The sequence below is a fragment of the Mytilus californianus genome, unplaced genomic scaffold, assembly GCF_021869535.1.
Source record: "Mytilus californianus isolate M0D057914Y unplaced genomic scaffold, xbMytCali1.0.p SCAF_13, whole genome shotgun sequence".
Taxonomy (NCBI): domain Eukaryota; kingdom Metazoa; phylum Mollusca; class Bivalvia; order Mytilida; family Mytilidae; genus Mytilus; species Mytilus californianus.
This window is the reverse complement of record NW_026262615.1, coordinates 37,590,056-37,651,003: the sequence shown is the minus strand read 5'-3', so window position 1 is coordinate 37,651,003 and position 60,948 is coordinate 37,590,056. Positions and strand designations below refer to the sequence as shown.

The window sequence follows — 60,948 nt, the reverse complement described above, 5'->3', positions numbered from 1 at the left end:
CATAATAAGTAGCTTTCCAAAAAAAAATTTGAAAAATGAGAAAATAGGGGGGCCAAAACGGGGGCTTATCGTACCTTGTCCTTTGTCAAATGAACGCATAAAGACAAACAATTTCGCTAAAAGCTAGTATAATATCATACTTTTGAAGTTGTCCACATTATCAAAACGATCAGCAGACAATAATGGTAGTTTGTTTATAAAAATTCGCATATTTAAGATCATAAACATATGTTTTGAGGTGGTATGGGAGTATACACAAACAATTAGTAGAATTTTTATATAATTTGCCAAAATTTAGTATATACTGTGATATCTTCAAAAATAGATTTACAATGATAGGTCACCGAGCGTGTTTTCAAGCTACAGGTTGTGACAAAATTATATATTTTGTATGGATTAGACAGAGAATTGTCATCATAAGGTGAATAAAGGGGAAAACTACATAATAGAATTTTGCAATTAAATATGACATGAAAGCTCTTAATGCTTTCAAAATATGAAAAGGCGAAAGGTTGTCACCGTATGGTTTTTCCTATTAATTGAAAATTGTAGAAAGTTATATTTCTGAATCGAAATTCGGAGAACAACTTAAAATTCTAGGCCTTTTGTGTTCTGCTATTTTACTATCCAAGCTTGCAAAAGACACCCATACTACCATAACATATGGTATGACAATATTTTATCTTTAGGGCTAATTTAAAGCCTTCGTAGCTATCTCCTTTACATAGAATTAAAACAATTCAAAGTTTCAACTCCCTCTGTCAAAGTTGACCTGAGATGAATTTTGATATTTTCGTTAATCGAACACCTGCTGCTTCCAAATGTTAAGCTTTAATTGATCCTTGTCGTCCTGCATTGTCATGATCAGGGTAAATTCAGAAAACTGCTTCGGACGCCCGGTATTTCTATAGGTTATTTTCATCTATATACATTTCCCTATTTCACTTCTGATACAAAGGTTTGGCAATTCAGTACAACGTTAAATGTATGCACCTATCTAATAAAATTATTTAAATTAAACAACAAAATCCGAGAAAAAATACTTCATCAAATGAACATTTAGAGACATAAAAGGTCACATTAAGTATCGCGGAAGTTGTAAACTTGTATATATAATTACTCAATTTACATTTAAACAAGTGTCAAACACTTGTATGCCTTATCATGACTAACTTTCAATATGAATCAATAGAAATGGAAGAATCGTGGATTTCCTGCAGGCAGATTTGTTTTTGTCAATTTGAATTACAGCTTGAATTGATAGAAGTGTTATGTGAACAGATGTACGGACTGTAAATATTTTTACTTTGAAGGAAAGGTAGGTTGATTTCATTGCAATACAATCCTCTATCCTCTATCACCTTTGACATTTTTTTCTTCACACATAATAGGAACCAATGTGGATTACTTTTATGTAAATTGTTGTTTTAAGTCATGGCCTTAATCATCACTGAAGATATATTAATTGTTGAAATGTGCGTCTGGTCATGAGCGGAAGAATGATAACTACTACGGAAGTGTTTACTGACCTTGACTGGCTTAAACGTCCTCGTACGGTCGAAATGAGGACAATTACTATGGAAGTGTTAAACGACCTAGACTGGCTATAGAGCCCTTATACGGTCGGAGGAAGGATAACTACTACGGAAGTGTTTAACGTAGGTGTCTAAACTCACTGTCGACATGTCTTCGCGGTCATAGATCTTTTGATAGCAGTATAATTGTTAAATCTGTATTTTTTCTGATTGTGTCTTATTCCCGAATGTTACTTTTGAATTTGCAAAGTCTTTAAACACATCTGTATTAGTTATCCTCATTCCGACCGTGCTAGGGCTCAGGCTGGATGCTTGCATAGCGACGTTGACACCGTCGACAAACCCGGTCTTGCTTATTTTGGAATTCATGCAGTTTCCAAACGTTTTGTTTGTTTGATTTGTCTCTTCCTGATCGATTTACGAGATTTGATCATCGGTTAACATCTGTCATCCTTTTTTGATGTATGGATGTAAGGTAGATCTAATCTTTGCAAATTGCTCTATGTACAGTTTCTCATTCGTAATCATACCGCATTACTGCTTAATACATTTTTAGCCCCACCTAGGGGCATTATGTTTTTCGTTCTGTGCGTCCGTTCGTTCGTCTGTCCGTTCGTCCGTCTGTCCTGCTTCAGTTAAAGTTTTTGGTCAAGGTAGTTTTTGATGAACAGATGAAGTGGAAGTCCAATCAATTTGAAACTTAGTACACACGTTCCCTCTGATATGATCTTTCTCATTTTAATGACACATTAGAGTTTTGACTCCAATTTCACGGTCCACTGAACATAAACATGATAGTGCGAGTGGGGCATCCGTGTACTATGGACACATTCATGTTAAGAAATGTCTTGCGTAAAAATTTTGTGCAGATACATAGGTATAAAACAAATAGTCAATAGATTTATTTGACAAGTCAACATTTTACCACTTGAGAAAGTGTCTTTTAAAAATAGAAATATAGTTATATTTCGAACTATGACTAACTTACATTGTGTGTTTATTTCCGTAAAACATGTATAACACATTTATCAAATGTTTGCATTTACAATCAGTAACTTTTGATCTTTTTGTTTTAATACAAACACAATGATGTATTCCAACAACAAGTACTTAAGAATCCTTGTAAATGTTCTATGAGGAAGGTTTTCTTCTTTGCGTCAGTTTCGTTTTACTACAAATTAAACATAAAGACAAGTTTAGGTAACTAGTTACTATTGCGAGCGGCATCGACGCATCATCTGTCAGTCGAAAACAAAATAACATTTTAAACAAATGCAGCCAGTTTTGCGTTGTATAGATTAACCATTTGATATGGCTTTTTAGGGTCGTATTCATACTGCCCGTGTGAAACATACTACCCGTATGAAACATACTACCCGTGTGAAAGATGTTAAGAGTGCACAAGTATTGTTGGCTACATATTGAAAATGATAGCTAATGAACAGTGTGACATGCATTTAATTATATATTTAGAAGTCAATTAACAGCATCAATAGTTTGCAAAAGTATGCTTCATAATTTATACTCAAAAAACTTGTATCAAATTTGTGTTGTGAACGGTTTGATCACGTCCTTACATTCAGTGAATAGTATGTACAGTTAAAATTAGGCCAATAATTCTACCGTTGTGAATTAATATTAGATAATGTGACAATTGAACAGCAAACACATATCTGAAGCTTTTTTCCAGAGTTCAGTCATAATGAGAATAGAAAAAAAAATGGCGATTGTCTGAAAAAATATACGTCTTTGACTTTTTTATGAATGTATGACAAAGAATGTTATCTGTATATTCCAAACAGAGATCTTTTAGGATTAACTGCTGGTTGTATGTTTGTAAACTTGCATTGGAGAAACAAGGCTTATCAAACAAATATATTTTTCTCCATCAGATATATACAATATATGTACATTGTCGGAAAATATAAAATTTATTTGTATGAGCTTTAGAAACAGGATGAAAAGCGAGGCTCGCACAGTTTTTCTCCTGTTTCGTAGCGAGTACAAATAAATTTTATAATTTCCGACACTGTACATATATTGAATCGAAGATGGCGTCGGGACTGGACGGTATAATACTTGCTCTAACAACAACATTGATTTTTATCCGTCTTTTTGCAATCACATCGCAACCAGTGGTTTTAACTAATAGATATAAGACTGAAGATCTTGGTTTCTATTCCGAAACTATCTCAAACTTGTCCTTTTATGATTTTGGACTAGATCTTTTGCACCCTAGAGGAGTCCCTGAGAAGACCCGCCATTTTCAAAAATTGAAAACAAAAGGAACACTTTTTAACACCAGTTCCCAGTATCATTCTTCACTTGTAAGACTTTTATTGTTATCTGGAGATGTGTCTAGAAATCCAGGACCAGTGAAAAATCCATGATGAAAATGCCTCAAGCCGGTAAGAAAAAATCAACATGCAATTTTATGCGAGGACTGCTCGTATTGGTTTCATCTGAAATGCATAGATTTGCCGAAAGATGAGTACTACAGACTATCAGAATCGACAGACAGTTGGTTCTGTAAAAACTGTATTTTACCGAATTTTAATGATTCATATTTTGATGATGTAAATATAAAGTCAAACGCACCCACAAACGATTATCTCCCTTCATTGAATAATACAAGTTCCGATGTAAACAATCAACATGCAGAGTCGGTCTTTCAGAGTCTAATTGAGTCCAGGAAAAAACACCCAAGTAACTTCGTGGTAGCATATATGAATATAAACAGCATAAGGTATAAGTTCGATGAGATTAAAGAACTATTATATGATAAAATCGTAGATCTCCTTATAGTTGCAGAAACGAAAATTGACCAATCGTTTAATGATAACTTGTTCAAAGTAGATGGCTACAAACTTCATCGACGTGATAGAAACAAACAAGGTGGTGGCATCATGTTACTGATCAATTCTGACTTTCCATCTAGTCGTAGAGCTGACAAAGAATCTGATAGTTTAGAGAACATTAGTTTAGAGGTTCACTTAAATAACACCAAATGGCTGATGATGGGTATTTATAAACCCCCATCAGTACCTGACAACAACTTTTCAGATAACTTTACAAAAAATATAGACAAATGTATAATTAACTATGATAATATTTTATTACTTGGTGACCTAAATTTTGACATGTTAAATAGTAAAAAATGTCAATCTATGAATGACATATGTGATATCTTCAACTTGTCACAATTAATATTAAAACCAACTTGTTTTATGAAAGGGTCTAAACCCTCACTTGTTGATGTTATACTCACAAACAAGGAAAATATGTGTTTTAACACCCACAATTTATCTACAGGTATTAGTGATTGTCATAATCTTATATCAGTTACAATCAAGGGCAAAGTTCATGCCCCAAAACAGCAAAAAATATCATACAGAAGTTATAGAAATTTTGATACAGATAAATTTAACACAGATCTAAACCAAATAAAAATGCCACTTACAGAAAATGTCACAAATTCTGAACAGTTAAACCAGGCATATACTGAATTTGAAGATACATTCACAAATAATCTAAACAAACATGCACCGATCAAAACAAGACAACCAAGAAAACAACCATTACCGTGCATGAATAGTGAACTTAGAAAAGCTGTATATCGCAAACACATGCTGTACACACAATTTACAAAGCATAAAGATTCAAAAACATGGGAAAAATATAGAAAACAGCGAAACCTTGTTACAAAACTTAAAAAAGTATCCATGAAAAATTATTTTTTAGAACGTTGTTCAGGTGGGGCAAAAAACAGTAACTTTTGGACAACTATAAAGCCGTTTTTCTAAAAAAAATGTCACTCAGGGGAACAAAAAATTGTTTTATGTGAAAACAACAAAATCATAAACAACACCAAAGATGTTTCAGAACACTTTAACACATTTTTTTCGACAGTTGCAGACAAGATTGGTAGTGACGTGCTATACGACCCACCAACTCATGCCAGTATCTTGCAAATAAAAGATCAAAACTGCACTAACACAAAATTTGATTTTCAGAAAACAACAACAGAAAAAGTTGCAAAAATTATTAATAAAATTAACATTAAAAAAGCTACTGGAGTAGATGGCATACCAGCAAAAGTAGTGAAACATTGTAAACCGATAATTGTGCCACAGTTAACAACACTTATAAATCTACCTGTAGAAACTGGAGTTTTTCCTAATAGACTCAAGCAGGCTCAAGTAACACCACTGCACAAGAAAAACAACCAACTTGACAAAGCCAATTATAGGCCTGTCAGCGTTCTACCAATTTTTTCTAAAATTTATGAAAAGGTTTTTGAAATTCAACTTGGTGATTTTTTTGAAATTATTTTTCATCCCTATCTGTGTGCTTTTAGACGTGGCCATGGGTGTCAGACCACACTGTTACGACTGCTAGAAGATTGGCGTGCAGCATTAGATAAAAACCAGTATATAGCTGCTGTTTTAATGGACCTTTCAAAGGCTTTTGATTGCCTACCACATGAAATTCTGCTTGATAAATTATCAGCATATGGTGTCTCTGTTCATTCTATTTCACTACTTAAATCTTATTTGACAAACAGGAAACAACAAATTAAAATAAATAGTATTCTTAGCAGTTGGGCTGACATTCATAAGGGGGTTCCCCAGGGTTCTATCCTGGGCCCCCTACTATTCAATGTTTTTATCAATGATATATTCTTATTTATAAAAAATGGAACTTTGTATAATTATGCAGATGACAATACTTTATCTTACTGTAGTCCTGATTATGATGTTTTGATTTCTACTTTGGAATCTGAATCACTCAAACTTATTGAGTGGTTCAAAATAAATAAAATGCAGGCAAACCCCGACAAATTTCAGGTCCTAGCAGTTGGGAAAAGACATATAACAAAAATCCATCTATACGTATCCAAAGTGCTGATCTTTCGTGTGAGTCAACTGTCAAATTACTTGGCATTGACATAGATTATCAGCTAAATTTTGATATTCATATTGGTAAAATATGCAGGAAGGCATCTCAGCAACTAAATATCTTGAAACGTTTGGGAGCTTATCTGAACAAGCTAAGTAAGCTAACTATTTTCCATACATTTATTCTGTCAAACTTCAATTTCTGCCCTTTGGCATGGCATTTTTATACCGAGAAAAATTCAAAAAAATTAGAAAAAGTGCAAGAAAGAGCACTGAGGTTTGTGTACGAAGACCATTCAAGCTCATATCAACAGTTGCTTGAAAAGGCTAAGATGCCTTCACTGCATATTAAAAGACAAAGATCTATGGCAATTGAAACTTTTAATATAGTCAATAAATTAGCACCTGTCTGTTTACATGATTTATTAAATATAAAAGATTGTAAATATTCTTTCAGATATAGTAATATACTGGATATACCACATGTAAAAACTACACTGTTTGGTAAGAAAAGTTTTAAATTTGCAGCTGCTACTCTGTGGAACAGCCTACCTGACCATTTCAGGACTGAAAACAGTTTTCCTCAATTTAAGAGCCTTATACAGTCTTGGAATGGTTCAAAATGTTGTTGTTCTGCTTGTAGATAAGCTTTATCATATTTTAGAAGTTGCTCTAACATGTTATTATGCCTTAAATTTTTGCATGTGTGCTATATTTTATTTGTGCTTAATTTTAGTTGTGCTTAATTTTTAGTTGTGCTTCAGCTTTGGCTTTAGATATGTATTTTAAAAGTGCTTTGCATGTATTTCAATATGACTGTGCTGTTATATATCCTGTCTGCATGTTGTGTGTTTTAATGTTGTGTTTGTGTTACCTTATATTCGGTAAAAAGCTCTTAAGAGCTTATGTTTGTATTGTTATATGTGAACCGAATCAAAATAAAACTTTCGTATTCGTATTCGTATTCGTATTGTTTTTATCCTGAAATTTACACCCAACACTTGAAACTTTAGTTGTTAAAATATAAATCATTGTCTCTAATTTTTTCAAAGAAATCGACATAGTTTAAACGCGGACCGCGAAGAGGACTCCAAAATGAACTTGTACGCAAAAAGAACATATATATACAATATATGTACATTGTCGGAAAATATAAAATTTATTTAGTTTTTCTCCTGTTTCGTAGCGAGTACAAATAAATTTTATAATTTCCGACACTGTACATATATTGTTTTTATCCTGAAATTTACACCCAACACTTGAAACTTTAGTTGTTAAAATATAAATTATTGTCTCTAATTTTTCAAAGAAATCGACATAGTTTAAACGCGGACCGCGAAGAGGACTCCAAAATGAACTTGTACGCAAAAAGAAATATTCACATTACCGCCTGCTCAATATGGAAGCGGGTTAACAGGAGACTTTATTTGTACAAGTACAAATAAAGCAAAAAATTATTTGTGTACCTGTTATTTGTACAATAGTTAGCTGATTGCAGGATAAAAAAAAAACTACAGCGTTAATGTATTCAGACATATATGTAATGCATTAATGGCTTTAAAGTTATAATTACATATCATGTTTTTCTATGGAATAAATGAAAAACGAGTAGCATTAATATATACATATCTTGGTTTCTTATTTTAGATGGCCATATCAATTCCGCAATTTTTATACGAGATATGTGATATAATTGCGATATTTGCTATGTTTACTACTGTTCTTCGTGTACAAAGCTCAGGTTATTCTTTTCATCGATTATGATATTTTTACACCTATTGATTAGGTCAGATAACGGTCAAAATGATTTCAAAGAGGACTCGCATGTGACCAGGTCTCATTCATTTAAGAGTTCATGCGTTTCTGGCAGTGTGTGTTTGTTGCTTTGATTAGTCTCTAATCGATCATAGAGATTAGAACACCGGTAAACCTCCGTCCCTTGAATAATTAGTCAAGAAAATATACCTTCAGGTTATCCTAGAATACTTTTAAATAACGCCAGAAAAGCTATACCAACCTATTCATACTTGCTAAACTATAAAAAAATTGCTACGTAAATTGAAATGTCATAAAAAGCATATTGTTAGTTTTTCCTTTCTTTGCTTGCATAAACTTCTACTTTTAACTGTTGTCCAAAATCAATTATTAATTCGTGCAATTTGGTGTTGATGGTTAAATACTTTTGCAAGTCACAGTTACTCAAGGTTAATAAACTAATGTTCCTTAATCAGGAAAGGCTTGTTGAAGACCTCCAGCTGTCTGCTTTGTTTTTGTTGTTGGTTTGTCTTACTATTGACATGACTGTGCGTCCAATATATATTTTGGTAAAACAATTCTTATTTTATGATTTATACAGCGATTAATGCTAAAATTGTTCATATTGTATCAAAAGAACTGAAGTAATTACTAGTATACCACCAATAAAAAAAGAAGAGACGGACAGAACGACAAGAACGATCTATTAAATTCCGTTATCCTTTATATGAGCTTTACATTTACCGGATTTGTAATAACATAAGCAACACGACGGGTGCCACATGTGGAGCAGGATCTGCTTACCCTTCCGGAGCACCTGAGATCACCCCCAGTTTTAAGTGGGGTTCGTGTTGCCTAGTCTTTAGTTTTCTATGTTGTGTCATCTGTACTATTATTTGTCTGTTTGTCTTTTTATTTTTGGCCATGGCGTTGTCAGTTTGTTTTCGATCTATGAGTTTGACTGTCCCTCTGGTATCTTTCGTCCCTCTTTTACACATATTGATGCAGTATTTTGATCAACAAAATTAAATTTAATAGTTTGTATCCTTTTTTTAAAGGTTAGACACATCGACGTCAGAAGTTTATCAAACATATATTTATCATGTGTTTATCGACGAAATAACTAATGCGTTGAATCGTTTCTAATTCTTTTAAGTAGAGTATAAATTATCCTCATTTACAGTAGCGATTACTATACTGTAGAGGTTTTACTAATGTTCGATATTTAATGAGCAGACTTTAAAGGACTTTTGTCCGTTTGTCCTTATTTTGTGGTTGGTTCAAGAAGACGGGTTTTGTTAATATAACTGGTTCCCTCATAAGCATAGTACTTTTAAAGAGTTTTCACTGCACTAGTCGGCAACTCACTGACAAACTAAATATGCTTGCGATATGGTATGTTTAGTTTGATAATTATATCTATTATTGATATAGTAACAACTCTAGTATAAGATACAGTTGTAAGCAAATATTACGCAAAACAATAAGTTTTATATTTGAAAAAAAAGTTGTACATGTAATATTTTATGCATATGATATTTCATAAAAAAGGTGAAAGGGGTCAAATTTTAGCGTGTAAATGGATTTGGAATAAAACATTGCACTATCTATTTTGCATAAATTTAACTTTGAAAATGATAATTTATATGATTTGTGTGGGTGTTGTCCGATTTCGTTACTAGGAAAAGTATGTGACACCGTAAAGTTAAACGAAAATTGGGGACCCTTATTTTCATTTTAAATTCCTGTAACAATTTCATTGCAGTTGTTAAGATAAATTAAGGTAGCATATTCATCCTTTTAGGTTCATCATTATTATGCTGATATGCCACATGTAAAATAAACATTATAAAACTGGATTTACAATTTTTTCATTCTATCACAGGTAAGATGCTTAATTATATTACCGCCTCAGTGGTCTCGTGGTCTCATGTTCGCCTCGACTGCGAGGAGGTCATGGATTTGAACCCCGACCGGGTCAAGCCAAAGACTTAAGGATTGGTATTTGCTGCTTCCCAGCTAAGCACGCGGCATTAAGAAGTAAGAGCAAAGACTGGTTGGCTCGTAGTCAGAATAATGTGTCCGTGTAATGTGACATGTGTTCCTGTGGACTGTTACCTTGTGAAATAGCACGATAAAAATCCGGCTTCGCATGTCTGTCTAGTACAAAGTAGGGTTAATATCCAAATTACATTAACATGTTCTCGTCCTGAAGATGCATATTTATTTGCCGCTTGATGTTAAACAGCCATCCATCATCATCATTATCTTAATTTTATTATATTTTTATTTCTTAAACATTTTGGGGTATATCTTAATCTTCAATTAACTAATTAATTAATTAAACTGATTACACCGATGTCTGTTTGTTTACATTGAATGATGATTTTCAATATTACTTTTTATTATATATCTTTCAAATCATAGGATATTTACTATGTTCCATGGTCAACTATTGGTTGAAAGTATTAGTTTTGTTGATCTCGTTAAATGTATGATGATGTATGAACATCCGATTTTATAGTCATTATTTTCAACCTCATTGACCCCCAAGTTCATAACTTATTGGTATCAACCAGGAAAATTACCGTTAATGTTCTAATGCACGTTTTGAAAAACAGAAATATTTTTGGATTAAGAGAAATATATGTATTGTTTTATGAAAGGAAAGTTTAGTCAATTAAATTCATGTCATGACAAGTTATTTATATTGAAAAATTAATTTTGTGCGATGCGTATAAAGTATAGTGAGGCACATAAAAAGTTTAAACAACTGTTAGACATAATGTATTCACAAAATACAGTTATATGGTTGTTATAAGGTTATTGGCATTATCTTGGCATTTCACAAGGTCGTTTCTTTTTCTGTCTTTTAATGACGTATTTTCACTAAATCCATTGAATGTTGGATGTTTGCTGATTGATATTTAAGTCTTAGATATATGAATTGTTTATCAGTTGTTATTGGCTTTGAAAAAGTTGTCAGTAACTGAGAGTACTCTCAGATCTGTACTTAGCGTCGTTTTTGTTGTGGGGATTTATAAATACCTTGCCACGTCCGGTCTGTAATTTTGTCAGATGTTTTTCTGCTTTAATCGATCTGACGAGTAAAGCCCTTTTCAAATGTGCTTCATAGTTTGTACTTATGTTGTACTGATACACAACAATCAAAGGTTAGGGGAGGATTTTGCGCCACCAACCAAATTCAACTCCGTCACATTCTGTGTGTACCTGTCCCAAATGAGGACCCTGTCATTCAGAGGGTTGTCGTTTTTAGCTGTTAATCATATTTGTTTTTCGTCCATTGTTTTGTAAATAAATCAGGCTGTTAGTTTCCTCGTTTGAATTGTTTTACATTTGTCGTTTCTTTGCCTTTTATAGCCGACTTTGCGTTATTGGTTTTGCGCATTGTTGCTTTCTGTTTAAAACATCGCATCATTCTTTACCAGCCTGTCGAAACAATAGAACCTGTAATCTTGTAGTTGTCTTTTGTTGCTGTCTGTCATATTTGTCTTTCGTTCATTGTTTATGTTTCATATGTTATTTACATTTTGTTGCATGGAAGCCTTTAATAGATTTTTTCTACGATATAGGTTGGGCTCAATGTTGACAGCTGTACGGTGATTCCCATCTTTGTTAGTTGGTTTGCGTAGGTGCCTCATTGGTAATTAAACTGCATATACTCTACGTGCTTTGATTGCTTAATTTACATTTGCACATTTCCACTTTAATGAAAGATGTCTAAAATTAAACATTTCTTTGTGCAGATAATATTTTAGTTATAAAACAAAAACAGATAATCCCTTAATTCATTTGACATATTAACATATGGCAACCTGGATATTTATCTTATAAAAATAGAAAAAGAGACAAATTTCAAACTAACATTTCTAACATTGTGTTTCGATATCCTTTTAAGTATATTTAACAATTGTTTAACACTTATGATAAGTTACTTTCGTCGTTTTGATTTAATAGCAAACAAAATATATATTCTCAGAACAAGTACTTTACAATCCTTGAATAAGGAGGTTATTCTCTCTTTGTTTCAGTTTCCCTTTCCCACTACGTTAACTAATCCATGACAAAGTGTCAGAAATCAATAATCATGTCGACCATGATAAATGCATTATCTTTTAGTAGAAAACCAAACAAAGTGTTAAACAGATGCAACTGTAACAAAAGTGTTAAACAGATGCAACTGTAACATATATTTAGATAAATGGCTTCCTTATTTACCACGAACATAATGTACAGTTTAAATGATGTCACCTTTCTGCTGTAGCGTAGATGTGTTAGATGATAAGTAAATTGATCGACAAAAGTTTTACTGAAACATTAAAAACATAATACAGCTGTAGGTACAAATAACGTACATATGCATGGCTAATATGTCAAATATTAAAACTTTTTAAGAGTATAACTTAAAACTCCACCTTATAATCATAGCAAAAAAAATCGGAAACACGAACTCCCCTTATACTATACCAACGATATCTACGAAAAGAAAAATTATATCCAGTTTATTTCGAGTATTGCTCACTTTCGGCTTAACTAACGCTTACCGCGACATAATATGAAAAAGGAGAATATTCTGCTTATAAAACAACTTAATTTAGAACCCGTTTTATTGCCGCTATCCTGTGATTTGAAACTTAATTTTGCATAGAAAGAGTATAACTTGTCAATTAACAAACAGCTGCATTCTCTCATGGAGTATGTAGTCATTACATATAGTTTATTTATAGGTTTGTCTTTCAATTCCACAGTCTGGTTTAACATTCGTCACACTGTCATTTCTCAAATTCAAATCCTTAACTTTAAATTCTAAGTTCAGACTTGAATAGTCAGAATATAAGTTTTTTCTTCTTCTCTTTTTGTTAACTTCCTTAAATGACTGTTCTGAATAGTTTGCAAGATATATAGATATCAAGCAAATAATGTATATCCAGTTTACTCATTTACAGACAGGTTAGACCTTAATTCATGTTAGTCTGTCGTCGACTTGTGAATTTGAATATCCCTTTGGTATCTTCCGTCCCTGTTTTAAAATATAATTTTTGTACGTGTTAATCCCAGTCACTTCTTTAAGTGCCTGTCCCAATCCAGGAACAAGTTTTCCTACGAAAATTTTGTTTTTTTTTCTTTCTTTCGTATTTATATTTTTTCAGTGATGTAATACAAACAGGCCGCTGATTTTCATATTTAACTTTTACACATTTCTCATTTAGAAACTTTTAAGGTAACACTTTGCTCAATGTTGAAATTTTAAGGTAACCTATATGATAGTTCAAAACTGTCATCTTTAATCTATCTCTGGACATTGCCTGAGTAGCCTTTATGTTAACTCCCTTTATATTAACCGGCTTGGATTGTTTTTTCGACATATTAACCTTTCCACTACTGTCAAACGTCTGACATAAAAACTTTTCAAAATTAACAGTTAATATAAACATATTACCAATTGGAAGTGTATGCATTAACACTTAAAAATAAAGTCAAGTTCGGAACTTAATTACACTTGTATTGTTTTTCTATTTTCTGTTATTCATATTTATATATGTCACATGTTCATGGTCTTTAATTTCTCTTAAATGGTTATCGAGTGACATAAATATAGATTCCTACACTGCAACAAGTGTATTACGATATTTCTCCACTCGAGACAGTTAAATTTTATTATTTAAAGCGCGAGGCTTGCCGAGCTTTTAAAATAATTAAAATATGACTGTCGAGAGTAGAGAAATATCGTAATACACGAGTTATGGTGTCGGAATCTGTTTCTCTGATGATTTTTATCCTTCGTTTTTGAAAGATTTTCAGAAAATTGTGTTCTTTACAGTACGGGTAGAGACTTATTACTATAAATAACGGACTGGGACATGTCGGAAATGAATAATCCGACTTTTTTATGGTAGGTAGTATGGTCATTAATCAACAGATCCAGGTGTGAACGGTAATATAATTGTCCTTTCATCTCAATCCGTGCTACTAGATTATTACGCTTCACTGATTTCAGAATCAGGTTACCTGTGATTTAAACCTCTCAGTCTCAGTCACTTTATTGATTAGTTCTACATCGTATTTGACATAAAATATTTTTACAGGTGAAGTACTAGAGACAACTTTGTTTTAATAAACATAGCCTATTTTTTTAATTATGGCTTTTTATATTTCAAATGCTGTTTATATTCCTCAAAATATTATTTTCTATGTTCTGTTCCCTTGTTTTTTTTTTTTGTTATGTATCTTTTTCATATTTGTTGGCATACAGTTTTTAAAATATTTTCTGTTTTATTTCTGGAAGGTTATTTTTGTTTTACTGATTTATTTTCCACGTAAACCCATTGATTAGCAGAATGATGTGCAAAGTGCTGCTGCGTACGTTTTAGTTTGACAACACTACATTTGTATTTAATTTTCAGTCTGCGTTGGGTCAGTTATGAAATAAAAATAATTACAGTGAGCAATACTTATATACTAGTAGTTTGGTGATTCTTTATAATTGTGAATTTAATTTTTACTGTAAACAAATATTGTCCGAAAGTTGGTGATATATATAACTAAAGTAGTACGCAAATAATAACACTAGAAGAAGATAACGGTTCCTCTCGGGAATTAGGTTTATTTTGATATTTCTGTGTTTGTTAAATATGCATGAAATAATTGCCACTGACATGAATGGACATTAAAACTAGAAGCATTCAATCGTTTGATGACCAGTTGATTAAATATTTACTATGATTTGCAGTCTAAAGAAATGCAATTACTCCTATTTAAATAATTTTATGGTGCTGCATTGACTCTTAATTGCATAATATTTATTTACGCACAATGCATGTTAACTTGTATGTTGTATTTTTGACACCAATCTAAAAAAAAATATTTGCCGTGAAAAGACAATTCCATGATACACATATCAGTGATCAACAGCATGTGGTTGAACTTTGAACTTGACTTCACTCACAATACAATGTTGACTGCTAAAAATAGCTGGGTTAATTTTGTCAAACACCCGTGATTTTCATATGGCGGGAATTATCGTAACAGTTAACACAGGTGACCTTACTGACCGACCGTGGGAAAATCTATTCATGATTTAATTTGATACGTAATGATTGGCAGTATTGTGCGTTAGTTTTGAGGCTCTTGATCGAGATCCATTAATAATTGATATACCAGAATAGAAAATTTAATCCTTGTAGTTATAAACAAAACAAGCTTTAGTCTTCTTTAACTATTTTATTTATTATATTTATCAGTCAACACCCAGATTCCTATTTAAATAATTTATTCGGACACCTCCTTTAAAGTTCGGGAATTATACAATTTAAACTACCGACATTGATTTACAAAATCTTACTGACTGCACGAGCTTTAGAGAATGGCTAGAAATACGACGCAAAAGTAAAGACGGCTGATCATGAATAGTGTAAAACTTTGATTTTCGTGTATTGATTGACACAATTCGTAAAATATGTTTATAAAAAACACGATTTTCATTAAAATTTCAAACATGGAAATAGAAAGGCAATATCTTTGTTATAATAAAACGAGTGTCAACAAATCTGTTATTTCCATTATATGTAAATTTATTAACAAACAAAATTTAAAATAATGCTGGGTCATAGATCTGAATATATATTGATGTGCATATGAAAAGTTTTTTTTATATAAAAACTAGGAATCGAAAGATGATCACGGCGTCATAAATATTGTAAAAAAACCAATTGTTTCAAAAAGATTAATGGGAAATATATGTCAAAATAGAAAGCACGGCTAATCTGGCTGACCAAATTGTTTTACTTGCGAAAAATGATTGACAGGTATGAATAGACGTAGAGGCTCCGATGGAGAACGTGGTATCGAAAGGAAAATAACAGTTTATTCACAATGCCTATATTTAATTTGTTTATATACTTTATAAATATGATATTTTGGCCTTATACTTAAAATTGTGTTTCTATTAATAACATAAAGGAACAGGACGTTAAAAGGGGGAAATATTGTAACCATCAACGAAAACTCGTATAATTTACGGGATTGATGTCTCAACATTTTGATTAAAACTTCGATTGAAAACAGTCCTGGTTGTTATAATTTTGAATAAAATGAAATATCTACGGTTTACAAATACAAATACAAATAGTTTATGGGCACAAACACAATTATTATAATTACCAATACATTTTTACAGTGCATTGTTAAAAAATCGTCTTTCTTTCATTTTCAAGTTAAAAAAAAGTTGATCCCATATTCATATTTAATTTTAATTTTTATTGTAATTTTTTCTTTTAATACAAAACAGTATTTAACATTTATTATCTATCCTTCATAAATACTAAAATATCTGTACAGGTAAAATTTAATTCTAATCGAGCTGGTACAGATTGATTTACGACCTTCCACTCGGATATTGTACAGGTTAATATCACAGCAGGTGTTAATTACACTGAGACAACTGTCCGACCAGTCTGACATCTAGACGGATTAAGACATCCATAATAATAAGTCTCTACCCGTACTGTATATGCGACGTCATCAGGCATGGCCGCCTTTTTCATGACGTCAAAATAGGAAAATTCAGAAGAAAACAAAACATTTTGACGTAATAATCAAATTTCGACTAATCATTTGCCGAGAACAGATATTTCACTAGTGAGGAGAAATATTTTTCTCACACCGATCAAGAAATGTGAAAATAGCACAAAAATTAGAGAACAATATCTATATATTCAAGTGAAATTAAAATGCGTCGCAAGATAAATTTTCTTCTCAAAAGTTCTGTATGAATATGGCTTCTTATGAGTACAAAAACAGATTAGCAAGCACGTGTGCACAATTAGTATTCTTTGGAATACCGACTGTTTGCTGAAATATCAATCCAACAAAAGACGGATTTTTTATTTTGTAGTTGTCCTCCTTTGTGAATTTATGTGGGATTCCAAAGTTTGCGATGATTTTGAATTATTCAGTGCGCCATTCCAATTATTTTTTTTCATTGTAGGAACAACAACATATTTGTCGTGAAGAGAGGATAACGCATCAAAAGAAACCCATGTGCTCATTGTAAGTCGCAGGTTTTAAATTGGCTTCTGAATGCAAGCCTGCATGGAAAGAACAGCATTGATCCATTCATGTAAAGTGTCAAGCTTTCGTTTATTCAACTCGCACTTAACTAATTTTCTGGCATAGTCATCAACTACATCGATCAGTAACCTGAAGCTCTTTCTTCAGTAAATAGGCTAGGTAACACTATAATTCGGGCCTTCTGCTAACATCTCTGTAAGTTGATAATTGCTAACTACATCAAGATTCCAGTTATAACATGACATGCGGGACTGTCTTAGGATGAGACCATCTGGAGGTTCGAACTTTACAACCATGAGGTTAAAGGTCTATGAAACCCTCTTGTGGTTGAACATTTTGGATGAAATAGGTTTTGTATTGTATTGATGCACAGATATTCGACGGAAACATTATTTGCAAAATTCTACCTAGAAACGAAATCTTTATAAGTAGTTGTCACTGTTTGACAAGACTATGATTACCATGTCCAATTTTTTTTGCAACCAATCTGTATTAAGCAAAATATGATAAACATTTCCCAAAAAATTACAAATTTCATTCATATAGGGGCCAAATCATTTGAGAAGTTAACTTTTCCTTGTAGCAAAACAGATTTCTAGCTAAGATCAGTGTACAAGTTTGCAGTGCTTTATATAAGTTTTTTTTGCAACCCGGATTTGGTTAAAAGAATACTGTCAAACACAGTTCCTGTGACAGAATATTAAAAAAACCTTGTAATTTCCGAATTAGACTATTTACCGGATTTGTAATAACATAAGCAACACGACGGGTGCCACATGTGGAGCAGGATCTGCTTACCCTTTCGGAGCACCTGAGATCACCCCCAGTTTTTGATGGGGTTCGTGTTGCTTAGTCTTTAGTATTCTATGTTGTGTCATCTGTACTATTATTTGTCTGTTTGTCTTTTTATTTTTGGCCATGGCGTTGTCAGTTTGTTTTCGATCTGTGAGTTTGACTGTCCCTCTGGTATCTTTCGTCCCTCTTCTAACGGTTACTGGTACTGTCCCAACGATCATCTCTATGTTAGCACATCTAACGCAATATTTAATGTTACGTCATTCTGATTGGATGGCAACCGCAGTTGGTTATAGGTTGGTTATTTTATTCCCTTTGGGTCGTATATGACGTCACGTAATTTGGTACATCGAAACACTTTGTTTTGTCTACCCTCCAACAACTTTTCGGAATATTTTGCTTCCTCTTGTTTTATTTGAGCGCCACTGATAGGTTCTATGTAGACTAAACGGCTGTCTAGCCTAACTTATAGTAAGCCTGATAACTTTAATGAGCTTTTATATGTTTTTTGCCGTTAAAACTTTTGGCTTTGGACGCATATGATTTGCAAAGTTTTATTTTCAATTGTCATGATAAGGCAATTACAATCAACGTTTCCGGGACATTTCAAATGTCGTTTTCAACAATTCACTCCTTAACATAAAGACAACCGTAGATAGCGGATGTCAAATCTCACAAGTCTATTAATACATTAAGAAAAAAAACAATCAAAAATATTGAAGAAATTGCATGAACAGTAAAAGGTGAGATACCGAATGTGTTGACGGTCAAGTGCACTTGCTATGAATGCACCAACTGCAATGTGAATCCACACTTATGAGAACATAGAATTAAGGAATTGCAAATATTCGGTAAATTTCAAGAGCAGACGACATTTAATTCTATGATATAGGTTGTATTGTTGTACCTTTGCCGTATATCTAAGTTGTAAAGTAGGTCAATCGGTCGTTCTCAAAAATACAATGTTTTCGGGTCTAAGACTAACACTGCTTGTGGTAATGGAATCGGGCGTCGCCTGACAACATGTGGTAACTTGTTAAAGCATACGATCTATATCTGTTCATTCGATTGCAAAAGCCATAATTTTGAATGAAATCAGCTTTTTTATTGACTAAACACAAGTAAAGTCGACAACAACTAACAACAATAAGTATCTAACAATGGTGATAAATGTAGAATAAACAGTTTTATAACTTCTAGTTGAAATTCATTGTATTGAATTATTTCTGTATCTAGATTCATCATGGACAATGCTAACAGAAACCAAGAAAATGACGACGATGCAAATATGTATGGAATGAGAAAAATTACATATTTGGAAAAATACGGGGTTAAACACTTTCCATACCGCGGAAAGCGCAAATACGCACCATCAATTTACCAGTCAGTAGACGGTAGTATGGTTATCTCAAACGATGTTTTCGGATTGACAATCAAGCAGTTTGAACGAATGTATAAAGAATGTCTACATAGAAGGAAAACACATGAACAGTGGATACTAAACCTTAGATATCCTGACAAATCCTCAAGTGAATATCTGGAATACTTGCAGAATTGTACAGAATGCAATAAAGGTAACACTTTGTTATGTCAGACTCTTACGTAGCACAACTTGAAATAAATATTAGAATGAAATTTTTATGTAACAATTGTTTTCATTGGATAAAAGTTACCATCAAATCCACAGTTTACATGTCGTAACTAAGTAAGGAGCCGCAATTGTGAATTGTTTGGATCAACTCATGTTCGATTACTACAAAATTATCGAAAATAAAACAACGTCTACCTCAAAATCACCGTTTTGAAGCGATTTAATCCAGAGTTGATTCGTAGAAATAACGTATTGACCTTCAGTTTGTAAGATCATATTTGTGTGACGTCACGTGTATCCATGACGTCTTTACGCTAAAATCATACATGAAGTTTCGAGGGATTCTATTTTATTTCTAATTTATACATCTTTTTAAGCTGTAACGTACTATTTCCTTTTGTAAACATTAAAATCGGCATAACAGTACTGTAGTTGAAGAGTTGAGACCATTAAATCTCCAATTGACGGTACCAACTCTTCAACTACAGTACTGATATTCTTTTAATCATAAACCAGAGTAAGGAGCCTGTAACTAAGTTGTTGTCGTTTGTTGTTGTTATATAGATTTGTTGTTTGTTTATTGTTTTTTAGAAGCAGTTGGTTGTCTTGTTTGAATATTTTTACATTAATTTGTAATTTAGGGCCATTTTAGCTAGCTATTTGCTATCGGTGTTGTTGAATGCTATATTTGGAAACATCTACGTAATTAGGTCTCTGGTGTCTGGTTGTCTCATTAGCAATAAAACGTCATTTTCAATTTTTACATGGAAAACAATGATTTAAACGCGATAGACAAGAAAAGAAACAAGTTCATTAAATACTATACAGTAAACGAAAGACTGAGGAACTCAAACCTAACCGGAAACAAATGTAGCATGTATTTGCTTCAGAATGAAACAATTCATTGATCTTCCATAAACAGTACTGCTAATGGCGTTCGAATATGGTGCTCAAGAATTTTAAAGTTCCTGTTCTATTATCCATAGTGCTGCTTTTGTGAAGAAATTAATAAGGTTTACGTCTCATTAGGTTATCAACGATCTATAAACACATGAAACAGTGGGTTGGGTTTTCTCATTGATAATATAAATAACATCTGTAAAGAAAATCAACTGTTTAACCCGTTGAAATATCTTTGAAAGAAGAAATGATCTGTTTACCCTTCTGGAGCACCTGAGATCACCCCCAGTTTTGGGTGGATTTCGTGTTACTTAGCCTTTAGTCTTGTGAACTATTGTTTGTCTGTCTTTTTCTTTTTTTAGCCATGGCGTTGTCATTTTATTTTCGATCTATGAGTTTGAATGTTCCTCCGGTATCTTTCTCCCCTCTTTTAAATATATATGTACAAACAGACTAAAAATAAATGAGATATGTTTAATCTTTTTGCATGTTTTTGTTCTGGGGATGGATAAGTACCCTGCCACGTCCACTCTGTGTTTGTGATACTTGTTTTTGCTTTATCTTCATCTGTTGAGTTAAGTCCTTTTCAAATGATTTTTTATAGTTTGGTCATATGTTGTACTGTTACACCACTGTCCAGGTAAGGTGAAGGTTGGGCACCAGCTACCATGTTTAACCCCTCCACATTCTAAATGCGCCCGTTCCAAGTCAGGAGCCTGTAATTCAGTAATTCAGTGGTTGTCGTTTTTTGCTGTTTATCATATTCGTTTATAAAGTTGTACATAAATCAGGCCGTTAGTTTTTTCGTTTGAATAGTTTTAAATTTTTTATTTCGGGGCCTTTTATACCCGACTATGCGCAATGGGCTTTGCTCGTTGTCGAAGTCCGTACGGTGACCTATAGTTGTTAAGTTCTGTTTCATTTGGTCTCTTGTTGAGAGTGGACGTATTGACAATCATACCACATATTCTTATATGTATAAAGATTGATAGAAAATACATACAGAGATGTAAGATTTGTTATTAGGACAGTGCTTTTAACATATTGATACGTATACGGGTTTAAACATATATATTATGAGTCGCACAAATAACGTAAACATCATCATACATCTAGTCTTAGGGTTGAACAAATTTTCAACAATCATGACAAATAACCACAAAATTCTTTTCTGAATTTTTTTGTTAGATAACCCTTTGTTTTAAATTAAATTCTATGAATTTGCTGAGGTGGAAGTGTCTATTTAATTATACCTTCACAAATTGAAAAAGTTTTACATGGAATATATATTACAATGTTATCTACACATTTTGTCTATCCGTGCTTACATTAAGCAATGCGATCATAATTTACATTATGCAGGTACATTGGGCACTATAATTGGTAAAGAGTGATTGAAACACGACATACTGCACATGCATTGAATACAGCGGTTTAAAAAAAACAAAGAAGCTAAACAAAGAAACTAAATAATAGTTGATTTGTCTTTCTTTACAAGGCTTTTGCCATTTTTTTATATGCACATATAATAGTTAATATATATACACTCAGTAAATTTGACAAAATATTTATATGTAATTAATTAATGAATAGAAGAACAACAGACTAACAATAATAAACACATGTGTATCGCCAGGATAATCTGCAGATTAGACAAAAAGAAAAAATGCTAATTTTTTTCTTCTTAAAATATTGCAACCAAGCAAACCAAACAACCCAACCAATAACAAATACAATTTCCAATGACAACATAGCAATTACTTTCTGAATAGTATTTTAGCAGTGTTGACACATTTAAGAGAGAACAAACTGACAAATCGAATGTCGTTTAATGCAACAAATGTATGTTCGGCAATTGTATGCGTAGCAGCGATATTAAGAATAATAATTGACACAATCAAAATAATTAAGACCAATCATAACACCAGCGAGGATACAAACAAGTCATCAAAGATACCAGGCTACTGATTAAGAATATACAACGAGAGTATAGTCTACAAATACTATTGTTAAGTAGCATTCGAATTAAGATATTTGCAGCGCCTACAGCTGGCAATTCTGTAAATATAGACAATGCAATTTCCCATAGGAACTCCCTTTGCGGCTAAAACTATGACACTTTTACTATGAAGTTTCGTGAAAAATAATATCCTAGAACGGAAAAGTTTATATGCACTACTATTTTATTCAAAGGTCAAAATATAGGGCTGTGCGGCATATTTTCAACATTTATATGCCCTGAACTTCTAAGAGTTTAAACTTATGATGTCTCCATGAAATGAAACACAGAGATCATAAATGGGAACCAGTACGTTAACAAATTAACATATCTATGAATATTATATATCTCCCCAAAAGAGGCGTGGTTTGAGAAACAGCTGTATTTACAAAGTGCAACCTACAGCATGTACAAACTTGCTGTGTTTAATTACAATCTGAATCTGACAATTAAAAACATTGTACCATATCTTGCTAACGTATACAATATATGCTTGGTGTAAACAAACTCTTTAACATTTTTTAACAATGAAATGTATGCAAATGACCGGCTGATACATTATTAATCTACATGCCAATTAATACAAACTTAAGGCCGATGTAAAATGTCATTAACTATACTTGATTTATTCTAGCCGCAATGTTCATCTCCTTGAAACAGATCTTAGGATATTACGTTATATGTACGGACGTTGGTATACTGTTTTATGATACATCAAGAAATAAACATATTTTCTTATTCACATTGTAGAAAACTCTCCTTGGCCTGAAAATGAATTGAAAGAAAAAGACTTATTCGAACATTTGGTAAAGATAGTTGGTACTGAAATAGATATACGTACTAGACAAAGATTATTTATCGTACAGGATATGATATTTAATTTGACAAATGATGATACACAAATATCGAGTGGAAGTTTGGCAGAAGGACTAGATTTACCAGGAAGTGACTTAGATATAATGTTTGTATGCAACCAAGTAGTTGTCAAACGGAATGTACGCGATACTAAATATTCCAAACAGACAGTACAGCATTATAAACACCCAAAGCAACAAAGTATATTTGTTATGGAGACAGATAATGATTATCCAGGATTTACAAAACTAAGATTAATAGCCGCAAAAGACACTATAAATTTAACACATGAATGCTTTGAAATTACTACAAAAGGTTTATATTTATCAGTTAATGGATTTCTAAATGGTATGAAGAAAGAACTTCAACATGTGCACCTAATACCACACGGTCCTTGTCTAACATTTTCAGATCAAGATCGCGATTTTGCCTTCTGCTTTCGATGTACATGTTTGCCTTACAACGCAACTTCATGGGCAATGCGTAATCGACGGCAATGGCCTCCTAATTTCGTGATTGACAAGATTGAACAATACGGATGTTTGCTAGTACCCATAGGACCTAAGAACAAGTCAGATTCTAATTTATTATGGAGATTGTCTTTCTCTATGGCAGAAAAACAACTTGTGCATTCGTTTAATTTTACACAACTCTTATGTTACGGTCTTCTCAAACTAACATTAAAGCGTATCATTAACACAAATGATGATGTCAAAGATTTATTGTGTTCCTATTTTCTGAAGACGGCTTTATTCTGGGTCTCAGAGGAAGTGGATATTGACACATTTCAAATACCTAAATTGTTTCGTTGTTATTTTATCTGCTTGCATAAATTGATATCATGGGTGGAAAAATGTTACTGTCCAAATTATTTCATACCTGAACACAACATGTTCCTCGAAAAGATCACGTCAGATAACAATAAAATGCTACTACTTGTACTGAATACCTTACTGGTTGACGGAATTGATAGATTGATTAGTGGTTTATTTCCGCCTCACAATAGACATTATCTTTTAAAGAGTGAATGTTCGTTCATTAGGCTAGACCTTCTATTTTACAGAATTAGTGGGAGTAGGATTGTGCGCCACATGTTAGAGTGCCATAATGTACTGACACTAACTGAATCTTTACGGAAGTCCGAAATGTCCGCGTTCATTAGTGATGTATGTAAATTTGAATACAATAGAATAAGTAAATTTGCAGTACAACTACTACCACTACCAACCGTAATGAATAAAAAGTTCAACATACACAAACTTTATCATAAACATTAACAAGACTATATCAAGACAGATGCCGTGTCGGGTTGGTTGTTTTACGCGTCGTTTTGTTACGTGACAGGACAGTACAATGAAACACTCAAACTGATAGATTATGTTCTATCAAGATGTTCACCTGATTTGGTGAATATGGAATATATCTATCGTGAAGAACATATCAATAGTTACAGACAAAATGTACATTCTAAAATGACATTTCTTGAAAGGATGAAAATAGCCGTTGTAGATAGTGTTTTTTATATGAAACACTCCTCATTAATTCCAGGTGAACTACAACTGGAGGTTGAATACAGTGATATTTCTATACTGCCCATCACAATGTCTCACTGCCTTAGATTTCTATGCTATAATCGTCTTGGTGAAATTATCAATAGACAACAAGCTTAAAGTGATTTACATTTAAGAGTGAGAGAAGATTGTCATAATGATTTTTACCGATCATCTGATGCATTAACAATACTTGGAGTATGTATGGAGTTATCAGGAGATAAGAATTCAGCGTATAAGTGTTTTCATGATGCTTTACAATGTGATTATATAATATGTCCATCAGCAAAAATACGAGTTTCTCAACCTTTTGACGTCTAATATAAGCTTCTTCCTTATACTGTCTAAGTACAATCGAACTTTACTATGAAACGATTGTTCTAATAAATAAATAAAAAAAAAATTTGAAGATTTACAAATGGATACACATTAACTTCGTGCTTTATATAGGATGCGTACGTTTCCACATTGTAGTCAGCTTATAATAAATGCAATATGTTTATATCAAAACAAAGGAAAAATATATACTATATGGATATACGACTGACAATGTTTCTATAAAAAATCTGCAATGGCAAAAGGATAAAGAATTGTTACAGTAAATCGTTTATCTATAGTATAATTGTGATAAGGAAGAATTAAAATACAGTCAAGATTTTTGACTCACTAGAAAAATACCCAAACATACCGAATTCCAAAGTAAATTGATAATTAGGGTCGGTTGAGAACAAAACTTTCCACCGGAGTCTTTATATGAAGTATTAAGCTTTAAAATGATAGGGTATTCCGGATATTAGTTCTCCAATCATGATTTTCTTGACAAAGTTTATGTTTTGATTTTCATTAACAATTCATATGAGATTTTTCAAAACCACAGATACATTTTTTAAACATTGCATTTGACTACAGCAGTATCTCAATTCAATAATCTATGACAAACGAGACAATTTCTATTTTGTTATTATAAATTTTCCAACCTTAGCAGCAATTTTCCAAATTTACCCGCGTTTGAGTATACTTTCTAAACACATGCGATATTTGAGAGCTTGCGCATACTTTGTAAAACGTTATATGAGCCAGAGCAATTAATGAGTCAGTGTGTTGTCAGAAAACATGAACAAAAACATCTCGTCCTTTTTCTCGAAGTGTTAATCGTTTATTACCAAGACATAATTGATAAATAACCAGTGTCTCCGTCACAACTAATACAGCATGGTCTTACGTTCGAAATAGTTGGTGCTGAATCATTTTATATACTTAAATATTTCCTTTTATCTCGGTTATCGTGCATAAAGTATTGTTTTGTTTTACTTGACGCGGTTATTGACGTATGCAGATTCGGGAAAGTATTTGCACCTGATGTTGTATTTTGTATTTTGTTTTGCTTTTGTCTTATAAAAGGGGCTGCTGGATGCTGATGCTTTTCAATTTACTAATAAAACTTGCTGTCAATTGTTTTAATTCAAGCCCTCTAAAGAGTCTTGTTTAAAATAAACGTTGATCCGGCGTATAAAATATATAAATCAAAGCAACAGTATTTTACCTAGGTACAACTATTGTAAATGGACCCCAAAAGGATACATCAAGGTAACAAACGAAAACCAGGTGAACTGTATGAACTCTAAAAGGAGCAAAACCTTGTGAATTGATAATGTGATACGGTAGTTGTCTCCTGCTTTGCTTACAACAAAGGACATGCGAAACTGCACTCCTTCAAAACGTGGTTAGCTAAAACCAGTAGACGTAAGCTTACAGATAGAATAACTTTTGTTGTATCTAACGATCCAAGACTGCAAAATAGTAAGTTAAAACAGACATATCGTACAGGTCAAACAATTCGTAATGTTGATTTTAAATCAAAAATCACATTCCGTTGATAAACAAAGAGGTTGAATATACCAAGGAATATCAAAAAATTGATTAGTCGAAGAAGAACAAAACGAAAGACCTCGAAAATACCGTCACGTCAACAAACCATCGTATGATACATTCAAAATAAATAAGCTAGCCACAAATATGGATACTGAAAGTTATCAAAATTTTGAAACTGCATTTCAAATTAATGTATTAAAAAGACAGGCAAAAGCATGTAAATTAAGGCAACAGTAGTTTACTGATGTTGAATTATCATAAATCAATTAAGATAAGACTATTAAGAAACACAATCTAAGAAAATTGCTTTAACGTCAAAAGGATCGCGATTGATTCTTTTAAGAGGAAAAGCGACTCTTGCTATGCATGTATCACCCGACATTTAAATTCAGACGAAATATTACAATCTGAGGTAGGACATCATCGTTAAAATATGATCAAAAGAGGGCCGAAAGATAGCAGAGGAACATTCAAACTCATAAATCGAATATAAACTAACAACGTCATGGCTAAAACAGAAAAAGAAAAACAGATAAACAATAGTATACAAAACACGACAGAGAAAAAAAAAAGAGTAAGCAACACGACTGTTAACTACTTACAGAGGTAGGTATAACCAAGCATTTTCTTCAGAAAATGCCTGTACTTAGTCAGAAGTATGACAGTTACTCTCCGTTCACCCTGTTGGTTGATATAAAACATTTGATTTTGTCAATTTTATGGACTTCCCACTTTTGCAATTTTCCCTGGAGTTCGGTATTTTGCTAATACCTTTATTCTCATACTGTAAATTTAGAAATTATTGCGATGTTTTTATTATTGCGATAAATGCGACAAGGTTATAATCGCAATAGTTTTACTTGCATTTTGAAACTTTTGATATGAATTTTACAGGATTTTTCTCAATATCGCAAAATATAAAATCGCATTTCAGTCTAAAATGACAAAATCGCAATAATAAATACACTCAATAATTTCTGAATTTACAGTATATAAAATATTGTCGCTTGTGCAAAATTTGACTGACAAATCGTATTGGTCAACACATTTGTTATGGTGACCGTAAAAATTACGCAGTGTCGTTCTGCCGTTTGCTGTATGGAGCACTTATCTGTAAATGAAGTCCGAATAGTATTAACATGCACGAGCGTAGCGTTTCCAGTACATTTTAAACGTATAAACGCCCTACAGTGGAGCAGAGGGTATGTAACTTATGATATTTCTTAAGCTGACAATCAAGTTTAAATCATCATGTTTGTCATTAATTTTATTTACGTCGTTCCTTTATTTAGATATTGAAGATAATATAAGGACATGATACAGACCTTTTACTTTTGGTAGCATCCGTTATCTCAAGTTCACAGACGTATAGATATAAGAAGATGTGGTATGAGTGCCAATGAGACAACTCTCCATCCTAGTCACAATTTGTAAATGTAAACCACTATAGGTCAAAGTACTGTCTTCAACACGGAGCCTTGGCTCACACCGAACAGCAAGCCATTAAGGGCCCCAAAAATTACTAGTGTAAAACCATTCAAATGGGAAAACCAACGGTCTAATCTATATAAAAAACGAGAAACGAGAAATACTTATGAACCACATCAACAAAAGACAACTACTGAACATCAGATTCCTGACTTAGGACAGGTGCAAACAAATGCAGCGGGTTTAATCGTTTTAATAAGTACAAACCTTCACCATTATCTGAAACAATAGACTAGTGTAACATCACAATATAGAAAGAATATATAAAATATAAATTTTGAAATGGCTTAACTCAATCAAAAGACATATTAACACAAGTGAACATACACTGAACGAATAAATTTGATCTATGACACAATGTAAATACAACATCAATATACATGATATATGATGTAACATGTGAAAGCTCTTTTTGAAATGTTTGTTATTGGATGACAGAACAGCTTCAATATATCTGAAAATAAAATTAAGCAACTTCACAAAAGGCCTTTCAGTTTGACCATTTCTACATAAGGAAATGCCTGTATCAAGTCAGGATTTGATGTTTTTGAGTCTTTGAATTTGCCATTTGTTAAAGGATTTTCCGTTTCGAATTTTCCATGAAGTTAAGTATTTTTGTCATTGTACTTTTTCTACAACCTAGACGTTGTCACGTTTCATCCTGCTGCAGTAGATTATTCCCCGAGAGCATCATTAATATGGTAGTTTAATGCAAAGAAAAGAAAGCAATAAAAAGAAAGTAATGGCTAGGACGTCACTTAGGTTACTAAGGTCATCATCTGCTACACGGATCATTGTAGAATTTGATTTGTGTGTTCAATAAAACATCCTTCGAGATATCATTGATTTGAGTTATGTACAGACAGAAGGTAATTATTACTTTAAACATTCAGATACATTTAAAAAATTACCAACCTTTATTCAAATCATTTTTTTCTTTATACAAGTGGTTTACCCCTGGACCTGTAGAGCATCAACAAAAACTAACTGCCGTGAGAGCGCCCAAGATGATTAATACTCTCTCAAGTACTAGTAAGTGCAACGATGGTGAATGAGCCAACCCTCATTTACCAACATTTATCTTGTCCAAGTATTTAAGCATCATCAGAAATTAATAGCCAGTCGTGGGAGCGGGCGAGGCGATACAAGTTTTTCAAAATTAAAGTTCGTAGTTATAACTGAGATGAGCGAACCAATCATCGTTAATCCGTAAACACTTTCAATTCTATTGACGTTTCAGTTCTTGAAAACACAGTTTACAATATCCCGCCGTTCTTTTAGTATATGTAAGAGAATGATAATCCCTTTCTTCATGATTAAGTACGAGCGTTAGCGAGTACTTATCGTGAAGTAAGGGATTATCATTCTCTTACAAACTTAGAATATTGTAAAGTGCTCAAGGCTCAAATGATCTATTCAAGAATTAGTTTCAATTGTATGTGCAATGTTTATAATTGATGCATGACTTCCTTTTTGAGCATGTCATTTATGGATTAGTTTTACTGATGACAGGACTTTCATATCATTTGGGAAATATTTTTTTTTTAAAAAGCGTTATAGATATTAGGTGACACAACAGTAGAAAGAAAAGGTATGAATTTGATATGTTTCTTGATTGTGAGTATGAATGTAAATCATGTAATATTTTAGTGAGGAATTATCCTTTTTTTTATTTACAGTTTAAATCAATTAATATGTTTGAGTTACAACTAAATTTTATTTCACAGCCAATATTTTGGTCCGGTTTTTTACATCAAATAATATTTCAGTATTTCAGGGAAATGTTCAAAAAATGTTCAAAAATAATGCCTTTAAAAGTTTTTAATATGTTCAAAATTAAATTCCTGTTTTTTTTATCGGAATACTGGAAATAAATATTCTTTCCAACCACTGATCAAGTAATTAAAGTTTTGGAAAGCTAAAGATTTAGGTTATTTTTTTATCTGAAAGATTTTTTTTCTTTTTTTGCTTTGCTTTGGTATTGTTTAATTTTTTTTAGTAATTTGAAGTTATTAATATTTTCATAATAAAATTCACGGTACCAATTTTACTGCACCAGTAAACTTCAACTTATTTTGAGATTTTTGTTTGTTTCACAATTGAACTTTTAGTCAGTTTCAATCACTGTGTGATAAATCCTTCCAATCTGATAAATGTGCTTCGGGGCAGTTGTAACTCATTTATAGAAACTCTTTGTTTTGAACTGTAAATAGACCCAAATAATAGAATAATCCCTTACTAAGAACATGATTTACATTCATTCTTCACAATTAAGAGGCATCCAATCCTACAACTTCATTGGTCGAGAGCACTTTGCTATATTCTAATGGGTTTGTTTTGCTCGATCAGTCTTTGTTTAAATGTTGTGTTTTGTGGACTGCTATTTTTGTTGTCGTAGTTTTTCATTTCTTTTGCATGTTTTGCAATGACTTTGATAATTTGTTATGAATTTTTGATTGTCTCTTTGGTATATTTCTCTTCATTGTTATACCAAATGGTGATTAAAATAAACTAAATCATTTTTTATAATGGTACGAGCAGAGACATATAATTGTATAATGCGTCTCTGGTACGAGCAGTGAATTCTAATTCATTTCAAAACTAGAAACAGTAGCGGAAATTTGTTTTATGGATAAAAATAAATGCGATAACATTTATTATTTTATTGATGCAGTGTATATGTTTCAGGGTCGGTTAGCTCGTGTTTCCTTTGTTTGTATACCCAAAGTTACTGACGAATGGAATGTGGCCACATTGGTCTGCCTCCTACAGACAGTAAACCATTTCCAAAGTGGAAAGTCCGTTTGGCTGTGCGGGATGTATAAGTACGCAGCCACGTCAGGTCAGAGTTGGACGTGTCTCGTGTAAGGACAGCGCCATGCTCACTGAACGATAAGAACACTCTAACTGTCTTGCAACAACTCGTGTCCTAAACATGCATACACTATTAACCACTGGACGTAAAGCAACCAACAATCAATCATCTTATGTTGTACAAAACATACCTTAAATATAACCGTCACATTCGTTTTATTTACGTATCATTTAAAATATAGAATCGGCACATTTTTTAAAGTAAGAATTGGAGATGAAAAATGTTTGTCAACTGAGGATACAAAAGGATGGATCAGGAACATAATTTTGCAATATAAATGCGGTAAGAGATTATTTTCATTAATTTTAAGGTTGCTGCTACTACTTTTAACAGTTTTTGCAGTGGGTAATAAATTGTAATAATGCCACGAGAAAATTGTTACTTCCGATAAGACTTCGTGGATCGGCATGATAGTAAAAAAAAGTATCTGATAAAAACGTCGAAAGCAAACGATATGAACCTACGAAGGCTTATGTTATAGGACTACATGGAAGGCTTACTGGTAGTTTCATTCGAAACGAACCATAACTAAAATCACTAAATACCAGCAAAAACGTAAGGATAACGTTAGAAAAATAACCACAACTCACGTATATTCAACCACAGACGTATACCTACTGCCCACAGTAAAAAATCAAACCAATTTTAAGAAAATTAAAAACGTTAATAACTGATTGACGATTGACGAGTATCACAATAATTCTGCTTAGTTGTACTTAATTTTGAGTTGTACTTTCAATTTAGTTAAAACTGGGAACAATGTCCCTGGTTAATATGCTTCAGTTTTAGCATAAAATTGAGAATGGAAATGGGGAATGTGTCAAAGAGACAACAACCCGACCATAGAACAGACAACAGCAGAAGGTCACCAACAGGTCTTCAATGCAGCGAGAAATTCCCGCACCCGGAGGCGTCCTTCAGCTGGCCCCTAAACAAATATATATACTAGTTCAGTGATAATGAACGCCATACTAAACTCCAAATTGTACACAAGAAACTAAAATTAAAAATAATACAGGACTAACAAAGGCTAGAGGCTCCTGACTTGGGACAGGCGCAAAAATGCGGCGGGGTCAAACATGTTTATGAGATCTCAACCCTCCCCCTATACCTCTAGCCAATGTAGAAAAGTAAACGCATAACAATACGCACATTAAAATTCAGTTCAAGAGAAGTCCGAGTCTGATGTCAGAAGATGTAACCAAAGAAAATAAACAAAATGACAATAATACATAAATAACAACAGACTACTAGCAGTTAACTGACATGCCAGCTCCAGACTTCAATTAAACTGATTGAAAGATTATGTCTTCATCATATGAATATCAGGCACAATCCTTCCCGTTAGGGGTTTAGTATCATACCATCATAACATATATGAGAAGAACATAACCCGTGTCATGCCAACAACTGGTTTTCAAATAAATGTGTTTAGTGCCGATGCAAAGCTTTAGATGTGTAGTTTAGTAGTGCGTTGCAAGTAGTTGCTGAATCTATGCATATCAATATATGCTGATTATATATCTTATCTGCATGGCTTCTATTTTTATTATTATGGATGAAGAGTTGGATGGGGAATAGAGAATAATGGGCAAAATGTGCAAAATAAATCATAGGTACTTGGGGACATTTTTTAGCACTCCCCCATTTTTTTTTCCATCATTTTCTATTATTTTTAGTTTTTTTTTTCTGTATTACAGGGACACATCTATACTAGAAATAACTTGTATTTGCTATTTAATACAATTCCAAGTTTATTATCCACAGCAGTCACTGATATATTATAATTATGTTCATGTAACTTATACTAAAACACCAATCAGTCCAACTGGTTATTAGAGTAACTAGTTCACATTAGTTCTGTATAATTAAGATGTCTATATAGTTATGTTTTGCTGTGTTACTATCACTAACTTGCCTATCACGTCCGGTCTGCGTTTTTGTAAGTTTTATTTCTCCTTTGTATCGACCTAACGAGTTAAGCCTAATTCAACTGATTTTTTATAATGTGTTCTTATGTTGTACTGTAACACCACTGTCCGTGGTAAAGGGGAATGTTGGCCTATTCCAAGTCTGTTATTCAGTGGTTGTCGCTTGTTACTCTATTTCATATTTATTTTTCGTTCATTATTTCGTACACAAATCAGGCCGTTAGTTTTCTCGTTTGAATTGTTTTGCATTAAATTTGTCATTTATTTATATTTTTTTTTAATTTCTAGCTGACTATGCAGTTTTGGTTTTGCTCATTGTTAAAGGCGATACGATTACCTATATGATATTTGTTGATTTTTATTTCATTTGGTCTCGTTGGGGAATGTCTCATTGGCAATCAAAACCACATCTTCTTATTTTTATATTGTATAATAAATTTTTACTCAGACATTGAAGAAATAAATCTACAATAACATGAATAATAGAGGCACAACTAGTTTCCAGAAGTATCATTTGGTAGTGTACTTTATTTACAAAAGACCACATATATATATTATATCACAAAAAGTATGTATTTGCATAAATCCCAATAATCTACATAGGGTCAATAAAACAGTTAACAGAGAAAATGCTTCACACGGACCGAGTGTAAGATGAACAAACATATGTTCATATAATTGAGAAAAAAAAGTACATACTCATAGATGAATGTTAGTGTAATGCATCCTATGGTCCAATGGGGGTATATTGTTAGTTATAAGATTGATCTGGAATTTTTCATCGTCATCATCATCACCTAAACTCATTTCGTCTCTCATTTTCTACAATAGAATATAATAAAAAATACATTCAACGTTCACTATTAATCCTCTCTTTAGAATTGTTCTCGAAACTTCTTTGTTATTTATTTTAGCGTTGGAACATATTTACCTACGTGTACCACAGTTCACGTTTGACAAGGCACAAATGTTCTGTCGACTACTATAGAACATTTCTTCTTTATTCAAATGAAAAAAAGTATACAAATACCGATCATGATGTGGAGGTATATGTTACCTATCTGAATATTTAAAGTAACACATGCACGCTGTTAGGTTGCGAGCGTTAATTGATCACAATGCCCTCATCTATTATGTTTCGAGTAAAACACTGTATACTTCGAATGATATATATTAAGGTTCATTTGGACAATTTGGTCAAAATAGCTATGTGTACATTGTACACCATACACTTTACTCGAGCTCAGGGTGCAGACAGACCCGTTCATCTCGAAAATTTTTAGTCATAACATCTCTCATTATAAACAAAGTTGGAATTTTTTTTGAGAACTTTCCCTTGTGTAATAACAAATGTATACTGTATTCATTGACATGGATTATAGAGGGGCAATAGATATCGGACAACAATAGATTTAAACTGTGTAACTGAGTGGACCGTATCAAGTGACACTCTAGTGGTTGTTTATTTCATCATCTTCTGAATTACTAGGAAAAAGTGGACAGCAAAATCTAGTTAAGAAAACCAATTATGTTACAATTGAAAATATTGTAAAATGAATGACTTTTTTCTTTTCCTACCTGGACGTATTCGTAAAAATGATCTACGTCGGTACAATTAATTTCTTCTTTTCTACTATTGTTTTGGAATACTTTGATCATTCTCATCGTAACTATGGCCATCGCTACTACTCCAACCAAGGCCCCAATTACTGCTTGTACAATAGTTACTATGATTCCTAAAAGTAAAGAGATTAAGACAGTCATCAATTTCTATTATGTATAATGATACAACTACCTGCTATAAAATAAAGAACGGGGATGTGGTAAGATTGCTAATGCGACAACTCTCCACCAAAAACCAAATGACATGATAGAAGTTAACAACTATAGGTCAACGTACGGCCTTCAACAATAAGCAAAATCCCTACTGCATAGTGAGCTATAAAAAGCTACGAAATGAAAAGTGTAAATCAATTCAAACGAGAAAACTAAGGGCCAGCTGATTTATGTAAAAAAAAATGACCGAAATACAAAGATGATATACAGAAACAAATGGCAATCGCTAACTTACATGCTCCTGACTTATGTTTGCCTAGTCTATTTACATACAGCTTTAAATGATGGGGAAAAACATACCTTCTAATCAGCAATAAATAAAATCTGAATTTGAAAAAAAAAAACACATTGAAAACAACTGTGTGATAAAACTTTAAATACAGGCCCCTAACAGGTAACTAAAATGATGTTAATGTTTAACATATTAATGTAATTTTCACGAAAACGTTCGAAACATGATGCTGATCTTTTAATTTGGACGTTATCTTTAACCTCAAGTTCATTGAAATAAATGAGAAGGAAAATCATGCTTTCGATATTGAATGACAGGACAAAATTTAAGATTTGTTTTTTATTTCAATTTTATGTGTTAACATGACATACCATAATCTTTAATTAGTTTAAAACTAAAGTGAAAGAGCATTTGAATTGAATTGAAAGCTCGTTTTCTATTGGAATAAAGGATAGCATGCACATCTTGCAAACGAGTAAAAGTTATTAATGATAAAATAAAAAACGAGTTCATAAAGTCAATTGTTTCCCAAGGGTCATTCTAAATTTCATGTCGAAGAACATACAACATCAAAGCCATAGAAATAAAACAAAGGAAGATTGAATGTAAGGGTTTGAGTACACATGAGAAGCAAGACGAGTACCACATGTCGAGCTGGATATGCTTACCCTTATACATATACATGTTTGACTGTATGTTGCAAAATTATGTAACTAGACTTAATTTATTTATACCAGATATTGATGACATAGCATCTGCTTCATCCAGCGCTTCATCTGTGAGGTCTAAATAAGATAAAGATTTTAAATGAACATTCTCGAGTGAAATAAAAGGCTTACTTGAGACACCAAATAAGATCGTTTTGTATCGAAATAGAATATAATAATTTAATGTTCACTGAGTATGTACATAGCTTCATAATCTAAACATCTGTGTTCAAGAGAAACAGAAAATAATTCAATTATATCTCATGGAAAAAAAAGGGGGGGGGGTCCTTAATCCTTTCTGTATTTGTTTTAATTTTTAGGCAATTTTCTTTATTCTTTTAACATTTTGCCCATTATTCTCTATTCTTTATACTTTAAGTGCCAGTCTTTGTAAGAATCAGGCAATTTTGAAAAAAATCAAAACAAGGCCGGAAAAAACCCACCGACCTAACAATCCTATTTTGAAATTACCCTTATCCTGAAGTAGAAATGGTAGGTCTTTTATTTCTGCGTGTCTGGTAATTCGAGAAATCTCTAGAAAACGTTTGGTTAGAATGATAGCAAATTACGGAGTTAGCTCCCCTTAATTGTTAATTTCTAGTGCATTTCAACCAAATCATATCTAGAATTACCAGAACAGGAGAAGGAAACGAATGTTATATTCGTGCACTATTACACATTTTGAACATAAATTAATGTCAACTTGAGTGGGTTTTTGTTCGTCATGTTTTCATCACTGCCTGGTTCTTAGGCAGATTGACACTTAACACCACATTATTCTCTATTCTTTATTTTTTCGTCTATTTTTTTTTTATATATATATTTTACCCATTATTCTCTATCTGTAAACCCCTATCCATACCCTAATATAGTTTTATTCTCCATTTAACATTTGGATTTTAACATCATGAATAACACCTGAAAAAACTGTTCAAAAGATGCATATCGGATGTCGAATGGATGTCATTAATGTAGCGATAAATCATCTTATGAAAAGACACCAAATGCAAAGACAATTTCTATAAACCAGTCAATTAACGTGATTTATATTTTCCTCCCTAAAGGAAAACCACTACCAAAGATCATGTAATATTTAGTGGCACTCGAACACCAATCCAGTCCAGATAGTTAATAATAAAAGAAACTAAACGAATAGAACTGAACATTTTTTAAAATGTGTACATTGTATTTAGAGATGATTATCCAGTTTAGAATTAAGTTGATCCCTTTTGTCATAGAATAATAAATGTGGGTCAAACATAAATCATTAATATAACTCATACCAGATAGTGTTGATACGATTCTCAGATGATCTTCTGTTGTTGAATCTATTTCATCCGTGACTGTGAGGTCTAAAATCATAACCAGTGATATAAACATACATATGGTGATATAGTTGACTAAACAAATACAGCAAGTAGCCGATCAAACGGTTCGATTTGTCTTTTCAGACGTAAACTTGACCTGCTGGATAAATTATTGGTGACTGCTCGATTACAAGTAAATATTCGCTAAAAATAGTAACCCCTTAAATTAGAGGTACTGTACGAGTTAGAACTTTAAATCCTAATTTTTTTATTCGTGCAATGTTCTTGTGGACATGCAACAGAAAACTTAACGGAACATCTTTCATAAAATTTAGTCTTGTACTTATACAGATTCTAAAACTATTGCTTCAGATCTACTTTCGGGTGCCATTTGCATAGTCCATGTAAAGAATTGGAATATGCATTTTAAATTCGGCAGCATCAGATCTACTTTTGGGTGACATTTGCATAGTCCATGTAAACTCATGGAATGCATTTTCAATTCGGCAGCATCAGATCTACTTTTGGGTGACATTTGCATAGTCCTAAAAGGCATGGAATGCATTTTCAATTCGCAGCATCAGATCTATTTTTGGGTGACATTTGCATAGTCCATGTAAAGGCATGGAATGCTGTGGACCTAGGCAGCATCGGAATAATTATAGATGTGATAAGAAAAGTCTGGTACTTACCAGGACAATGCTTGTAGGTACTAATGTCAATTGAACATCCTTTTGTAATACACATTACTCCGATCGAAGTATTTGACCATTTGGATGTCCACGTCTTTAAATTACATAAAGAATCATTCCCTAGCTCGTTGTAGCTGATATCGCTGCAAGATAAATAAATACGGAACAAAATTTACTTAACGGTGAAAATTGAGCGGCAGAAATCAATACAATTGCTATTCAAAATTCACAATCAAAAAGAAAATGAAAAATTCCATGACAAAAAGCAAAAAACTACGAACAAGACACAAATCAATACATAGACAACTAAAGACCGAGCAAAATAAAGCTACCCCAAACCAGGATTGATATGGAACACAAATCAATACGTAGATGACTAAAGACTGAGCAACCCAAACCCACCCAAACCAGGATTGATAAGGGACACAAATCAATACGTAGATACCTAAAAACTGAGCAATACAAACCCAATCCCAACCAGGATTGATATGTGATGATCCAGATGTAACAACTTTTATGTTATCCTATAAATAACGATGATAAGTTTAATTAAGGGATTATGCATTACACAATAACAGATTGGCAATTTTATATTTTTTAACTGTAAGACATCACCAAATCGTCAAACTGCAGTACGCAAATGCCACTTGCGTGCGAGTTTCGTCTAACAGCAGACAACGAGTTGCCATGTGGCGACAGAGGATATTTCGTCGTGGCAGTAGTAAATTTCCTGGAAGGTATAAGTCTTCAGAGAAGAAAAACGTATGAAAGTGTTTGTTTCTTATAAAATAGTTTTTGTTCATGAATTTACAATTATTATCTATTCATCTTGTGGCACAATAATCAAGCAAGTGACAAAAGTAAGCACAATACATGTAATATGGTATAATAGTATGTAATTTATGGAGCTAGTATTATAACAAAATTATCATTTATATATTAACAATAATAATAATAGTGCAAGAACCCATATACACATACATATAGTATAACAGTTTACATACAGATTCAAATATACATATACAAACACGTTTATGGATTTTTAAGTGACCTTTGTTCCAATACAAGATGTATTCTTCAACACTAATTTTTTTTTTAAATATGTTTTCTTTTATATAATTTTGAAGTCCTTTCATACGAGGTTGTACTTGTTGAAAATTCTAGCTCTACTTGTTTTTGTACAACTGTCAACAAAGCAAACCATTTGGTATTGGAAGCATGCAATATCCGTAGTAAACGGCGGTGTCCTTTCCAAAACCATTTCAACTTGGAACCAATAAAAAACGAAAACAACAAACAAAACAACAAATGGCCTTCAGCTAAATACAGGGATGCTATATAATCACTATACTGTATGTAGTTTTATTGTTATACTTTTATACATGAACTTAGTTCAAAGATTTTTAAATATGTTATGTACATTTTTTTTTAAATGTCTATATCTCGTAAATGATTTTGTCTTATCTTTTTATTATCTATTCGTAACCAAATAGACAAAAATCTTTGCACGGTCATTTAAATTCCATTGACTGTATTTAAATTTTGTGTCGATTTTTGTACATCCTTGGCTCTCATAACTTGAGCTTTGCGCCTTCCTGAGAGAGATACATCAACGAAAGCGTTTTTTTTATTGGATTATTTCACTATTCTGACTTTGCGCAGTAGATACATTTCGACTTTCAAATATGCTGATTTGTACTCTGGGAGAGACATAGGAGTGATAGAAATATAATTAAAAAAAAAAAAGGCAACAGTAGTATACCGCTGTTCGAAAACTCATAAATCGATAGAGATATAAACAAATCCGGGTTACAAACTAAAACTGAGGAAAACGCATCAAATATAAGAGGAGAACAACGACACAACAAAAACACAACATTAAAATGTAAAACACACAGAAACGATCTATAATATAACAATGGCCATTTAACAAATAAAACAAGGTACAGGAGTATTGTTTTATAATAATTTACAAAGTGAATTCGATAAAAAAATGGAAACAAGTAATTATGCACTTTTTATAGATAATATTATTAACATTATTTTATACCTTTTTAAATTCAACGATATGCAATACTACTTACAATATTTCAAGACTGCTTGATGTAGGTAGAGATCCCATTTCAATAGTTGTGATCCTATTGTAACTGAGCGATCTTTTAAAAGTAAAAAAAAACCATTATGAAATATATTTTGTTACGAGTAATAGGAGTATAAATTTCATGCACTTGTTAAATTAAGAAATATCAAGAAAATAAATGCTATTTTCTCTTTATGTTCGTTTTAATCAAATTGTTCCTGACGTGTCAACGTCTATATACATTCCACGCTTTAAAATGTTGAAGGTAAATGACGAAAAGTGCCTTTGGCGCACAAAATTTATATAGCGTTATTTTCTTTTAAAATTAAAAAAGGTTTAAAAGGTTTACCTTAGCCGTATTTAGCACAACTTTAAGGAATTTTGGGTCCTCAATGCTCTTCAACTTTGTACTTGTTTTGCTCTATAACTATTTTGATCTGAGCGTCACTGATGAGTCTTATGTAGACGAAACGCGCGTCTGGCGTATTAAATTATAATCCTGGAACCTTTGATAACTAATTAAAGTTGAATTCCCTAAAGCAATGCTGACTAAAGGTGGATGTTGAGTTATTCTCGTTCTGTCATATAGCTTTTTACCTAGTAATTCATATTTGGCTTTGATTTTACGCCTGAATGACTGATCATAACTAGGTTGTTGATTGTTCACAACAAAATGTCTGTTTTAGTTCAAAATATATAAAGTGATACTTATAGAGTACTTACAAGATGCGTAGATGCTTGTAGTTATTGAAATAGCCTTTTTTTACTGTGGAAATTTCATTGTTGTCAAAGGCGCTAAAACATGAGAAAACAGTATAATACAAACACATGTGGACCAATTTAAGACTTAAAAGTCGTTGAAAATTAAGTTCAGTAATTATACATTTCTATCAAGGTATCTAAATGTTTGCCACAAGGATATATAATTTGGTAATTCGTTTGAATATATAATGCAATATGCCTTTGGCACTTTAATCAAAACACTCTACAATGTTTTTGACTATTTCAATATTATCGACTTTGGACTTTTGAGTATATAATTTTTCGAAAGGTTACCTACTCTTTGGTAGGACGTTCTGGTACTCGATTAAGAATGAGCAACTGCAAGAAGTAAAATTATCCCTACAGTCGGCGCAATGTGAGGGGAAAATTAGTAATTTTCCGATTATTTTGATTTGTTGGACATGTATATAGAAAACATACAAGAGTTATTTATTTCCACTCATTTCACTGATTGTGAGCTTGATTTTACGTCTTTCATTTGCTCCTAACAGAGTGGGTAACATGTCGAAATAAGTATATACCCAAAAGACAAAAGTTGGTAACATGAAATAGTCTATTGGATAATAGTATAATAATGACAAATCGTGAAACGGTAAAGTATTTCAGTTGTAATTTTGGACAAAAATTGTGCAAGTAATTCAGTTTAATAGGTAAATCGGTCGACACAGTAAGACATGTTTTTCTTATGGGTGTTGTTTGTTTTCCATTTCCTGCGTAAATATATATTTTTCGAACCACACTGAATAGAGTCATACGAAAAAGGTGAAATAACAAAAATATCGAACTCTAAGGAAAATTCAAAACGAAAAATCCATTAACAAATGTAAAAATCAAAAATTCAAACACATCAAACGCATGGATATTAAAACAAACCTACAATTTATACAACAAATTTATTTTAGCAAAAAGGTTCGGAAAAAAACCCATATACCTCAAAGCTTATCAGATATAACAATTGGATATTCGAATTAAATTTCTCAATTGCAAATACTCACATTTCCTCCGCATTATCTTCAATGGACGTGAAACTCTCCAATGTCATTTTAGATAATATCAATCCGCCATGCACACGACTATCAAACATTTGGGATGGTAAGAGTATATATATAAGTTAATTGCATTTTTGTCTTAATAATAAATTATAATGTCTTTTAGGCTAGTCCATTTATAAAAAGACTCTTCGTTATCGACTTTAATGGATCTTCCTAACAGACGCTTCTATCAAATACTTTTTCGAAAGCTTTTTAAGTGTTTGTCAGTGTACCGATAAAACATGACCAATATTTACGAAACGTGGTTTTTGATGACCTTCAACTCAAAAACATAATATATTCAACTCTGATTTTCAACTTTCAGCTGTCTTTATAATTAGCCTATTCATTTCTCAATCGGATAAGGAAACTTGATCAGTGATTTACAACTTTTTCCCGGTTTAAAAAAAATCCCCTTTGATAAATTTTTAATAAGTTATACATGAGGTTCCGACTCCTCCGAAGTTAATCAAGAAAAGCGCTTCAAACGCACGAAAGTTATCATGTGTTCATTTACTAGAACTGGGTCGATACTGCAGATGGTGGTCTGTTAGTCCATGAACGTATCATCAGTTCAGTAGCCATTGCTTTGTTGATAATATCGCTTATATCATACTTTACTGAAATCCTCGTTAATAAAAAAATGAAATTAGTAAGAAACGAAGGTTATAATTTCTTCAGGAAAAGTCGACCGTAGATGAGTTTGTCTTTTTTTGTGAGATCCCTTTTTAAAATAATATAGTACACATACTATTTTGATTGCAATGAAAAGTATCTTGTGATCTGCTTTTTTAAATAAAGAGCTGCGCCATGAGCGCATGATACGTCCATCGTTTTTTCAAAGAAGAAAGTTCCATTATCCAAGAAACTTATGGGAGGTTATTTTAATAGATATAAACAAGTCACCAAAGTTTAATAAAAACTGCTTAAAACACTTTTGAGTTCTTGTCGGAAAACAGGCAAATTCACCTTTTTTAATGAATAAAACCCCATAACTCGGAAACGTAAAATCTAATATTTAGGAAAATCGAAAGGGAGCTCACGTCAATAAATAGAAACAATTCACCAAAGTTTCATGAGAACTGCTAAAAGCATTTTTTGAATTACTGTTCGAAAACTGGAAAATCCCCCCTTTTTTAATGAATAAAACCCCGTTACTCGGAAACGTAAAATCTAAAATTTATAAAAATCGAAAAGGAACTCAGGTCAATCGATATAAACAATTTATCAAAGTTTCATGCAAATTGGTTTAATCATTTTTGAGTTATTGTCCGAACTTTTGACGACGGACGGACGCACAGACAGACGGACGGACGGGCAAACGGACGAACAGTTGGACAGACGAATGAACAGTAGGACGGACAACTGTATATCATAATACGTCCCGTCAACGTGCGTATAAAAATCGAAAAAAATATTTTGATTTTACTTTTAACATGTTTAAAAGACAAACACTTTACATACATTTCATATATCTAAAAAAAAAATCAATTCTTCAAATCATGGAAAAACACTTAGTACAGTTCCAAATATTATTTTAAAAGTTATATGATCTAGCCATATTTTACATGGGAGCATTAATCATGATAAATAAGATAAATGTCGTACTTCTATTTATCTTATCTTATAAAATGCAACTACAAAACGTTAAATTGTTAGTAGACGGAGTCAGAGTTCTGAAGTTCCATTGTATTCGGATGCTATGTTTGTTTTGACAGCTCAGTTTTGATTATCTCCGATGAACCTTATGACAAACGATCAATAAACAGCGTATCCTTTGTACATGTGGTACTAAAACCGTATTTAACGTATAAAAGCGATTTCATTACACCAGATAATTTATACAGTAACATTAGCAAAACTTACATGTAACGGTGTTTCGTCGCCATCCCTGAACCTGCATTAAAACATAAGGACACTATCATCAAGATCGATCCACCAAATCTGTAAAACACGTCTTACTTATTAAAGAGTCTTTGCATGTGTGTATGGACGGTTGTTCCTCAACTCTATTCTTTACTTTTTATACAATTTTTCTCTATATATTTTATTCCTTTTTTGTCTATAACACACTTTTCTTTATATTTCAGCACCCCATTAGTGTCTATTTTCTATATTGTTTTCTTGTTTTTTCTCTTCTTTTTTTTTTTTTTGGTCTTTAGTCTGCAAACTTTTTTTTTTCATTTTCCTTTATTCTGTTAACCCCATGCATACTCTCTCGAATAAAACTTCCGTATTTTCTTAATAAAAAAGAAAACAACAAAATAAATGATTTCATGCGTTCGAAGCGCTTTTCTGGGTTTACGTTCACCAGGAACGTTCAAATCCGAATATTTGAAAGCCAAAAATGTATAAGAACCGAAACAATTCGAATGTTTTATATTCATAACATGGTTATGACTTTGAATAAGTCATGTTGAGAACACATATCATGAGAACTTTTATCCTGTAATCAAAAACGAATCATGTATTTTTCATCATGCGAATTCTTATATGCATAATTGGGCGATTTTATAATTAGATATTACGAAATGAATATAATTATTTTATATATCTTAATTATCGAACGACAAGCTCAATATACATTTTTTGTGATATAGAATTATCCGATTTACATATTTTACAAAACTTCACAAACAAATAGAGAAATATTTATCAACCAATTAAACCATCTAAACCTACAGTTCTATATCTCTTTTCATATTACTGGTCCATTCAAAAGCCATTAATATTTTTTTTACTTCTTTGTTGTTTATGCACCTGGAATGAAAAACATTTTATCAATTGTTCATATTTGTTTTACTTCGACTGTGAAAGGAAAAGTAAATACAGCTTCAAACTCACTTCAGGACAATAACTAAAAAGTAATGATCACTTAATTATGCAATTTCATGACTATGTAAGTTAATCTTCCTGAACAACAGATTGATAAATAATCGGTACTTATACATCCTTGAGTTTTTAATTATTGGCTTTGTGTTCCTAATGAAGGTTACTCCAGAAGATTGTTCCGAACATTTAAAATGAGTAAAGTGTCATCTTTTTTGTTTGTTTTGAGCATCAGTTTGCTGTTGTTTATTTACATTGCTGGTTTTGTCATTTCTATCCTATATATTCCTAGCACTCGAATCTACTAATGTAACAAAATAATATATTTTATGGCAATATATAGATTCCACCACTGAATCAAGTCTAAAACGATATATCTCCACTGGAGACTGTTAAATTTTAAAATTAAAATGCGAGGTTTTTCGAACTTTTCAGATATTTAAAATCGAACGATTGAGAGTTGAGAAATAATGTATGACACGAGATATACAATAGTGATGGAATCTGTTTTTCTGATGATTTTAAGACGACATCTAAGCAAGTTTATCCTTCCTTTTCAAAGATTTGTCGACAGTTGTGTTCCTTATATGTGACTTTATCAGTCATGGTCACCTTTGATTTTCATGACGTCACAATAGGAAATTCAGAAGAAATCAAGAAAACTTCATTAATTCAAATTTCGACCAATCGTTTGCCGAGAAAAGTTATTTCACTAGTATATATCAAATTATCCTGGTATCATCTAAATTGAACAAAGATATACATAAAAAACATATTATTTTATATTACATTCCGTTGTACATTTGTTCAGGAAACATAAATATGAGTTACATTATAACGGTGTCAGGAGCAGCGCAGCCGGCAGATTAACATCATAGAGAATCCAGTTCGTCATTTATAATTCCAATAAATTGGCACAATTTTCGAAGTTCAGATTGCTGTTTCTGGTTCATGATAGCTTTAAATTTTAAAACATTACATTTCGAAAAGTATTTCATGTCAATTAGTAGTTTTCTATATGTCAGTACACTGTTGCCTTCCATTAAATAGTGGTATTCGTCACCGATAGCAACTCTGCACAATGGACACTTTCTCTGTTCTCGTGGTATGATTTTCCATCTATCATTTTCAATCGGTAGCTTAAGATTCATTGTCCCAAGCCGCGGCAGTGTTATTATGTCTTTATCATTAAGTATGATAAGGTAATTTTCGAAATTGTATGATGTCTTGTATAGGCGATGATTCAGATTTTTTGGTGAATTGTTTACGTTTCCTGACCATGACTGTGTAAACTGATCTTCCAGTCTTTTAGTGAGGAGAACAATGTTTTCACAATTAGTTGGCAAATAAAGGCAACAGTAGTTTACTGCTATTCAGTAATCATGAATCGATTAAGCGAAAACAAATCCGAGTTACAAACTAAAATTGTAGGAAATACATTAAGTATAAGAGGAAATAAACGGAACATCAGAAACACTGAACTGCAACAAAAACAAACGCCAACTTACATAGAAACGGACTATTTGATAACAACTGTCATATTCCTGACTTGGTACAGGACATTTTAAGAAATAAATGGTGGGTAGAACGTGGTTTTATGGTTAGCCAAACCTCCTGGTCATATGGCGATGTTAAAAAATACCGCTAAAATGACAACACTACGTGACAGGAATACATTACAAATAAACGCAGAAACACTTGAAAATAACACTTGATACATGTTATGAGTCCGTAGCGCTTTTTGTGATTTTCTGCATAGCAGGAGACGTCTACTCTGTCGATGCACAAGGTCTCGACTCTTTTGGAGGTCGTGCGAATTACTCAGTTTTGTTTTTTATATTGATTTGTTTCTTTTTTAATGAATTCACGAGATTTGAATGGCATTTAAACATAAGTAAACTACAGTTGTCTCATTTCGCATTAATAATGACACTGAGACCTAGACATTTGAAAGGCAGGGATGTATAAACTAGATCCTAACTTTTCGAAACTAGTGATATAATTCATTTGATTTGGAATTTGATGCGAATGTCATGCAAGTGAGAGGTTTAGCTAGCTTTAAAACCAGGTTCAATCCACCATTTTCTACATAAGAAAATGCCTGTACCAAGTCAGGAATATGACAGTTGTTATCCATTCGTTTGATGTGTTTGTTTTTTTGATTTTGCCATTTGATTGGGGACTTTCCTTTTTGAATTCTTATCGGAGTTCAGTATTTTTGTGATTTTACTTTTCATTTCAATACCGAATAACTAACAACTGGGATGATGATACCCTAACAGTCTACTTGCAGAGGTTTCGATCCAGTGCTTGCAAATAAGAAAAAAAAATATTTTCGCCAGAATAGTTTTTTTTTTTTAGATTTACCTACATGAGGAATTATCTAAACATTAAAGCCAGATATGTATGCTTAAGACTAAATCAGAAAGGACCTAATTAAAATAATACCCCCTTGTTATTGAAATAATGGACGGCATAACTAATTTAATCCCCAGCTAAGTATACTGATCGGATTTTGATGGTCTAATGACCGTCGTTAAAAACCCCATAGCCCGGGGTGTTGGTTATCCATATACCCGGACGTTGCTACCCGTTACCCCGGGAAACTTCACGCGCATTTTCTTAGTTCCGTTGTTGTTTCTAGTGAAACATGGAAATCTGATTATCCATGATGTCTGTAATACATATGTTATCCACTTATGTTTCTATCGTCTATGCCGACAATTGGCATTCATTTAAGCAAACACATCACTTGGTTACAACATCGCCAATTACCCTACGCCGCCAATGAAAGGGACTACTGGTCATGCAAATTACCCACGTTGTCGTCACGCCGTCCATGACATTACGATTACGACATTAAACGAAAAATTTGATTAATTGTAATTTTCCTTTCGGATTAAAATGTCTTCTTTTTGAAAACCTAGTTGTATTCTAAACGCTGTACAAAATTTGTAAAATTTCCAAATGTCAATAAAACTTTTTTAAATGATAAAGAGTCGTTGCTTTCACGTGACATTTTGTGTCCTAATTTCCAAATAAAATAACTCGAATCGGATTAGACTGTGGAGAAATTAGTTATCTACGTTCATATCCGAAGATATGGATTTTTTAACACCCTTCAGTACCGTGTACACCCTTTGAGTTCATTCAGGGTGTTAAAATACCAATATATACGGATATGAACGTATACTAATAATACTAGGTACTAGTATTCAAAAAACGCAAACAACTTTGTATGTTCGTTGGGTAGTCTGTCATTTCAACCATCCAGATCCGATTGTTTTCTATGTTGAAAAAATAACGCTGACAACATCAGCGTCCTATCGATACCATTAAAATATTTGACCTGGGTTCGAATTTTATCGGCAAATATACAATACACTTACAAAAAATAAACTAAAATATCATGGGTTCCATCTGTTTCGTCACGTATTTTTGAGAAATCGAACATTTTGCCCTTAGTTAAACATGTCCTATAAAATAGAAAGAAACACATGATACATAAAAGACATTATATTAAATGTGTTTGATTAATACAAAATCTATAAAAGTAAATAAATGAGTTTACAGAATTTTCAGGAAAAGAGATCAACTTTCTGTGTTTGTGATTCAATGGATAAGCTCTAGTTTGTTTAAAAGATACGATGAATTCGGAAGGCGAATGTTATCTTGTATCGTACTAATGCGTATCCATTGTATCTCGTACTTACATTACTGTTGTAACCACTTTTCCCAATTACAGTAATTGTTTTAAATGTACCATATTATTGGTGAGGTCATTTAACACCTTAATTCTTAAACGTATTTCATTTAACATTTCAGATATACTAGCAACAAATCTTACAAATGATAGATAGACAAAAATCAACACAAGTAATGGCGATAGAAGTATTTTTAAAAAAGAAAAGAAGGTCAGCTTTATGCATTTTAGGTGAAACTCCTTGCATATTTGATTTCTCCCTACTAAATTAGTCGCAGTAATAAGAACAAAACTAGGTTACTAAGTAAAACAAGAAAGATAATTTATAAAGACATTTTTATACAATAATAGGACGTTTTTGTTTCCGAAATCTTTATTGTTTGAATATTCACACCGAGTGAACAATGAAATGCTTTATCAATTATTTATTTTTTACGCAATAATAAGTGAAAAAAAAACTAGGTTACCAAGTCAAACAAGAAGGTTAATTCATAAAGACGTTTTCATATAATAAATATTCAAACAATGGGGATTGTTTCCAAAATCACCAGTGTCTGAATGTTCACACAGAGTGTTTCAAATAATGAAATGCTTTATCAAATTTAAATTTCTTCCGTTATTCAAAGTTTATTTAATATCTTCTGACATTTTAATTATGAACCTATAAGTGTTTGTAAGAGTTTGGACTAGTGAAAACTTACATACTCAATATTATATTGAGCATAATGAAAATGTGATATAAATGAGAAAAATGGATGTCTGAGCTGTCATTGTAGTTTTGCTGAATTTTTACGGTCAAGATATTCTATTGTTGACAATTGACCTGTGGTGGAACGTGGTGTTAGTCTGCTTCAAATGTCCAACTGATTAGTTCATTGATGATGCATATTCTAAAGTTTTTTCATGTCGCATAACACACATAAAGGTTTCATAATGGACCAATTGAAAGACTACAACTAAATTCATTCCCTGAAAACATATAATTTTATGTAAATTTTGTACATGTATATTCATTTTACTCGCCTTTCGGGAAATCAAAACAGTACATGAACTATACTGATTTAATATCTACCCATTCTTTATTACTGCTAAATGAATAAATAGTAAATAAAGCTTACCATGTCGCCGTTAAATCAGGAGGAAACTCGGCTTTTGTGGTATTTTCATACGTTTCGCCACAACTGAACTGCGTTTCGTTGACGTTTATGAAGCATATTCCCATATATTCACATACAGGTGTTTCTGACTGTACAAACATAATCATGCCCGTGGTTATGAATAGCATGGCTTGGATTCGACCCATATAAAGTTCTGATTAATATGACAGTCTTTTTGCTGGTGTCTCTAATATCTAAAACAGAATAAAATTGTGTCAATATTGTTGAACGTTTTTTATTATTCTTTTTTGGTTTATGTTTGAGGGGTAAAGGATGGTGAAACGGATACTTTTGCGATGTTGTGTTAAGTTGCGATGCATAGAGAAAATAAACGACACAGAACGGTTAATTATAATTGCTTACATTCACTTGTGGATAGTTGTCCCATTGGCATTCATACCACATCTCCTTATCAAATGGAATGACAAACGAACTTTTAAACCAACCTCAGGGATTACAAAGTATCCATCAAATGATTTCGTTTTGGTTGAAAACTGCCACATGGGTAAATATTTATCAATATAAAGCTAATTCGTGAATAGTTTCTAGATTTTCAAGCAAGAATATTAGTTGAAAATCTGTCACATAATTGAATTTGTGTATGAAAATGTAAATATAAATGGTGTGTGAGGAGGGGAAGGGTTAACCAGTATTGTTTTGTATTATTTGTATATATTTAAATATTGTATTCCTCTTGTTACACGTATGTAATGTGTCTGAGTGATCAAAATAAACTTGTAATTTAAACAGTGCCGCAAAAGTTACACTTGTACGATAGCCATTTCAGTTCTGATCATTTGTGTATATTCGAAGTAATGTCCAAACTAAAGCATTCTGGGTTCTACCACAGCAACACATGTTTTCACGTTCCGTTGAAAAAACTCATTCTTTGTCAACTTAGCCATGTGAGCATTGTAGCAAGATCTTTGAATATTGTATGGAGTTTTTATTCCTCGGGGGAATCACCAGCCCAGTAGTCAACACTTCTGTGTTAACATAAATTATTATTGATAGGGTCATAATTATAAATTAAATGTTTATAAAACTTTGCTTTTTGAAATACTAAGGCTTTTCTACCCCAGGAATAGATTACCTTAACTGTATTTGACAAAAGTTTTAGGAATTGTTTGTCCTCTATGCTCTTAAACTTTGTTTTTTATTTGGCCTCCTTAACTTTTTTTATTCAAGCGTCACTGATGAGTCTTGTGTAGACGAAACGCGCGTCTGGCACAAATACAAAATTTAAATCCTGGTATCTATAAGTTTATTTACAACTACTGGGTGCCACTGCTTGTGGAGTTTTTATTCCCCGAGGGTATCACCAGCCTAGAAGTCAACACTTCTGTGTTGACATAATTTATTATTGATATGGTCATAATTATAAATTAACTGTTTACAAAACTTCGACTTTTTGAAATACTAAGGCTTTTCTACCTCAGGAATAGGTTACCTTAGCTGTATTTGGCAGAACTTTTAGGAATTTTTTGTTCTCAATGCTCTTCAACTTCATTCTTTTTTTGGCCTTTTTAGCTTTTTTTGATTCGAGCGACACCGATTAGTCTTTTGTAGACGAAACGCGCGTCTAGCGCAAATACAAAATTTCAATCCTGGTATCTATGATGAGTTTATTCACCAATGGATTTATCTGTACGCATTTTAAAAATAGTCAAATTGCATTTAAAAACTACAATGTATTATAAACACACAGGTTTCCGTCAAGAAATTATATGTATCTTCATCCTCTCTTAACGACAAGTAATAATGTTGTTCTAGTGGACAAAGTAAAAAAGGAAAGTAAAAATACCGAACTCCAGGAAAAATTAAAAAAAGGGAATTCCATAAAAACTAACATATTAAACGCTATCAACCATGTATTCCTATACTCTAAAAAAAAACTAGGAGATTTAAAAAAAATCCAAATCCATCGTTCTTTTTTTATCAGCGTAAAAAGGAACAATAAACATATAGAGTCTTTATACTGGATGCCAAACTTATTACAGACGAGGTATAGCCTGCTTGTCTAAATGTTACACAATACTTTTTTTTTCTAGATTTCTTCTATCTATAGTTTTACTTAAACATCTGTAGGTTGCTGTATGACATATTTGCTATTTTTTGGTATATTATTTTAGCATATATCAAATGATTGACTTTCTCGTATAGATTGTTTCCAAAATCTTGTTTTCAATTTGGCAAAAATAACACTAACAAAATTGAATTAACTATACTCGACACTACTATGCCGAAATGAAAGACCGACTACAAGAAACAGTGCTTGTTCTACATAAAAAGGTAAAAGTGTTTTGGTTTAAGTCACGACAAATTTATGTGAAGAACCACACTGGTTCCGACAACATATACAACGAAGACAATATCATTCAAATGCTGGACATTTTGATTGACACCATATTTATTGAGCTTAGAAAATTTTCTATTTATAACAAAGAGTATACACTACCTAGCCGTTTGAACTCAAATGAAGCAAGATTAATACAAAACCTTCTCAAAGAATAGAAAAAAATACATTTTTAGTTATTCAATTTCAATTTCAAATATATTGGCTATGTCCTGTCACTCAATTACAATTATTTTTTGACAGTATGCGTCTCATTTATCTCAGGGAACATCATAGTAAGGATACTTCTGCAACCAAAATATAAATATCGTATCTGATATTTCTTGATATTGTCACCCATTGGCGACTTCAAACAAAGATGTATTGCAAACGTGAGCAATTCAACTTTCCGATTGTAAAGTTTTAATTCCTTAGCCATAAAAGTCCATCTGCCAATCGTTTATTACATATTTCAGTTAAAATGTGATGCGCGTGCATGTTCCCATCAATCGGAATGTATTAACAGAATTATGTTTCTGACATAAAACTGTACGATCAGGGTTGTGAGGAACACCGACTGTCATCAGAAATAGGCAGGTTTTACAGTCGCCGTCATATATTAATCGATTTATACATTGTGTACCAACTCACAAGAGACATTTTCGTGTATTCTTAACTGTTTAGATACCGGTACACATTCGTATCTGTAAATTTACCTATTGGACATTTTGACCGAGTGCGGACTCGCATTTCGGGAAATGCAGGATTTGAAAACCCACTTGCTTTGTTGATGCACACGGTCTTGCGGTCTCATTACCCATGATGTAGTTTTGTAACGTTGATTTGTCTATTCAAGACGACAGATGAACGAGACACTTTATTAAGGGGCCAGCTGAGGACCGCTTCCGGTTGTGTGATTTCTCGCTGTGTTGAAGGCCCGTTGGTGGCCTTCGGCTGTTTTCTGCTCTTTAGTCGGGTTGTTGTCTCTTTGACACATTCCCCATTTCCATTCTAAATTTATTGAACATCAATAAACAAATGTTTCCATTAATTCATAGCTAACCATTCACTCGATTTTCTTGGAGGAAGAAAATAATAAGACTTTTTATTTATGAATACATACGAATGCTATATATTTTATTCAATTGCCCTTGAAAAGAGAAAGTATGAACATCTTATAAACAAAGAAGATGTGGTGTGACTGCCAATGAGACAACTCTCCGTAAAAGACAAAAATGACACAGAAATTAACAACTATAGGTCACCTTAAGGCTTTATGCAATGCTTAAAATCCTTACCGCATAGTCAGCTAAAAGAGGCTCCGAAATGACAAATGTAAAACAATTCAAACAAGAAAACTAAATGCCTGATTAATGTACAAAATAATGAACGAAAAACAAATACGAAATACAGCAATACACACCAACCACTGATTTACAGGCTTCTGACTTGAGACAGGCATATACAGAATGTGTTGGGGGTAAAACTAGTGTGAAGGCGCTAACCCTCCCTTTAGCCTGTAAAGTGGTGTAACAGAACAACACAAGAAAAAACTGTAAAAATCAGTTGAATATTTACTCTGTTTTGTGTTTGCTAATATTTTCTACTTAATAACTGTATCTGTTTTTGCCTCTCAATAATCTAAATGCGTACTTATGTCAAACAACATGCCTAATATAACAGTAAGTTTATTTATTACAAAACGATACCATAGATTATAACTTTCTTTCGGTATTTGTTCTCATTTAAATTTTATGTGAATCGTCGTGTATAAATAGATTGGCAATTTATATATCCAGCTGATGACTTCATACCTTAGCACTTCGCCTTTCATCCCTGTTCGTATTTAGACTTCAATGTTTGTACATTCCATGTTGGGACTTTTCTTTTAAATATTGAACTAGTTAACACATTTGGAACCAAATGTTATCAGACTAAATAGTAAATTAGTAAGACATGTTCCTTTTTAAGATTGATTTTCCCGACATATTGACTGCAGTAATTATAATTTTGCTGAGACAACTTGCTTCTGGTCAGTTTTGTTAAGATAACTTGATTCTGGTCAGTTTAGTTCAAACAACTTGCTTCTGGTTTGTTTAGTTCAGACAACTTGCTTCTGGTCAGTTTAGTTCAGACAACTTGCTTCTGGTTTGTTTAGTTCAGACAACTTGCTTCTGGTTAGTTTAGTTCAGAGAACTTGCTTTAGTTAAGTTTAGTTCAGACAACTTGATGCTGGCCAGTTAAGTTTAGTATGCTCAGTTGTATTCATTTACACTTGAAAATCAATCGATACTGAATTTTACGATATTTGACTCAACAACACTAGATTTACTGCAATTTAAAATTTTGAACTTTGGCTACAAAATAAATCACTGCAAAACCTATGACATTCTAAACATTCTTATAATGATAGAAAAGGCCATATAGGTCTACTTTTTAATTTTGCATTAGTGTGCCGATGATAACTGCATTTTATAAAAAAACCTTATAAGACTTCTGAATAGACAATTTAGAGATCATCTTACTTATATGATATTGAGGTGACGTCTTATTGTTCACGTTTAAGAAAGCAATACAAAACTATTTTTAAATTTCTATTTTTATCCGGTATTTCGATCATATCTACGCTTTTGTTTCATCGTGTTAGTACGTGTTTCAGCTACGAAATTATGTTTCTCTTTTCCAAAAAAATTAGCTCCGTGTTCTCTCATGGTATTCTATTATGCAGGAAAATTATACGGATACATTTAATAAAGATTATAAGGTATCAAGGTTCATACATTGTGGAACATAAAAGTCATAATAACATATGAGCTGTGTCCGATAGAAATCAACCTTATGCGAGTGCACGTATACATGTACATAATATGACTTTGAATGAATTTGGAACATTCGAAATGAAAGATGATTTTGATCTGTTTTGTAGGGTTCTTATATCAACTCTACTTTTAAACAGTTACATACTTTGCATAGAGATTTTTCCAACCCGAAATACGCTAACAGATCTATTGATATTCATTTGCATAAGGTATATCAAACAGCTCAGCTTGAAAGGAAACAGGATATGACCTTTATTTTAGTAATCACTCGCAAATTAACTCTTAAAGAAAACGTGACCAGAGAGTCATTATCATATTACAATTCATGTGAAGCCTTGTTTTAAGTTTGGCATAACACTGGCAGTGAAAATATATAAACATAGATAAACCAAGTTAAATAATCCTCGAAATTGCCTTCGCGCACTTTACTGGAATATTTATTATTTTCATATTATCTAGTACATGTAGTAGTTTACTCGAAAAATAATATCACACGCTTGTTTTCATGAATTGACGGGCTAAACTAAATTTACAAGTGATACATGCCTACTGTTACTTTGTTTTTAGCTCACTTTTAAATTGAAAACATATACATATGAAAACCATATTTTTTTTTCTAATTTTAATTAATTGCCATTGAATAGAAAAGATAGACGCGGCTTACCTCTTTTTTCTTTTCTTGAGTTTGATTTGGTTTTCTGAGTTATACCTTAATGACTTAGTGTCTGAAAATATATCAAAACCAATCAAAGAGCGGTAAAATCAATGAGAAATACAGTTTGAATATTATTTCGTTTACTATCTTGTCTTGTTAATAATTCATTTCAAGTTTCTCATATCGGTAACAACAATAAAAAGGTATAATGTTAATTTTGAAACCAATATTATTGTTAGGTTCTCATTAATAGATAATAAAATGATCTGGCGTCCCTGAGTTCATGCTCAATATTTCATGATAACCTTTAATTCTATGCGTAGAGTTTTGTGTACAATTGGTGGTATTTTCAACGTTTTTTGTTACCATGATATTGTTGTTTCTGAGTATAAGTATCCCTCATTTTATATAGAATAAAATCTGAAGGAATTCAACAAATATTTCATTCCAAATAAATGACATATATTGAATGCTTGATGTTTCATATAACACGATACTATTATGAAACGCATATTCAGGAGGATTTCAGGTTATTATTATTTATATATTCATGATATAAAGATAAGAAAATGTGGTTTGATTGCCAAAGTAACAACAATTCAATTTTCAAATGACCAAGATGTAAGCAAGCATAGGTCATCGTATGGAATTCAACAGGGAGATGAACATAGTTATCAAAGGTACCAGGATTATAATTTAATACGCCAGACACGCGTTTCGTCTTCATAAGACTCATCAGTGACGCTCAGATCAAAATAGTTATAAAGCCAAACAAGTATAAAGTTGAAGAGCATTGAGGAACCAAAATTCCAAAAAGTTGTGCCAAATACGGCTAAGGTAATCTATTCCTGAATAAGAAAATCCTTAGTTTTTCGAAAACATCAAAGTTTTGTAACTGGAAATTTAAAAAAAAATTACCACATAATTGATATTCATGTCAACACCGAAGTGGCATCGACCCAGTGCTGTAAATAGTTATCAAAGGTAAGTGTTATATAATTATGAAATCCCATACCGTATAGTCAGCTATAAAATGCCCCAACATTTTTGAAACATTAACATAAGAAAACTAACGGCCTAATTTATCACAATTTGATATACGAAAATTAAAATTAAATATAACATATATCAATAAACGACAACCTCTGAAGTACAGACCAGACTCCTGACTTAAGACATGCACATACAGATTATGGCCGGATTAAACATGCTTGTGAGCGGTCAACCCTGCTCTAACTTTAAACAGCACAACACAAGAACAAATTAATAAAAATAGTTGCAAATTGCTTCACGTCATTATTTATAAATTGGCAGATAGCACACAACAAAAACTAACATAAAAACACAATATACATATATAGTTCTACCTCTATAGTTTCCAACAGGTGTGCCTCTTAAGTCCAAATATTTTAATTTTAAAGTAAGCGTTATGGACAAAATCTGTTTGAAGCATATTCTGTGTTTTGTTATTCTAAAGCTTTGCTGACGTCAAAACTACACAGCATTGGTGTAACACACCTTCACCTTACATCTGATGTAACTATAAAAAAAAACTTAAAATAAAACAAACCATTGTAAACTCAACAGAACTATTCTCTCCGAAGCGTAACATTAAAAAAGAACTATTGATTTAAACAGGTCAAGACACAAGATGCTGTTCATTTCAATATTATATTTTAATTTAGGAAATTACAAGTTTTATTTTGCCCAGTTATTCATGAGGGCTTGGATTCATATTGATTGTACAACCGTTTGGCTCTTGGTACCGATATTTTACCACCAGCAGTAGCATAACATCAATATGAGGACAAAGACGGCAATTATTTTAGGTCGAAGCACTTTAGATGAAAGCAAATATTTGCTGTTCCCGTAGTTGAACACACTATTGACGTAAAGACGAAGAGAACTAAATTCGTCACATGCTTAAACGATTTACAATGACATACTTAGGAGCCTGTTGTTAAGTGGTTGTCGTTTGTTGGTGTGGTTCATAGGTGTTTCTCGTTTCTCGTGTATTATATAGATTAGACCGTTGGTTTTCCAGTTTGAAATGTTGTACGCTAGTCATTTTGGGGCCCTTTATAACTTGGTGTTCTGTGTGAGCCAAGGGTCGTTCTTTGACCTTTAATTGTTAACTTTTTATACATTGTGACTTTGATGGAGAGTTGTCTCATTGGCACTCATACCACTTCTTCTTATTCATATTTAGACATGTAAGGATGAAGTTATATGATAATGAAATATATAACCCGAAAAGGTTAACAGATGTATTGATATTCATTTGCATATGGTTGATTTATATCAAACAAATCATATTTAGAAAGAAACAGGATGTGACCTTAATCTTTTTAAGGATAAGAAAAAAAAAAAGAAAAAAAGGGTGATCAAAGAGTCAAACATTATATTTGACTTTCGAGGTGTAAATAAATATGAAACGCATAGGTTTTTTTATTTATTTAATTGCCATCGAATAGAAAGAAGGACGCAGCTTACCTCTTTCTCTTCTCTTGAGTTTGATGCTGTTTTCAAAGTAATATTTTAATAACTTAGTGTCTGCAAATACATTAAAACCAATCAAGGAGTGGTAAAATCAATAGGAAATACAATTTGTCGTTATCTATCTTGTCTTGTTAATAATTCATTTCATGTTTTTCATATAGGTAACAATAGTAATAGATAAATAATGCCACTTGTGAAACCTATATCATAGACATGTTCTCTTTAATAAATAATTAAAGGATCTGGCGTCCCTGGGTTCAACTCCTATATTTCTTGATGTCCTTTAGTTCTATGTGAAGATTTGTGTGTTTTTTGGGTATTTTCTGTCAAGGGATTGTTGGTTTTCGTTCTTTAGTATCATTTTATTTTAAATAAAATAAAGTAATTCAACAAATATTTAATTCCAAATAAATGACATATTGACTGTTTGATGACACTGTCTACTTTTCATATAACGCGTAAAAACTATGAAACGCATACTCCGGAGGTTTTCAGGTAATTATTATTTACATATTCATAATATAAAGATAAGAAAATTTGGTATGATTGTCAAAGAAACTATTCATCAGAGTTCAAATGACGTGAATGCAATTATAAGCAATTATCATATGTTATCGTATGGCCTTCAACAATAATATAAAAACCCATATTGTATAGTCAGCTATAAAATGACTCGACATGAAAAATGTGAACAATTAAAATTTGAAAACTAACGGCCTAATTTATAACAATTCACGAAAATTAAAGATGACATATAGCAATAAAAGACAACCTCTGCTCTAACCTTGAACAGTAGTATAACACCACAACATAAGAACAAACTGTAAAAATAGTTTCATACTGCTTAATTTAATAGATCAATACGTAGCACACAAACAAATCTGACAACATAAGATACATATGTAAGTTCACCTCTTTAGTCCCCAATAGGTTTTTTCATAGTTGCAAATATTTTATTTTTAAAGTTAGCGTTATGGACAAAATCGATTGAAACATATTTTGTATCTTGCTATTCTGGAAATTTGCCGGCGTCAATATTAAGGCGTCAAAATTAATTAGCATGGGTGCCACACATTAATTTCCTCACCTAACATCTGATTTGACTATCACGGTTTTCTATATGCATGATATGTTCTAGTTCTGAATTGCAAACATATCAGATTTGTTCTCTCTTTTTTGATCACTATTAATTATACAAATCTTTATGTGTTTTAGTCTTAGACAACCTTGATATTTGTGTCTGAGCGTTACTGGAGAACCTAAATGCACAGAGGCGCTTCAGATCCACATGATTAATAAAGCGTTATACTTATTTGTTATAGAATTTCTGATGGACAAAAATATATCCAATAAAAGATGATATAAAACAAAACATTGTAAAATCTACAGAAATGTTCTGTCCGAACCGTAAGATTAAATAGAACTATTGATTTCAACAGGTCAATACACAAGGTGCTTGTTCTTTTGAATATTATATTTTAACAAAGGGCATTACACGTTTTATATGTCAGTGTTATCTAACTAAGGCCGTGTTCACATTGAGCTGAAGTCGGTGTGGTGTAAGTGTACTCTACACCTAAACTAAACCTAATTACGTTCCTATTGATAAAAATCAATGTTAACATGAAGTTTGAAACAGGTTTTGACTACATACAGTCGATAGTCAATGTAGGCCTTGTGTGGGTTAAGTGTTCTATTAATTAAGTTATTTTCCTATTTTTATGACAAAAAGTCAAAAATTTCTCCGTTAAAAACATGATTAAATTTAATAGCCTTAGTGGGCCATTTGATTTTCAGCGGGAGGATTTTTTTTTCTAGAATATTCATTTTACACCGGTTGATAGCATTTTTCATGTATTTAGCGCGAAAATTATTTTCACTTTTTTTCAACTTTTTCTTGCAAAGTCATGCATTTGTTAGGGCAAAATATTCATTTTTATTATGTCGGGGACAAGGTAATTTTTACAGTTAGTACCAGTCCATACTATTCATTTCCATAATAACCATATGTGTCACTGGGTAATAGTTATATGGTTACTCAGATCTTCTTCCGATCGGCCTTAAAACCCTTCCAAAGAAGAGCGTCCGGTTGGCTCTGTCTCAGACGGCCTCTATTAAATGACCTACCAAATGTATTTATTGTGAATTTGTTCTCATTCGGAACATGTATGAAATATTTGCCACTGGACGTTTATCAACCAACAATTAATCAATCAATCAATCATTTTCAAATTCCTTTTTTCGCCTATTGTTACGCTGTTTTAGCAACGTAATCGTGACATCTTTAGAACTCTCAAAGTTCTCCAAATCAGTAGAACGATTTCATTAGGTACCGTCCATTCATCTTCTTGGTACAAACCATTCGTATTATTATTTAAATAAAAAATAAGAAAAAATTGTGTCTAATAACGTACAGGAACAGTTTTAAAACTCCATGTTGAATTCCACGTACTTCATTTTCTGGAATTCAAACAATTTTTCTCACTTCCTTCCTGGAACAAATACATTTTCTCCTGACAAATAATTGATTTAAACAATTTATCTCCCCCCCTCCCCTAAAAAATTTTTAAGAAAAAAAAAAATATGAATAGGTCTACGCCTAACTAATACAAAAGCTAACAAAATTTTTTTTTTAATTCAATTCTATTTAATGTACATGTAAATTAAGTGTACATGTACATGTTGTTTAATGATGTGAACAATTTTCATGTACAGGTAATTAAAACCAATGTACAGATGAGAACAAATTTTATGTGAAACCAGTGTTCACTACATGAAACTAATTGAAAACAGGTTTACAGTATACAACGTTTGGTGTGAACACGGCAATAGAAGTAATTCATTGGGGCTTGAATTCATACTGATTTTACAACAGATTGTCCCTTAGTGTCAATAGTTTACCACGAGCGATAGCAATACTTTTATTTAAAAGAAAATGGGCTTTCAACATATATGTATCATCGCTAGTTTATGTTTTCTATGTTTTCATGATTTTCACATTCATAAAAGAAAAACAAAGGATAAAGGGTATCCATCTAGGACACAAAATCAGTACATGCACAGCAATAAAAAAGAAACAAAAGTTTAATGTCGTTAGAAAATGTTTTCATCTGATATTGAACTGAAGATGTTGACCTTTCAAATAATAT

The 60,948-nt window shown here is 32.3% G+C and overlaps 1 protein-coding gene across 2 annotated transcripts; it reads left to right on the top strand.

Moving 5' to 3' along the window:
* Positions 1 to 1,153: 1,153 nt before the first annotated feature.
* On the top strand, positions 1,154 to 25,602 carry LOC127723606 (uncharacterized). 2 transcript variants are annotated; one of them, XM_052230297.1, is made up of 4 exons: positions 1,154 to 1,318; positions 17,196 to 17,327; positions 19,310 to 19,647; positions 23,314 to 25,602. In XM_052230297.1, the coding sequence occupies exons 3-4, from the start codon at positions 19,317 to 19,319 to the stop codon at positions 24,693 to 24,695; spliced, it is 1,713 nt and encodes a 570-aa protein (XP_052086257.1). In that variant the 5' UTR covers positions 1,154 to 1,318; positions 17,196 to 17,327; positions 19,310 to 19,316; the 3' UTR covers positions 24,696 to 25,602. The 2 variants fall into 2 exon arrangements, with proteins under 2 accessions (XP_052086257.1, XP_052086258.1); XM_052230298.1 differs by lacking the exons at positions 1,154 to 1,318; positions 17,196 to 17,327 and having other exon boundaries at positions 17,971 to 19,647.
* Positions 25,603 to 60,948: the final 35,346 nt, after the last annotated feature.

What these genes read in the sequence shown, in the direction of transcription:
- LOC127723606 (XM_052230297.1), top strand. Translation starts at nt 19,317, where the DNA reads ATGGACAATGCTAACAGAAACCAAGAAAATGACGACGATGCAAATATG. An exon ending in TTGTACAGAATGCAATAAAG is followed by an intron (nt 19,648 to 23,313) that starts GTAACACTTTGT and finishes TTCACATTGTAG; the next exon opens with AAAACTCTCCTTGGCCTGAA.